Source organism: Plectropomus leopardus, chromosome 16, assembly GCF_026936395.1.
Source record: "Plectropomus leopardus strain MGB_pleo_1.0 chromosome 16, ASM2693639v1, whole genome shotgun sequence".
In the NCBI taxonomy this organism is placed as follows: domain Eukaryota; kingdom Metazoa; phylum Chordata; class Actinopteri; order Perciformes; family Serranidae; genus Plectropomus; species Plectropomus leopardus.
The window spans coordinates 34463327-34516949 of record NC_142191.1 but is presented as its reverse complement, the minus strand read 5'-3'; the positions used below and the strand labels follow the sequence as shown (position 1 = coordinate 34516949).

Genomic DNA, 53623 nt, shown 5'->3' with positions numbered 1-53623 from the left:
TCACATTTTATTAAATAGACTGAGGAACCTGGTCGGCCTCTCTGGTACTGTTCTGAACTGGTTTGACTCCTACCTCACAGATCGACACTTCTTTGTAAGTATGGATACATGTTCCTCAGGAATCCATGAGATAAAGTGTGGGGTTCCCCAAGGGTCAATTTTAGGCCCAACTCTTTTTAATCTGTACCTGCTTCCCCTTGGGGACGTCATCAGGAGTCACGGCATCAGCTTTCATAGTTATGCTGACGATACTCAACTGTACATCGCTGTGTCTCCTGATGACACAGGGCCTATTGATGCCCTTTTTAACTGCATTTCAGACATAAAGTCATGGATGGCAGCAAATTTCCTACAGCTCAACCAGGACAGAACAGAGGTTTTAGTCATCGGTCCTGAAGGCCAGAAAGAGAGACTTTTACCAAAGTTACAGGCTTTTAGAACATCACAATCTGTAACAAATCTGGGTGTGATTTTTGACTCTGAGCTTTATTTATCCCACACATCAAAAACACAACAAAAATTGGTTTTTATCATCTAAAGAACATAGCCAGAGTCCGCCCGTTTCTCTCTCAGGCCAGCACGGAGGTACTGATGCATGCTTTTATCTCTTGTCGTCTAGATTATTGTAATGCCCTGCTCTCTGGTCTTCCCAAAAAGAGCATTTCCAATTTACAACTATTGCAGAACTCAGCCGCACGAGTGCTGACGAGGACCAGAGGGCGGGAGCACATTACACCGCTTTTAAAATCGCTTCATTGGCTCCCGGTGCGTTTCAGGATTGATTTTAAGGTTCTTTTACTTGTTTTTAAGTGTCTCAAAGGTCTTGGGCCTTCTTACCTAACTGAGCTGCTTTTACCTTATCAACCCTCGCGGACCCTGAGGTCCTCCGGCACTGGCCTTTTAACCATACCACAAGTTAGCTCTAAAAGAAATGGGGAGGCGGCTTTCAGTTACTATGGCCCCCGTCTGTGGAACAGCCTGCCGGAGAACCTCAGGATCACAGACAGTGTTGAGGTTTTTAAAAAGAGGCTCAAGACCCATCTTTTCAATCAGGCTTTTAACTAACTAACTAACTAACTAACTATTTATTTATTTATTTATTTATTTATTCTACTTTTTTATTTTATCTTATTCCACTGTTTTAGTCTCCCATTTATTTATTTATTTATTTATTTATTTATTTATTTATTAGCGGTTATAACCTTTAAACTATTTTACTGTGCGCTTGTATTCTTTGTCTTATTTTACTGTTTTGGTCCCTTATGTTCTTAGCTTTTATGTTTTTTACCTTATTTTATTGTGTTAGTTTTTAGCTCCAGTGTTTCCTCATGGGTGCCTACCGGACTGGGAGTTGTCTCTGGTCCACCACTGGGGGTGCTGTACCCTGGACTGTTTCGGCCAGGGTGACTAGAGGGCTCGGCATCTTGGTGCGGGCACTCCTGTCTGCCCGGGTTGGGATGGTCTCTGTGGCGGCGCCCCGACAATGCTGGACTGTGACCTCTCTCAGTGAGGTTGGCCCCCAAAGGTGGCTTCTCCCTCGCCTCAGGTCTCAGTGCCTAGCCATGTCTCTTTAGTAACAGCTGGTATGTGTAAGTGTGTGTGTGCGTGTGTGTGGGTGGTGAGGGGGGTGATCGGGTGCCGTTGCGAATATGTGTGGGAATATCTACATGAATGTGTGTGTTTTGTTGCGTACGTATATGTGGGGGTGGGAGGGTCAGGCTGTCTGTATTTTTCTTGATTTTCTTTGATGTTTTTCATTTCTGTTATTGTTTTTAATCTCTGTGAGGCACTTTGTGTTACTCTTTGTATGAAAAGTGCCATACAAATAAAGATTTGATTTGATTTGATTTGAATCCCTCTTTTGAAACCGTGAGTGGGAATGTAATGATTAATCAAACATTTGATTACTGAAGTGGCGTCCTCTTTCACTGTGGGGTAGGCCTCAACCCACCTCGAAAAGGAGTCCACAATGACCAACATGTAACGTTCCCGTTCTCACGTTTCAACATGTCTGTAAAATCAATGTTTATCTCTTGACCTGGAGCTGTCGGCTCTGGATATTTGCCAGCCTCCACTTTAAGAGCTGGTCTTACGTTGCATGTTTGACACACTTCACGCTCTTTTACAACATTCCTGAGAGCTTCATGCTTCCTGTCGATCCACCAATGTCGTAAGTCATCTGGCCAATGTTTCTGTGGTCAGGTCCGTGAATCTGTGTCAACTGTGGGGGCATTATTACTTGATTATTTACAAGCCATATATCTTGGCTGTTCTGTTGCCCCCTTTTGACTGCCAGTACTTTTTTGTTTCTTCAGAAATAGCCCCTTGTGCTTTTTTAATCGTCTCCATATTTACATGATCACTTATTAGTAGGTCTGAGGCCATCATTATCATATTTACAATGTATCCAGCTGCCTGTTTTGCTGCACGGTCAGCTGCATCGTTTCCTTTGGCTTCTCTGAAATTTAAAATGCTATGACCTTTCACCTTCATTATGGCTACTTCTTTTGGGAGTTGTAAGGCTTCTGCTAACTCCCTCATCATTGTTTCATGTGCCATACTTTTTCCTCCACTGGTCATGAAGCCTGCTTGTATCCATCCTGTTAGATCTCTGTGTACCGCATTGTATACATGTGCTGAATCTGTATAGATATTTACACTTTTATCATGCGATGTCTCTAGGGCTGCTATTACTCCTCTCAGCTCTGCTTTTTGGGCTGATACGCTTCCAGTCATCTTTTCTTGTTTGACTATGTCGAGTGTATCATCTGCCCCTAATTTTACCACAGCATATCCTGCTTGGAGCCCCTGGTCTGGATGTCTGAAACAACACCCATCTGTGTACAACTCCACTTCTGCGTTAGACAGCGGAGTTTCACTGAGATCAGATCTTACTTTAGTTTTATCCTGAGTTGCTGTTATACAACAATGTGGGGGTCCTTCCAGTGTTTGATCCGCCATGTTTATACCTTGATGTACAAATGTTATGTGCGGTTGTGTCAGCGCTTTCAAAATTCTGTTCTGTCTCAGTGGTGTCAGCGTGAATGCAGAGGATGTTACAAACGCTACTGTGGCGTGTGATGTCAAAATTGTTAGTGAGTGGTGCATAACAACATGTGTGATTTTTTCTAGTAGTTTTGCAACTGCCGCTGCATATCTTTCACATGGAGCAGCTCTTTTTTCTTGTACATCAAACAATACACTACAGTATATCAGTACTTTCCTTATCTCCCTTTGTTTCTGATAGAGAACACCATATGCAGATATGAGGGGCCGTCAGGGACATTATTCAGAATTACCTCTCACACACATGTGAAATGCTCGTACATACACAACTGAAACACTCTCACATAAACAACTGAAAAATTATTCGCTCGCTCACACACTACTGAAACGCTCTTACACATACAAGTGAAACGCTCTCACACATACAAGTGAGTGAAACGCTCTCACACATACAAGTGAAACGCTCTCACACATACAAGTGAGTGAAACGCTCTCACACGTACAAGTGAAACGCTCTCACACAGACTAGTGAAACGCTCTCACACATACAAGTGAGTGAAACGCTCTCACACATACAAGTGAAACGCTCTCACACATACAAGTGAGTGAAACGCTCTCACACGTACAAGTGAAACGCTCTCACACAGACTAGTGAAACGCTCTCACACATACAAGTGAGTGAAACGCTCTCACACATACAAGTGAAACGCTCTCACACATACAAGTGAGTGAAACGCTCTCACACGTACAAGTGAAACGCTCTCACAGACTAGTGAAACGCTCTCACATACAAGTGAGTGAAACGCTCTCACAATTACAAGTGAAACGCTCTCACACAGACTAGTGAAATGCTCTCACACATACAAGTGAGTGAAACGCTCTCACACATACAAGTGAAACGCTCTCACATATACAAGTGAGTGAAACGCTCTCACACAGACTAGCGAAACGCTCTCACACATACAAGTGAGTGAAACGCTCTCACACATACGAGTGAAACGCTCTCACACATACAAGTGAGTGAAACGCTCTCACACATACAAGTGAAACGCTCTCACACATACAAGTGAGTGAAACGGCTCTCATGCATTACAAGTGAAACGCTCTCACACAGACTAGTGAAACGCTCTCACACATACAAGTGAGTGAAACGCTCTCACACATACAAGTGAAACGCTCTCACACATACAAGTGAAACGCTCTCACACATACAAGTGAGTGAAACGCTCTCACACAGACTAGCGAAACGCTCTCACACATACAAGTGAGTGAAACGCTCTCACACATACAAGTGAAACGCTCTCACACATACGAGTGAAACGCTCTCACACATACAAGTGAGTGAAACGCTCTCACACATACAAGTGAAACGCTCTCACACATACAAGTGAGTGAAACGCTCTCACACGTACAAGTGAAACGCTCTCACACAGACTAGTGAAACGCTCTCACACATACAAGTGAGTGAAACGCTCTCACACATACAAGTGAAACGCTCTCACACATACGAGTGAAACGCTCTCACACATACAAGTGAGTGAAACGCTCTCACACGTACAAGTGAAACGCTCTCACACAGACTAGTGAAACGCTCTCACACATACAAGTGAGTGAAACGCTCTCACAATTACAAGTGAAACGCTCTCACACAGACTAGTGAAACGCTCTCACACATACAAGTGAGTGAAACGCTCTCACACATACAAGTGAAACGCTCTCACACATACGAGTGAAACGCTCTCACACAGACTAGTAAAACGCTCTCACACATACAAGTGAGTGAAACGCTCTCACACATACAAGTGAAACGCTCTCACACATACAAGTGAGTGAAACGCTCTCACACATACAAGTGAAACGCTCTCACACAGACCAGTGAAACGCTCTCACGCATACAAGTGAAACGCTCTCTCGCATACTAGTGAAACGCTCTCACACATACAAGTGAAACGCTCTCACGCACACTAGTGAAACGCTCTCACACATACAACTGAAACGCTCTCACGCATACAAGTGAAACGCTCTCACGCATACGAGTGAAATGCTCTCACATACAAGTGAAACGCTCTCACACATACTAGTGAAACGCTCTCACACATACAAGTGAAACGCTCTCACACACACTACTGAAAACGCTCTCACACTCACTATTGAAACGCTCTCTTACACGCACAACATTTTGCATAAACTACTAAAATGCTTACCACATACTAGTAAAATGTGCTCATATACACAGCTGAAATGCTCTGATATAGGGCCAAATCCATTATGCAATTAGTCTTGTTAAGCACTGCTGGTGATCTGTAAATGGAAATGCTACTTAAATGTTATGTTTATTATTGAAAAGAATAAGAAATATATAAGAAATATACTATAAGAAATTATCCTTTAGGTCTTTAAATGTTCATCTATGTAAGGATAATTTGAGTTTTCATGGCTGTTAATGAACCTAATATGATGAATTCGGTAAAAAATTACCAACCAAGTTCTGTCCTGAGTAAAATGGCCTTGTACATTTTTTTACATTAAAGGAACAAGACTGTTTTACAAGCTTGCATCTTCTTTTATTCATGCACTTGGTAGTAAAATACAGATGGGACAATTAATAAAAGCTTTCATTGTGGTCCAAAGCATAGTCCAACAACCAGGTTAGTTGCTTGCAAACATACATTTAAAAAATCTTTAACAGTACTCATGTCACAATACTGGAATTTCCAAATTTTAAGATTTTATAACAAGTTAAATAAAAGAATGCTTGTGCACTGTGTGTTCAGAACAGCAACATTTAATTTACTTGTAGAAGATGTAAGCAATGCTTAATTTTGTGTGTCAACTAACTGTTGGAGAGAGAGCAACAAAAAAAAAGTTCAGTTCTGTATCAATATTATGGAAAAAGTTAAATTGATATTAATCAATATTCGATACTGATATTACTCAGAATCAATATTTATACGTACCAGTACTAGGGTGACCAGGTCCCAATAAACCAAAAGAGGGACAAGGGGTATGTTTGTGAGGGACAAAGTGGGACCCCCCTCCCCACCCCCCACCCCGGCCGGACAAGATTTAAAAAAAAATGACAGCAAGTCTTATATGTTTTTACAACAATAATAATATATTACAATCAAATATAATATCTAATATAATATAATATAATATAATATAATATAATATAATATAATATAATATAATATAATATAAAATGATATAATATAATATAATATAATATAATATAGGCTAATGAAGCTCAACAACAGTGCAATAACGTCAAAGGATTCACTGCCATTGCAGTGATGATTAGAAAGCTCAACAACAGAGCATAAACAACAACAACTCAACAGAGAGCAGCCCAATAGAGAAGGAACTTTTACAAAGTTGACACTAAACCCTCTCTGAATCCCCCTGGACTTTTTTTCACCCACGAGTAGTGCCCTGCACGGGCCTATTATCTGGGCCCGAGTCCGGCCCTGGCCTGACAGGTTTTCAGAGTTCTCAGACCCGAGCCCTTTCAAGCCCGACTTTTTTTTTTTTTAAACCTCCCATAACAACCTGTAGGCTGTTAATGTTGCAGACATTAAAATACTTTAATTGGGGGTGGTATTACGATATATTCATTATATTTTTGATTAAAAGGATAAAGTTAAATATGAATTTATTTAACTTTAATGACGATTCTCCAATGTAATGAGAAATGGTGCATAGGTGCAGTCATAGGCGGCAGATGAGGCTGAGGATAGGGAAGGCTAATATGAATGAAGAGAGAAAAATCTCCCAAAGAATCCATCAGAAAAGTCACACCAAGTGAGTGGATGTGTTTTATAGCTTTGCTTGTTAGCTGAGTAACTTTATTGATCCGACTGTCCGACACCGCACCGCACACTGTGACGCCTCCTGACGCTCCCACAGCGTCTGAATGCGAGCAGATTATGGGGTTTTTCGGAGGTCAAAGCGAGGCTTTGAAAGAACCAAACTACTTACCTTAACGAATTTCGTTAGTTTATAATTTGAAGAATTGTCAAATATCCCTTTGAGGCTGTTGAGTCAGACAAAGACAGATCGGAGATTAACTTTTAGTTCACAGCTGCGGCAAAGTTCAGGCTGCTGCGTGATTCATACTCTGCTCATTCTAAAGTTGATTAACATCAATTGCATTCTTCTGCCTCAACAATTATTAATACCACCACATAATACACTAAAGGACAGGTTGGGAACCTTCATTTCTCCATGTTGCATTTAGTGTTACTTGAAATATATTGTTATAGTTACAACAAGATAATCCACTCCACCGCGGGACCGCGCAACCCGACCGACAGTCGGGATGTGAGTGACGTAGAGGGAGGGGGCAGAGCGGGTGCTGCGTTCAAGCGTAGCCATTTAAATTCGTTAAACACAAACACAACACATCTCTCTAATTGGCAGGTTAAAAAAAGAGAGCCCGAGCCCGGCCCGTGTTAAAGGTAATGATACAGTCATTGGCCCGAAGCCCAGCCCTCGGGCTGTCGGGCTGTCAGGCCCCTCGGGCCTCGGGCTCCAGTGCAGGGCTCTACCCACGAGTATTCGCTTTCTCACTCCTTTCTGTAGCTGCATCATCTCTTCTTGTTTGGCGTCTCCCCCTCCTCCATTTCCAAAGAAGAACGCGCGGTGCAAGTGTCATTCACTAGCTGTCACCTCAGCTGTTGCTTGCGCGGAGAAAATTAGGGGCGGGCCCAAGCGCTGCACGTGCAGTGTTACTATGACAATAACAAACAGAGTGCAGGCATATCACCGGCTTCTTCACATTGCTAGGGCCTGAGGGGGACGTTGTGCGGGACATAGTCTCAATTTGCGTGATGCGTGAAAAGAGACAGAAAATGCGTGAAATCAGGCGCAAAAAGGGACATCTGGTCACCCTAGATAGTATCTCGTACATATGAGATAGTATCTGGTACATATGAGATAGTATCTGGTACATATGAGTTAGTAGGCTATCTCGTAGTCTACGTACGATGTAGCAATGTAGTGTTTATTCCTTTCCACGAGCTCCACAATAAACCAACGTGAGAACTTGTGCCTCTTCGGGGGGTTGCTAAAATACACTCTGTTTCCGTCACCATTTCTGTTTTGCTGCTTCACATGCATTTTCCTTTGTTTACCTTACAGCCAACTTTATCATTTTACCGTCAACTTGTTGATTCCGTGTTCATGGCTGAATTTTCCCGGCAACACACTATTAACCCGGAATTACGACATAGCGACCTTCAAAATAAAATCTTGCACTCTTAAGATGAACCCTTTTAGCTCTTAAATGAGCAAAATATACACATACATATAGATGAAATTAAATTTTTTAGCAAAACTCTAATCATGAAATATATTTATAAAGGAATCATGTCAAAATACTATTTGTTTCTCCCAAATGAACTTATAAACAGTGCAAGCTGCCCTCTGGTGGACAAGACGAGAAACAGCAAGCACAAAACACAAAGTGGGTTTGCTACACTCCCACCAAAATTATGAGTGTTTCACATTAAATGATGTGAACAAAGAATAATTTTCTCAGTAAGAGTGTCATTGTCTTTATGTAGCCACAGTTTAAGAAGCTTCAAACAGCAGAACTAACTTCTGCCCTGGGTGTTCTAATACAGAAGGTTTGGCAAGACGCGAGAAAAACATCAAGGTGGTGTAATTTGTTGTGACGCTGTAGTTGATTACCTTTGCTCAACAACTTTATTTCCTCTTCATACGTTTGTCTTTGCAGATCTCTGATGATGACATGCTCAGCACTTTCTCTTTCGCTCACTGTAGAAAGGGTGTGTGATGTCAGACGGGCCACAGCTCTGGTAGCTCGGGACCATGATGAGAACTTGGACAGACGGTCGACAAGACTCTTTATTTCTGTGGTTTTTGTTTGCAGGGTTTGTGCCTTTTTGACTTCCGGATCCCCGATGGAGAGGTCTGGTACTGCATCATTTGGGTGCAGTCACTCTGGGTATCTCCCTTTGCCAGAGAAACATGGGGCCAGTGAACCAGTTGGATGCAAGTAGGTCATTCACAGTTTTACCTCGCGATGCTCCATCTGCTGGATTCTCATCTGTAGGGATGTGGCACCACTGCTGGGGATTTGTGGAGTGGCGGATTTTCTGGACCCGGTTGGCAACAAAGGTGTGAAATCTCCGAGCATCATTATTTATGTACCCTAACACCACCTTTGAATCTGTCCAAAAGTATTCTTTCACATCAACAATTCTCAATTCTTCTCTGAGCATGTCGCTGATGGAGACTGAAATCACTGCTGCGGTTAATTCGAGCCGTGGTATTGTAGTCACCTTCGTAGGGGAAACACGAGCCTTTCCCATCACCAGTGAGCAGTGAATCTCTCCTTTCTTGTTCTTGACTCTCAGATAAGAACATTGGCCGTATCCGCTGGTGCTCGCATCTGAGAAGTGGTGTAACTCAGTTTCAACAACTTCCCCAAAGTTGGCAGGTAAGTAACAGCGAGCTATTTTTACCTTTTGCAAGTTGATGAAGTCATGTTTCCAACTCTCCCACCGTGGTTTGAGCCTTTCTGGCAGGGGTTCATCCCAGCCGGTGCCTTGGTTGCACATTTCTTGAAGGATTCTCTTCCCGTTGAGGACATGTGGTGCGAGAAAGCCGAGAGGATCATATATGGAAGCAACAGTTGATAATATGCCTCTACGTGTGGCTGGTTGGTCCTTTAAGGTGCTGTTGAATCTGAGGCAGTCCTCCTTTACACTCCATTGGATTCCTAAAGCTCGCTCCAGTGTGTCACTGAATGTCAAATCCCTTGTCTTTGCCTCTGCTGCACACTCTGATGGGGGAAGGCTCTGCAACACAGCATGGTTATTTGACACAAATTTGTGGAGACGGAGACCACCTTTAATGCATATCTCCCTTGCTTCCTTTGCCAACTGAATGGCCTTTTCCACAGTGTCGGTACTTGTTACTCCGTCGTCCACATAAAAGTCTTTTGCAACGAATTGGGCACCTGCTGGGTGTGAGTGGCTGTGCTCTTTTGCTAAATATTTAAGTCCATAGTTCGCACACCCAGGCGATGACACCGCCCCGAAAAGATGTACTTTCATACGGTACTCTTGAGGTTGTGTGATGGTATCTCCATCCTTCCACCAGAGGAACCGGAGGTAGTTGCGGTCTTCCTCTTGGACGTGAAACTGGTGAAACATTTTCTCTATATCTAATAGAGGAGAGATTGGATGCTGTCTGAACCGTATGAGGATGCCTGTCAAGTTATTAATCATGTCTGGCCCTGGGAGCAGGTGTTCGTTTAGGCTAGTGCCACAGTATTTTGCAGAGCAATCGAACACAACACGCAGTCTGTCAGGCTTCTACGGGTGATATATGCCGTGATGTGGAATATACCACCGCTCACCTTCAGCTCCATCTGTCGGCACCTCTTCCACGTCACCTCTCTGTATGATGTCCTTCATGTACGTTGTATAATCTCTTTTGTATTTCTCATCTTTGCTGAACTTTCGCCTTAAATGGTTGAGCCTGATTTCAGCGAGCCTTTTGTTGTCAGGTAAAGATGGACGTTCTTTAAAAGGAAGAGGCATTTCGTAGTGACCCAGGGCATTTTTCTTTATTCCATCTTTGAGTTTGCTCAAGAACATGAGGTCCTCTTGTGAGACAATTTTGTCATCTCCTTTAGTGTCCTTGAAGTCTGACTCCAGTACACTTATCACATCCATTGGCATTACTGGAGGGAGTTCTTTTACTGCAACTCTGTGACACAGACTGGATTGACTTTCATTGAGGCCAGGTGTGGAGCAGCCCACAATACTCCACCCCAAGTCTGTGAGGACGGCGTAGGGCTCGTTGTCCATTCCATCAATCATTTGTCTGGGTTTTATTGCTCTGGGACAGTTGTACCCAATGAGGAGTCCCACATCACAGCTCAGGAGAGGTGGCATCTGATCTGCGATTGCTGCTAGGTGAGGCCATTGTTTCGCTGTTTGATGGGTAGGTATGTGATCACGATTCAGGGGGATGCAGTCTTTTGTGTAAGAAGGAGGAAGGTCGATGTAAACACTTGAACTATAGCCTCTGACGCGGAGTTCCTATACTCTCTCACTTTTCATAATCATGCTCTTTCCCAACATAGTAGTAAGCCTCAGTTGTACAGGAAAAGTGTTTGGTTGCGATTCATCACTTACTTCTCTCTCAATGAAGGTGCTGTCACTCTGGGTGTCTAGCAGTGCATAGACGAGCTGCTCCTTGGATGGCTGCATAGCAGAGGAGACCCACACAGGTACGATCATGGACGTGTTGCATGACTGATCTTCTTTAGTGACACAGAGTGGGCTAGCAGTCACAATTTCATTTGCACAGTTTGAAGCTGCATTCACATTAGCTGTAGATTTCTTTCTGTCCATGACTACAGGTCTGTCCTTTTCCTCTTGTCTTTTGTAGTTTTCATCATGTAGACAGGTGGGATGCCTTCCTTTACACCGCTCACAAGTGTGACGGTGACGACATTCTTTGGCACTGTGACCAGGTTTGACACATCCATAACACAGCTTATTGTCTTTTATGAACTCTCGTCGTTCATCGAGGGAATTTTCCTTGAAACTTGTACACTTGGGTAGTTGATGCTTGTCGTCTTTGCACCACATACAGAGAGGCCTTTCTTTTCCAGCATTTGACCTCGAATTTTCAGTGTTTGCGTTTGTTTGAGTGCTGAAGACACTTACTTTGTTTCCCTTTGTTTCATTTGTGCTTCTTTTGACATAGGATGAGTTAGATGAGTGCAGAGCATGCAGGGACGTGATTGGATTACATGCTATCTCCGCTTCAACTGACACAAATGCAGCAAAAACTTCGAAAGTGGGAAAGTCTTCACCTTCCATGAGGGCTATTGAGACCTGGCGGTTCCAGCGTGCTGCTAGCCAATCTGGGACTTTCTGTGTCAGCTTTTGATTCTCTTCACAATCATTCAAGATTTCCAAACCTTTCACGTGAGGCATGGCTTGGAGACAGGCATTTAGGAAATCAGAGAAAGCCCTTAATCCTTCAGCGTCTTTGTTTTGCACCTTTGGCCATTTTGACAGCTTGTCCCTGAAGGCCCTTTGGATGACGAATGGCTGCCCAAAGCGGTGGTTGAGCTTATTTCATGCATCTTTGTATGCTTCATCATCGTCTTGGTAAAAGGTGTCTTCAATACATTTGTGGGCAGGGCCGCTGACATATTTCTTTAAATAATGAAGTTATTTACAGTGGGCATTGGCATGGGGAGTCTGTTAATGGTTATGCTGTCTTGTATCGCTTGGGCTAGAGAGGAGATGTCAGTGGAGGGATTTGGTGGGGCGATGGAAGGGCTTTGGTGATGCACAAAGGGAATACAGGGTCTTGTCTGATGTATTGACTGTCTAGTTGCTGTAAGGGCTGACTGTCGGCTTCCTGTCTTATTTCTCGGTCGTAGCTCTCTAGTCTGACACGTGCCACCTGTATGTCTCTTTCTGCTTGTAAACGTTCCAACTCAAACTCCATCATCCTTATTTTTTCTTTCTGCTTTCTTTCTTCCTCCATTAGTTTACATTGAGTCTCCTTTGCAGCAAGCTCTGCGGCTGCTTCAGCTCTTTTTGCGGCCATGACTGATTCAGAAGAATGACTGTTAGCTGACTGAGAAGCAGTGCCATATATGGAGTGGGCATAGTCATGAGCCTGTAGCTCACGGAGTTTCTGCCTTTCACGCTCTGCATCAAAGTCATCATCTATTCCAGATAAGCGTTCATTTATTATTTTTATAATGTCTCTGGTGACGGCATCACAAGCATCCATTTTGCGTCTTAGATCCGTAGATGGTGTTGTACCTTGTCTTATTTCGTGGTAAACTTTCATTATGTCATCCTTTCCATTTTCAATGTTGTCTGCCATTTTAGCCAGTTCCATATCTGACGTGGTTTCCTTTAAATGTTCTTTGGTTGATCTGATTTGAAGTTTCCATTGTTCATAAAGACTAAGCAGCCTCTTTCTCTTTTTACTCTGTTCTTCATTTTGATAGGCAAGAAATTTCTCTGTGGGTACACTTTTGCGTGTTGAATGATGTAATGTCTTTAATTCCTCGATGTCCTCCATTTCATGTTCCAGCTCAACTAATTGTTTTCTTTTAGTCTCAGTTAGCTCCTTTAATTCCTGCCTTGACAACAATCCTTCTTCATCTCCTTGATTTAATAATCCTCTATTTTCCTCAATTTCTGCCTTTAATTTATTTATCCGTTCCTTTAAGGCATCCATTTTGACTGTAGTTGTCTTCCTTACCGTCCCATGACCATCACTTCACCATACGATGCTGCAGCGCTGCTCCGTGCCTTGCCGTGATATTTGATTGTAGAGCTCACAGGCCGCTGATGTTGCATACAAGTTGTCACTGGTCCCTCTCTGGGTGAAGTTCTCACTGTAGCATACCCTCCGAAAGATGGTAAGAGACTCGACTGATGGTTTTTAGTGTTTATTCCTTTCCACGAGCTCCACAATAAACCAACGTGAGAACTTGTGCCTCTTCGGGGGGTTGCTAAAATACACTCTGTTTCCGTCACCATTTCTGTTTTGCTGCTTCACATGCATTTTCCTTTGTTTACCTTACAGCCAACTTTATCATTTTACCATCAACTTGTTGATTCTGTGTTCATGGCTGAATTTTCCCGGCAACACACTATTAACCCGGAATTATGACATAGCGACCTTCAAAATAAAATCTTGCACTCTTAAGATGAACCCTTTTAGCTCTTAAATGAGCAAAATATACACATACATATAGATGAAATTAAATTTTTTAGCAAAACTCTAATCATGAAATATATTTATAAAGGAATCATGTCAAAATACTATTTGTTTCTCCCAAATGAACTTATAAACAGTGCAAGCTGCCCTCTGGTGGACAAAATGAGAAACAGCAAGCACAAAACACAAAGTGGGTTTGCTACATACGAGGTAACTCGCAATTATTATTTTTTTTTTCACTTTGCCTTTCAGGGCCACTGGCCCAGTTATTTTGGAGGAAAAATAAAATCCTGAAACGAAAGGTTTTACCTTCTCACTTACTTTAACTACAAATATCTGCTGTAATGAGACTGAGAGATTTCTCCAAAAAATATTTATATGACGTAATTTTATATAGAATTATGAATGAAAGCTCCTTGTGACAACACGTAGCCACATCAAAATTATAATGTAAATTATGTCACATCAATGTGTGTCTGATCGTTCATTTTTGATGTTGTGTTTATAGTGCAGAAAAAGTCCCGGTCCAAGAGATACTGCTGGAACTGTCAAGCAAAAATTAGCACAAAACGGCAGTGCAAATTTAATATTAATCGCTCTGCTGTCTGGGAGGGAGCCATGCGGGGCTTCCGAAGGGTATCCTACGACTCCAACTCGATGATCTGTGTGAAATTCTCTGATGACGTGGGAAAAAATGAAGAAGGAGTTGATTTAGGAGGACCAAGAAGGGAATTCTTAAGGCTGCTGATGGAGGCTATTGCCAGGTCACCCATGTTTGAGGGACAAGAAAACAGCAAGAACTTGGCTCTTGACAGTGCTGGTAATGCCTGGCTTTTCTAAAAATTCATAATGTGAGCCATTCTAATTGATAGTGATTTTGACATGCAACTTCTAGCTTTTGAACTGATTTTCAGTTTATTAATATTATATCCCATAGTTTCATGTAGTTGTGTGTCTTGATGTATTTACTTAAATAGTGACAGGCGCCTTTACTTACGTCAACTGCAGAAGGTACCAGGTTTCTGTATCTGTTTTCAATTAAAATCCCCCTCTACAGTTTCATCAGATTGAAACCCTTCTCTTAATACATCTTCTATTGTGAAACATTCGCAGGAATGTGTTGTGGAAAACTTTGACTCGCAACATATGGCCCTTGAAATTTGGCTACTGTCATCTTGTGGCACATGTATGGTACTATACAATCCAGTTACACTAAGAAATGCATCCACAGTGACTGAATGTGGATAGTCTCACTGAAAAGGAAAAGTCAGTATTTTTTACCCTGGACCTAGCAAAATTATATTGCTGAATTCATTAGATCAAGTTATTGGAAATGTCTGTCATCCTTGGCATGCATATTATATGGCATCCAGTAGGAGTTTCTCCACTCATGTTTTAGCTAGCTTTTATTTGTTTGTGTCTGCCATGTGGTATTTATCAATATTATATTTCCTTTTATGCCATTGTTTTGCAGCTCTAAGAGAGGACTGGTACTACATTGCTGGCAAGGCCCTTGCAGTGAGCTTGGTACATGGCGGTCCACCACCAAACTTCCTCTCGCCAACAGTATTTTGTCTTCTGGTCAATGCAAGTCCAAAACTAGAAGACATAGCTGACATAGAACTCTTGGTCAAAAAGGTCAGTTGATAGCTTTTAAATGTTATACTGCATTAGAATTAGTTTACGCTTGTTGTTTTCCATTTCAAAATGGAGTCTCAGTTTGAATGCCACCACTATTCAACAGACAAGTGTCAACAGCAAAGCATATTTCCCTTATTATTTATCACATTATAGCAATGTGTGGAAAAAAACCTGCACTGCCATGAACTGTTAGGGGACCTCGAGGCATTCTGTGATATGCAGATGAGTAGTGTCTGGGTTCTTACTAATAAGTTAAAAGACTAATAAGAAACTGCCATAACAAGCCATCTTGCTGCTTCTTGTGACGCTAGGTATCTGAAAGTTCAACCCTTGAGGACCTTGAGAAGTCAAAGGCACCTCTGCTTGACTACTTGGTCAATGCAGGATGTCTGAGGCCTATGCGGTCGATAAGAGACAGGGATCTCTTGGTACAAGACATTGTCATGTTTCAGGTCATCCACAGGGTTCAAGGTCCATTTCAAAGGTATTCAGCGTTTGTTGTTGAACAGTCAGATCAATCTCAATAGGAGTAATAATTTTAACCATTGACCAACAAGGTGTAGGACTAGCTTCACAAAATCTATTATGTTTGTATAAAACCAAGGGACAATGACAGTGTACAGGTGAATTATGGATTGTACAGTTATTCTATATTGTTTGTACAGATTCTGTGAAGGACTGAAAACTCTTGGGGTTCTGGACCAAATACGACGACATCCAGACAGCTTTCGACCCCTGTTCTGCTATGAGCCGGATACACTGACTGCTGACCAGATGGATGATCTTTTCAGCATTCGTCTCTCTCCAGAAGGGAGCAACAAGAGAGCTGCTGAGGAGATGGTCGTTACTTTCTGGAGGGACTATCTCCAAGATGCAGAAGGTAATTAATGGTTTAATGGTCAAATAATCTGACGCATCTGTTTTTTTTTTGTATCATTCTTTTTATTTTATCTTATTTTTTGCAAAACATTCTTGTACAACAAACATTACAGATTTTCTCTTGATAGTCATAACATTATCACAAAGCAGCCTGCGAATGTTGAAAGATGAAAGACCTGTGATAAATTCACTGCTGTAAGAGGCATTCAGATTTTAGACGCTTAGGTTTTGAGAAGTGAAATACTGGACAATTTATTCAATATTAGCTGGTGTTAATTGCTTTAGAGATGATTCACATACACATTAATTGGACCAACTACCAATGATAATATTTTTGTTTTTACAGAAGAAGAAGGGCCATCCAAACTCTGGTCCAAAATCTGTGGTACCACCTATCGGCTTTTCCCCAACTCCTTCTGTCCAGTTCATTCACAAAGGAGATGATGACTTCTCTCCATCAATGTTCCCTTTTGCCAACACGTGCGTTAACTGCATCAAGTTGCCACTACGTGTGTCTTACCAACTGTTCAAGGAGAAGTTTGACTTTGCATTATGAAACACATATGGTTTTGGCAGGGCATGAACATGTCATGCTCTGAAAACTTGAAACTTTATTTTTTTTTCTGTCTGTGTCTCACTTTCTCTGTTTGTCTCTGCCTTTCTGCTTGTCTGTCTGTTTTCTGAAAAAAGTTTACAACAAGACAGTTATTAGTTTCATTTCTGAATGCCGTATGCAATACAAGTAATGTATTTTATATATGTAAGAGACATACAGATAGAAGCTGAGGATCACGGTGTTTGAGTGTGTGTGGGTTCGGGGTGGTTCCCACGGGAGTAGGCGTGTGTGTGTGTGTGTGTGTGTGTGTGTGTGTGTGTGTGTGTGTGTGCATAAAGGTGCGCGCTCACAGGGTGGTCCAGATGAGAGAGAGAGAGTCAGGTTTGGCAGCCGTAATTTTTTGTTGACCGCTCTTGCCATTTTATTCATTCATTCATCACATTTTTATCAGTTAAATCCGCTGGTTTCCGTTTCTTCAATATATATATCCACCTTCTGTCTCTTATTTGTCTATCAGTCTGTTTGCCTCTCTGATGTGTCTGTCTGTTTCTCCCTCTGCCTGTTTTAGTCTCTGTCTCTCTTGTCCTGTCTTTGAGTGTCCGTTCCTTTGAACAAATGTTTAGAATATTCATTTATTTTTCATAAAATGTTTTACAATGTTTTAACAAAACTTTAATTCACAGAATACACTGTGCAAGTAAAGAAAACATTTTAACAAACCTTAACATAATTCCCATGTTATTCACTGAAAAAAGTGCAGAAGTGAAGAAAAAACCATCATTTTCAAGTGGGTTCACTTGTTGAATAATGTTCATTGTGGTCTCATTAATAGTTACATCTATGTCTGGAATTACAACATTATTATTTGTTTGAAGTTCAGGTAATGGCCCTTCTTCATCGATGCCATAGTAGTTATCGGCATAAAAAATGCTGTTCATAGCTGGATGGATTCCTGCATTATTAATGAAACCTGAATGCCACAACTGAAGAGGTGTCTGCCCCCCTTGAGTGGAGAGGCCATTGTTGCTCCATTGATTGATGAATTCTGTTACTGCTCTTTCAATCCTTGGTAAATAAACATAATGCAGACAAAATAAATGTAGTTCATTCAATGAATCCAGTACACCATGCTCCTCCATGAAGTTAAAGATGTTTATAAAGTGTCTAGATACAACTCTATTGAGTTCTGCCCATAGTCTCTCAGTCCTTTGGTTGTGTACTGATACACCTGTAATAACACTGTTCAGTCCTCTTCTTTCCAACATAAAACGGGCAACATTTATATTTTCCATACCATGATCACATCTGACCCTTAAGGGCAAGCCAAAGTTTTGTACTCCTTCTAGAAATAATGACAAGACGGTTGCGGCTCTGTTGTTGGACGAGCACCGTAAGTATATAATAGTTCGACTGAAGCCATCCACACAGCCATGAAAGACAATCCGCCACCTGACCTTGTGGTTGCCGTCAAAATGCCTGTGGGGAAGAAAAAAAAAATTAAATATATATATATATACAGTACAGGGGCCTGAACACTATAGACTCTTCGATGTATAGCAAGACGACGTCTAAATGATCGGCCAATAGGATCCACTTGATGCAGGCTCTGTCTGACCCTCCAGCGCTGAATCCTCAAGCCACGCCAGACTTCCAAGTATGTATGCTTCACCTGCGTTTGGAGTGTTCTGGAGTATATCAGTTACAGTTCTGTCCAGGTCTTGATTTGACAATACAGAATACCTTAATGGCTCAACTCGCAGTCTTTGTCTGTGTCTGTATAGTGTTCTTCGACTAATTCCAAAGCATGATGCAATTCTCTGCCATGACATACCAATGGACACACACTGAGAAATCTGTTCAGTGGTTATGCTGTATCTGGGCCGTCCTGGATGGCCAGTCAAGGTTGTTGGAGGTGTCAAATTTATGGTCGCTTCAGTGGATCTCTGTCTGGCCTCATGTTCATGTTGTGAAAGTTGTGAAAGCATCTATACAATGATCCTAGAAGGTTACTTACGTCCCTATCATCACACACAGCAAGAAATGCAGATAGAGTTTGAGTATGCTCATTAAGCTCTCTATAAAGCCTCTCCTGATGGAAATTGTCAGACTCCTCTCTTTGCAGCCTCTTATTGCATTGCAGCGCACTAGTAAAAAAAATGACAACATCCCCCTCATTGCCTCTCACTTCAAAAAATAAAGCTTGGACTTGAAAAATGAAGAAGATGAACATACATTGTGGTTGAAGCAAGGGTTGAAGTACTTCAAACAGCAAAAGCACATGCACTTCCCTGTGTGGAGTCTTCCTGTTTCTGTCAGATGAAAGGAAGGCCTTCCTGTTCAACTGTAATTTTCATATTCACTGCTGAACTGTTATAGTTTACAATTCTATATCAGAGCATTTCAGCTGTGTATATGAGCACATTTTACTTGTATGTGGTAAAGCTCTGTAATAGTTTATGCAAAATGTTGTGCATGTAAGAGAGCATTTCAGTTGTATATGTGAGAGCGTTTCAGTTGTATGCGTGAGAGAGTTTCACTAGTATGCGTGAGAGCGTTTCAGTTGTATGTGTGAGAGCGTTTCACTTCTATGTGTGAGAGCGTTTCACTAGTATGTGTGAGAGCGTTTCAGTTGTATGTGTGAGAGCGTTTCACTTGTATGTGTGAGAGCGTTTCACTTGTATGTGTGAGAGCATTTCACTAGTATGTGTGAGAACGTTACACTTGTATGCCTGAGAGCGTTTCACTAGTATGTGTGAGAGCGTTTCACTTGTATGTATAAGAGCGTTTCAGTAGTGTGTGCAAGCGAATAATTTTTCAATTGTTTATGTGAGAGTGTTTCAGTTGTGTATGTAAGAGCATTTCACATGTGTGTGTGAGAGGTAATTCTGAATAATGTCCCTGACGGCCCCTCATAGATATTGTTGCATGGTCACTAATTACGATGCTGTTGTACCAGCATTTTTTGACATTGGTTAATAGTTCCATAGAAACTAAAAAATAATCAATGCGTGAATGGGTTTTATATGAACTTGAATAACAAGAGTATTCTCTTTTATTGGGGTTCTGTGTTCTCCAAATTTCAATTAATCTTAAATCTTGCATATGAAGATATGAAAACTCACATAAGTTTTACTTAATCACTCACAGCTGTCTCCTCCTCTCAGCGGTTTTTCCTGTGTATTCACAACCGCTCTCTCACTGTTAGCCGGTTAGCTTCGTTAGCATTAGCTCTGGTTAGCGATGGCTTCTCCCTGCTCCTCTCCCTCTTCTGCTCTCCCCTGCTCAGTGTGTCAGATGTTTAGTTACTCCTCTGCCTCCTTCAGTGATAGTGGTACCTGTAACAAGTCTAGTTCATTTGGTGCGCTGGAGGCGAGGCTTAGCGATCTGGAAGCGCGGCTCCGCACCGTGGATAATCCCTCTTTAGCTGCGATAGTTAGCGAGCCCCCTGTAGCCGGTGCGGACCGACATAGCGTAGCCTCTGCTAGCCGTCCCCCGCCAACCCCCGTGCAGCAGGGAGGCTGGGTGACTGTCCGAGCGAAGCATAGTAAACCGAAGCCCACGGTACACCACCCACCCCCCCTTCACGTTTCAAATAAGTACGCCCCTCTCAACCACACCGACCGAGGACACAAGCCTGGTCATTGGTAGCTCTATTTTGCGAAACGTGAAGTTGGTGACACCAGCGGCCAAAGTCAAATGTAATCCTGGGGCCAGAGCGGGCGACGTCGAGTCAAATTTGAAGCTGCTGGCTAAGGCTAAACATAAATACAGTAAGATTGTTATTCACGTTGACACCCGGTTACGTCAATCGGAGGTCAGTAAAATTAACATAGAGTCGTGTGTGAGTACGCCAAGACGATGTCGGACACCGTAATCTTCTCTGGACCCCTCCCCAATGTGACCAGTGATGACATGGTTAGCCGCATGTCAGCACTCAACCGCTGGTTGTCGTGGTGGTGTCCAGCAAATGATGTGGGCTTCGTTAATAATTGGCACTCCTTTTGGGGTAAACCTGGTCTTATCCGGAGGGACGGCATCCATCCCACTTTGGATGGAGCCGCTCTACTCTCTAGGAATCTGGCCGATTTTATTAGAGGCCCAAAGCCATGACAAACCAGAGTTGGGACCAGGTTTCAGAGTCGCAGTCTTACACGCTTCTCTGAGCTTCCTCTAGCACAGTCACACACCCATAATGTAAATGTTATAAAAACAGTGTCTGTCCCCCGACCACTTCATTTGTTTAATGCTAAAATAAACAGAAGGGGAGTTGTACATAAAAATCTCATAAAAATTAACTCATCTCCTGTCAAACAACATCATAACAGGAGAATTAAATGCGGACTCTTGAACGTTAGATCCTTATCAACCAAGGCTCATTTAGTCACTGATTTAATATTGGATAACCATATTGATTTATTCTGCCTCACTGAGACCTGGCTCTTTCCTGAAGAGTACGTTAGCCTGAATGAATCCACTCCTCCTGGTCATATAAATAGTCACGTTGCGCGGGACACTGGCCGAGGAGGGGGAGTCGCTGCTATTTTTGATTCAAGCTTAGCAATTCACACTAAGGCCAAGTTAAACTATAATTCATTTGAAAGCCTTTTTCTTAGTCTTTCTCACCCATCCTGGAAAACTCTACAGCCAATTCTATTTGTCATAGTGTACCGCGCCCCCGGCCCATACTCTGAATTTCTATCTGAGTTCTCTGAGCTTATATCAAGTTTAGTGCTCAAATCAGACAAAATTATTATCGTAGGGGATTTTAACATTCACATGGATGTTAATAGTGATAGCCTTAGTTCTGCTTTCTCCACACTTTTGGATTCAATAGGCTTCAGTCAGTGTGTACATAAACCCACCCACCGCTACAATCACACCCTCGATTTAGTCCTTGCATACGGCATTGATATTGCAGATTTATTAGTTTTTCCTGAGATTCCTGCTCTCTCAGACCATTATTTAATAACTTTTAATTTTTTTATTACTTGACTACAAGCCTCTCAGTAAGAGCTACTCTTCTAGATGTCTATCTTATTCAGCAGTGGCTAAATTTAAGAAACTAATTCCTTCTGCTTTGACATCATTACCATGTCTTACAACTCCTGAGCACACTACTACTAACTTTAGTCATTCTCAAATTGACTGTCTCACCCTTGAAGAAGAAAATAATGAAACAAAGAAAATTAGCTCCATGGTTTAACCTCCAGATTCGCAAATTGAAACAAACATCGCGAAAATTTGAAAGACATTGGCGTTCGACCAAACTGGAAGAATCCCGTTTAGTCTGGCTGGACAGTCTTAAAGTGTTTAAGAAGGCCCTCCGCCATGCCAGGGCAGACTATTATTCATCATTAATTGAGGAAAACAAAAACAATCCCAGGTTTCTTTTCAACACTGTAGCCAGGCTGACTCAGAGTCACAGCTCTATAGAGCCTTGTATTCCTTCAGCCCTAAGCAGTGACGACTTTATGAATTTCTTTAATAATAAAATCATAACTATTCGAAATAAAATCCATCACCTCTTGCCCTCAACTGACCTGACCCCGAACTCAGATAGCCTGATTATGGCAGCAAGGCCCGAAATTTATCTAGACCATTTCTCCCCCATTGACCTTCATCAACTCTATACTTTGGTTTCTGCATCTAAGCCATCAACATGCCTGCTAGACCCCATCCCAACTAAGCTCCTTAAGGAAGTTTTGCCTTTATTAGACAACTTTTTATTAGATATAATCAACGCGTCTTTATTAACAGGTTATGTACCCCAGTCTTTTAAAGTAGCTGTCATTAAACCTCTTCTAAAGAAGCCCACTCTCGATCCTGAGATTTTAGCTAACTATAGACCGATATCTAATCTCCCCTTTATTTCTAAAATCCTTGAAAGAGTGGTTGCTCATCAGCTCTGTGACTTTCTCCAAGACAACAGTTTATTCGAGGACTTTCAGTCAGGCTTCAGAGTTCATCATAGCACAGAGACGGCACTAGTAAAAATTAATAACGACTTATTTATCGCTTCTGACACAGTTCTGGTCTCTGTTTTAATCCTATTAGATCTCAGTGCTGCATTTGACACCATTGACCATCAAATCTTACTGCACAGACTTGAAACCTCAATTGGCCTTAAAGGAACGTCACTAGCCTGGTTTAAGTCATACTTATCAGATCGTTCCCAATTTGTTCACATCAATGATCAACCCTCCGCACATACAAAGGTCTGCTTTGGAGTGCCACAGGGTTCGGTGCTTGGACCAATCCTTTTCACTTTATATATGCTTCCTCTAGGCAACATAATTAGAAAACATTCCTTAAATTTCCATTGTTATGCTGATGATACGCAATTATATCTATCTATGAAACCAGATGAAACTGATCAGCTATCTAGACTTCAAACATGTCTTAAGGATGTAAAAGCCTGGATGAGCCGTCATTTCCTGATGTTGAATTCAGACAAAACTGAAGTTATTGTTCTTGGCCCAAAACACCTCAGAAGCTCCTTTTCCAACAATGTAATTTCTCTAGATGGCATTACCTTGGCCTCTAGCACAACTGTAAGGAACCTCGGAGTTTTATTTGTTTTATTTCTCTCACTTGCGTAACATCGCAAAAATTAGACATATCCTATCCCAAACAGATGCTGAAAAATTAGTACATGCATTTGTCACCTCTAGGCTGGATTACTGTAATTCCCTATTATTTGGTTGCCCCAACAAATCTCTTAGGTCTCTCCAACTGGTGCAGAACGCTGCTGCTCGTGTTTTAACGGGAAGCAAGAAAAGGGATCATATTTCTCCTGTTTTAGCTTCTCTGCACTGGCTCCCTGTGAAATCCAGGGTTGAATTTAAAATCCTCCTCCTTACTTACAAAGCTCTAAATAGTCAGGCTCCGTCCTATCTGTCACAGCTCATAGTTCCTTACCAACCCTCAAGATCACTGCGCTCTGAAAACGCAGGGTTACTTGTGGTTCCCAAAATTTCCAAAAGTAGGTTAGGAACCAGAGCCTTCAGCTACCACGCTCCTCTCCTATGGAACCATCTTCCATTTTCGGTCAGGGAGGCAGACACCGTTTCAACTTTTAAGGGTAGACTTAAGACCTTCCTCTTTGATAAAGCTTATAATTAGGGCTGGCTCAGGTTGCCTGGTCCAGCCCATAGTTAGGCTGACATAGGTTTAACCTGCCGGGGGACTTCCCCTGATACGCTGAGCTCCTTTCCTTCTCTCAATGCCGCCATCAGAAATCATGCATGTCTGTTAACTGCATTGCCATGTGCAAGCTTAACTTAGCTCTGTGATAGCCATGTGGTACTCTCACTACCTGGGGCTCGCAATTACAGAGCCTGGGTCTGTGGAACTGCACTACGCTAATCCTGTTGCCTCTCGGGAGCGTTCCTGCTCCCTTTTTTCCTAGTTTCCCTGGATCCTGGCCGTAACCTTGACTGTGCCTGACCGTGGTGATAGCTGTGCTGATGCTGTGATCCTGCCTTTGGTTGTGCTCGTGCTGTGGCTGTACTGATACTGTGCCCCTCGCTCGCCCTGATTGTGGTCTGGTCCTGGTTGTGGCGATGCTGTGATCTTGCCTTTGGACACCTCCCTTTCATCATATGCATGAGACTGTGATCATCTCCCTCAACATCATCATGGAGCGCAATTACTAATTTCACACCTACCATTATTGTAATATGACATGCATCTGTTTCTATTATTGCCGTGCTTCTCTCCCCCTCTCTCCCCTCTCTCTTTCTCTTTCCTTTTTTGCCATGATTGTATTTCATTTGCTATTTATTACATCTATTGCTCGTCTGTCCGTCCTGGAAGAGGGATCCCTCACTATCCTCTACTGCTCTTCCTCAGGTTTCTTCCCTTTTTTTCCCCGTGACAGGGGTTCTTTTTGGGGAGTTTTGTTCCTTGGGTGATGTGAGGGTCTAAGGGCAGAGGGATGTCGTACACTGTAAAGCCCTCTGAGGCAAACCATGTTTTGTGATAATGGGCTCTATAAATAAAACTGACTTGACTTGACTAGAACTGTAACATTCTACAGTCACAGCAACATTTTAAAACTGTAACATTCTACAGATATATCATAACATTCTAGTACTGTTACATTCTAGAATTGTAACATTCTACAGTTACATCAACGTTCTAGAACTGTAACATTCAACAATAACAGCAACCATCTAGAACATTAACATTCTACAGTTACATCATAACATTGTAGAACTGTAGTATTCTACAGTAACAGCAACATTGTAGAATATTAACATTCCACAGTTACATCATATCATTTTAGAACTGCGACATTCTACAGTAACAGCAACATTCTACAACTGTAACATTCTAGTTACATCAAAACATTCTAGAACTTTAACGTTCTACACTTACATCATAACATTCTATTACTTTTACATTCCACAGTTACATCATAACATTCTAGAACTATAACATTCTAAAGATACATCATAACACTATACAGGTAATCTTGAACCTGAATTGATGGGCAACCTAGGTACCCGAGAGATGAGAAATTATTATGATAACTAGAGAACAGTAACAGCAATAAAAATAAATGAGTTTGTCTGTGTCACAATCCTGCTCCTCTCCCCCCTCAGTACTTTTCCACTCACTCTCCCTCTGCTCCCTCTACCTGCTGACCACGCCCACTCTGCCTGCTCACTCACTCACCTCCAGCTGCAGTCCATCAGTAATCAACTCAGTATATCACACACACACACACACACACACAGACACAGACACAGATTGTTCCTTCGCATTATGCAAGACTCTCCAGCATTCTCCTGCCAGATCTCCGTAAGCCGACCCTGCCTGTTCCTGACCTGCTCTCTTCGCCTGATCCCCGGTAAACCTACCTGCCTTCTGTCCCTGACCACGAGTTCTGTTTTGGCGTTCCTGATCTGCTCTGCTGGCAAAGACCTCTCCGCCTGGCCCCGACGATCCTCCTGGTCCACCCCCATCGGTACCGTTGCATCATCGGACTGCTCACTCGGTTTCGGAACCTCCGCCTGTCCCCGACCACGCTTCCGCCTTCTCCTCGACGGTATCTCCACACGTGCTGTCGAGCTGCTGGGCTACGGGGTTTCCTCTGCATCCACGCCGAGTGACGTAAGCTTCGGTTCGTTGCTTCGATCTCCCTCCAGAGACTTTGTTGTGGGTTCCGACCCGAAGAACAAACTGTGTGCAGAATTACTTCATCTTGCTTCGTGTTTGATTTGTGCTGGGCTGAATAAAAGTCATTACCAACTATTCCTGTTTACCGGTGTACTGCATCTGGGTCCGTACCACACCCGTTACAGTCTGCCTCATATGCACCATCCTTTATCTGTGATTTCTCCTGCGAACAGTATGTTAACGTGGGGTGATAAAAGCGATGACAAGAGCAACGGCAACACAAATGATAATGAATTAAATAAAGATAGATTGCTGCATGCATGTATAGCACCGACTAATAATGGTTTAATTGCTGAACAAAAAAAAAAAAAAAACAGAACCAGATGAGTGGAGTCAGAAACTAGGGGGTTTTATCACTTTACCCAGCCTCTTGCCTTTAAGTTGCTAGATAGTGTATCCAGATTTTCCAGTAACTTTCAAACTTATCTTGTTCAAACCTAAGAATGAATGTTAGCTTCTCCATTATGAAAACATCCTGAACCACTTTGATTCTACAGTTACATCATACATCAGTTACATCATAACATTCTAGAAATTTAACATTCTACACTTACATCACAACATTCTATTACTTTAACATTCTACAGTTACATCCCGACATTCTAGAACTGTAACATTCTACATTTACAGCAACATTCTTGAACTGTAACGTTCAACAGTAACAGCAACATTCTAGAACATTAACATTCTACAGTTACATCATAACATTGTAGAACTGTAACATTCTACAGTAACAGCAACATTCTAAAACTGAAACATTCTACATTTACATCATAACATTCTAGAACTTTAACCTGCTACACTTACATAATAACATTCTATTAGTTTTACCTTGCACAGTTACATCACAATATTCTAGTACTGTAACATTCTACAGTTACATCAACATTCTAAAACTGTAACATTCAACAATAACAGCAACATTCTAGAACATTAACATTCCACACTTACATCATAACATTTTATTACTTTAACATTCAACAATAACAGCAACATTCTATTTTATTTATTTATTTTTTTTTACCTGTCCTGTTCGGCAGCTTAGGCACGCAGTATGAGAGGTCTGGGGTCTGTTTCACAAAGCAGGTTCAACAAACTCTGAGTGTAACCCTGAACTCTGAGTTGATCTACTCTGAGATAGGAAACTCTGAGTTTCTGGTTCCAGAACAGCTGATTTGAGTTGGTTTAATCAACTTGGAGTAGTTTCACCTGGAGTTAAGCGCGTGCACCACAACTATAAAAAGCCAGCATCAATGGAGCCCCGATTCGACGAGTCACCATGGCAACGGGGAAGTGGAGGGCTGCGTTCTTCACCCCACTCGAATGCGGAGTTTGAACACATTTTTACGTTCTTCTACTCAGCCAACAGAAAGAAAGCAGATGCCCGTAAAACGGGTGGTGGCCCAGCACCTCCACCTCTAACAGAGGCGGAGGACCTAAGGCCCTAAGCCAGAATTTTGGAAGGCCAGTGGCTGAGGGAATCCCTGGAGGGAGTTCATCCTCTGAGGCCACCCCCCAAGACACAAGTGCTTTTATATAAAATGTAATATGCCTATAAATATATTTTTAAAGCATATTCATACAAATATTCATTTCTCTTTCATGTCTATGTTTTTCTTTTGGCCCAACAGATTCTGATGGTGCTCTCTGCCTGGTGGAGCCCCTTCACGCCACAACAGGCCTTGTAACTGTAAGTAGGCAATACTCCAAAGATTTTGCTAAATGGTAGTTTAAGTATACTGAAACATATCAGTCATCTAGGATGAAGAGGATGAAACTGTGTCTGCTGCCTTTACAGAGGGGGATTCAGAAAGGCATACAGAGGTATGTTACTAATAGTTCTCTTCCCATTCACATTTCTTAACATTCTGGTGGAAAATAGAGTGTGACAGTTAACCTACACTGAAGTATTGCACATTCTCATCCTTTTTAACAGAGCATGGCTGGGCAACAGCAGGACGGTCCCTCAACTTCCACTGCACAGATGGACACAGTGAGATGGATGTTCAGTAAACACCAGAGGTTCATTCTGTGGAATTCATGTGCAACTGTATAATTTAATGTTGTCTATGTGTTCCCAGTTACCAGTAAAAGAGATGTACAAAATACACTGGCTGAAAAAAATCCAGAAAACAGATAAAGGAATACAATACTTGGACCGCCAGGTTAGGAGGGCCGATCTAGAAATTGAAATACTGGAGCTCCAGTTAGAGGTGGGTGCATGGTCACAGATGAATTATGTTAACTATTGGAACATTAACTAAACTAGCTCTTTTATTTGCAGGAAATAAAGAAGACCAAATGAAATGTGTATCGTGTCTTTATTTGACTGCTGTGGTGGTGATGATGGTGACTTAAACTCTGAAGTGATTATGGCATACGGTGTCTCTGACTGCTCCGCCGTCCTGGATAGCTGGCAGGTGATGGGGTCATCATCTGGGTCTTCAGTTTGTAGGGCAGGGTGTTGCTCTCCTCTAATAGTGGCAATATTATGAAGAACAACACATGCCACAATAATATCACAGGCCCTCTCAGGGGTCACCCTGAGGTGACGCAGGCACTGGAAAGGGGCTTTCAGCAGGCCTATGCTCATCTCCACCCGGGCTCTTGTCCTGCAGTGAGCCGGGTTGAAGTTCTGTTGGGGGCCTGGTTCAGGGTCAGGGTATGGGGTCATCAGCCTAGGTTGGCATGGGTAACCCCTGTCACCCAGCAGAAGGCCATCAAACTCTCCTGTAACATATAGTGGATACATTAGAGTATATTAAAGGAGGGAGACAAGTGAATTATATTTTGAAAATCTTTAGGCTGCAATAGACTCACAATAAATCCTTGAGTCATGAACAGATCCAGGCCACTTGGCCTCCACATTGGACATGATGTGTGCAGCATCACATACGATCTTGACAGTGCAGAGAATGACAGATGTTGAACTATGATGCAGTCTTTAACATTTTGAAACAGTAGTCAATCTACCTGTAGCCTTCCTGCACATTTATGCTGTGAATGGACTTCCTATTCACATAATCGGCTTCATTATGTGAGGGAGCTGTGATGGGGATGTGTGTGCCATCTATGCAGCCAATCACACTGGGAAATCCTAAAAGAAATTAAAATTACTAATCCTAGTCTCAGAGGCAGGGCTTCCATGGTGGCACGGGGGGCACCCGCCCCCCCTGCAGTCTGATTGGCCACCCCGTGTGCCCCCCCAACGGCCATTGACTCATCATAATGTCAATCATTGCGTTGCGTAAAGTTACTGACGCTGCATGATAAGACGGAAGCAAAGCCGGAACCTTGTTTGATTAGACTATGTTAAAAACTCATGAAGGCTTTTATTTTGGAAAAAGAAGGAAGTGGCTCGTCGGCTCCGCGCATGAACTCCTGTAACTTCACCAGTCACGGACTTTTTTTCGACGTGATGCTAATGGTGCACCGAGCTAAGGTAAGAACAGAACACTACAGGTTCTTAAAAACAATGTTTTGCCAACTTATGTTCCACTTGGGCCTAATTTGGTTGAATTTGCATGGGAAATTGTTCACTGTGTTTTACTTTAGTTAGCTCTCCATCTGGATAAATGTAGGCTAAACATCTCTCCGCTCAGTGGAGAGGTTGTTGTCAAGTCAAGTCAAGTCAGTTTTATTTATAGAGCCCATTATCACAAAACAAGGTTTGCCTCAGAGGGCTTTACAGTGTACGACATCCCTCTGCCCTTAGACCCTCACATCACCCAAGGAACAAAACTCCCCAAAAAGAACCCCTGTAACGGGGGAAAAAAAGAGGAAGAAACCTCAGGAAGAGCGGTAGAGGATAATGAGGGATCCCTCTTCCAGGACGGACAGACGAGCAATAGATGTCGTAAATAGCAAATGAAATACAATCATGGCAAAAAAGGAAAGAGAAAGAGAGAGGGGGAGAGGGGGGAGAGAGGCACGGCAATAATAGAAACAGATGCATGTCATATTACAATAATGGTAGGTGTGACATTAGTAATTGCTCTCTATGATGATGTTGAGGGAGATGATCACAGTCTCATGCATATGATGAAAGGGAGGTGTCCAAAGGCAAGATCACAGCATCGGCGCAACCAGGACCAGACCACGATCAGGGCGAGCGGGGGGCACAGTATCAGTACAGCCACAGCACGAGCACAACCAAAGGCAGGATCACAGCATCAGCACAGCTATCACCACGGTCAGGCACAGTCAAGGTTACGGCCAGGATCCAGGGAAACTAGGAAACAAGGGAGCAGGAACGCTCCCGAGAGGCAACGTCCATTTCACTGTGAGAATTTGAGTGGCTGTGGGGAATTATTTTTCTAAAGAATAACTACTACATGGAGCAACCTGTTCTTTGCTGAGCCCTTTTTCCTCTGCTTGAAAATTGCATATAATTAATAAAATGAGTACATCTGGAGCCACAAGGTTTGTTTAAATAATTTTGGTGTCATAGGGACCACTTTGAGGATTTGTTGAGATGGGTAATTATTAGTATATGTGTTACTGGTGAATAGTAAATGAAGATGAAGTATACCTAGCAGATTCAATGCGGCCAAGAAAAGCAAGCAATGTAATATTGAAGTGGGCAGCCTTCATTTTTGTTACTTTTGGGCGGCCCCCCCAGATTTATTGTCGTCACCCCCTGTGCCCCCCACCAGAAAATTCTCTGGACCCGCCCCTGCGTAGTCTGAGGTTGCAGCACAATGTCATTAACGGAATATGATTCAGAATTAATTGAACAGATCTCTACATCATTCACCTGCAGTCCTGTGGAACTCCTCCTTGATGGCTCTGACAGGTTTATGTTCCGGGAAAACAACAAAGATGCGTAAAAGTGGTTTCAGGGCCAGGCACACTTTTCTGACCGCCCTGCATACAGTTGCCTTGCTTAAATGCTCTGCATCTCCGACATTATACAAGAAACTGCCATTTGCAAAGAACCGCAGCGCAACACACAATATCTGATGGGATGTGAGAGCGTGACTGCGGTTGGTAATGTTGCAAATGTACGGACGGATTAGGTTGTGTATGTATAATATGGACTGTGATGTGAAACGGTACCGCTCAAAAAGATAACTGTCCGGAAATGCGAGAACATCTATCCGCGGTCTGAAAACAATCTCCCGACGAATATTTAGGCCTAATTCTCTGCGCAGTAATGCTGCTCCTTCATCCACAGGATCATTAATGAAAGGGCATGCCATTTTGACAGACGGCAGAACTATACTCCGACACTCGCCTGCTGACTGACTGAATGAATGAATGAGGAAATCAAATAGCGCATGTGGCTGAAAGAGGGCGGAGACAGAGAGAAACTCGAGGTTCATTGAGAAAAACCTGGTCCCGACCAGGTTAGGTTCATAGAGTCTGTTACTACGGTAACTGACCGAGAGCTTAAGTTACCCCTCTCTGTGAAACAGGCTAGAGTTACACTTCTTTCTCTGGTTTGAGTTACCTCCCTTTTTGAAACGGAAAACTCAGAGTTTCCCTCATTTCAGGGTTAACAGACTCAGAGTTTTCACTAAACCTGCTTTGTGAAACGGACCCCAGGAGTGGCAAATGCAGAAAACATAACAGTGTGAAAACAGATATTGGGCTAGCCAGCAACTTTTCAAAGTGTCCAGCCACTGTCTGGAACAAGAGCTAGCCCACAGCCAGACCCGAGGCATCAGATGTGCTTTGAAATGTCTTTTTGCTCCCTCTGAGTCATATGTATTTGGAGGGATTCTGTCTGAATGTTGTCCAATGTGCAGACGTCATGTCTGGAATGTGTAGCCATGGCGCCCTTTGAGAAACCCATGTCATCTGCTGCAAGTACACTTTGACTCGCTTCCAGCAGCTGTAAACAAAGTCTGTACAGAAAATCAGATGCACTAGCCTTGATGCTAATGGTCAGTTATTGAGAGAATAAAGAAAAAATATAGCTATGGTTTGTCACATTTGACTCGCTTCCAGCAGCTGTAAACAAAGTCTGTACAGAAAATCAGATGCACTAGCCTTACAAGCTAATGGTCAGTAATGGATAGAATAAAGCAAGAACATAGTTATGGTTTGTCACATCTGGCATTACCAGTTGGGTTCAGTTGAGTCAGGTTGTAAAGGCATGGGTTGGGAGTGAGTTTTGGGCACAGTTGTGGTCCTCTGCAGTAATGAGCTGTTGTGTAGGCACAGAAACACCTTGACACAAAGCGGAGTGTCATTTTAGGAGCTTGTTATTTTCAAATCATCAGGATACCTTGGAGTTTTTAATTGTGCCTGTGCTATGGACGCTTACCTGCAGTTTATTATATCCTGCACAATTAAGTTTGATATGTGCTGTCGTACAACACTCAACAGACATATAATAGACATATAAGCTAAACTTGTTTTACTTTCTTTTCACTCCTTTCTGTGCTACTGTGGCCTTCTGCAGGTGATATTGGAGGCCAGATGGGTCTGTTTATTGGAGCCAGCATCCTCACCATCCTAGAGCTGTTTGACTATGCTTATGAGGTCAGTCTCAGTTTGCTGTTCGCACTTTTATTCTCATATAACTGTTGAAACATCTAATTATTCCCACACATCAACACTCCTCTACAGGCTCCTACAGCTTTTGTGCAGTAAACTTTGATAGCTCTTGTTTTTTTAGTGTTTCAGTGGACTAGTGGTTAGAGTGTTGACCATGAAAGCTGACAACAGCGACAGTGTCACCGATGCAAAAAGCAGAAAAGAGCTAGATTTACTTCGGCTGAGATGAAGGTGTGCTGGTGCTTTTCCATTCCCTTTGCTTCACTGTGTAGCCCTCCTCAGAGCTCCTCCTGTTGCTTTCAGCTGCACAGGGCTCTGAGAAACACATAATAGTGTTCACCGCCCCAAGGATCCTGTGGAAATACACAGAAAAAGTCATTTTCAAGAGATTTTTTTCTCTATTTAATAGCCATAATAGAGTAATGGGGATAAGACACCTTCATGTCGCTGACATAAGCAGCTCTGAAGCTTTTAACAGCTTGCATGCTGAAATAATTGTGATGGCCACCTAATTGTTTTGTTTTTTTTAACTCTGTAGTCAGATGTTCCTGTACAGTCAGTAATTTCAAAAAGTGTTCACAGAGATCCTCTGTAACAGGCTGAATGATGCCTCTTTGACTGTTATTTCCCAATCTGCAGGTGGTGAAGGACAGACTACTGGATTTACTGAGCAGAGAGGAGGAGGAGGAGGAAAGTCATGGAGAGGATGTGGTAAGAGCGGCCTTTAACCCCTCACTTGTCAATCTTCCTTGTAGAGTGCTGTGTAAGTGGAGCGTGTAAATTGAGTGTAATTTCACTCACTTCGACCATGCATACAAAAACCTTGCCCTATCTTCACCCCCTCCACACAAGCATGCAAAAAAGAGCATACTCCCAAATCTAAAACTGTGTACGGCCAGACGGTAGCATGCCAATTTGGCAGGAAAAGCACTGCTTTTTGAAGGAGCTCTCAAAGAATCCAACTCTGTTGGGAGCAACCAATCCCACCTTAATAAATTCATGCATGAACATCAAACTTCAGTTAAATCAACAATAACAAAATCTGCAGTCCAAGGAGAAGGTTGGGGCATGAATGGAATACTGAACAGTCCTAGGGAGCACAGACCCAACAGCCGAAAGTCTCAGGCCAGACTGTCCTTCACCTGCAAAATGTCACTCAAATTAATATGTTTCAGCCAGAAGGACACTCAAAATGACCACAAAGAGGCAAAAAGACAACAAAAAATACAAAGGAGCTGCAAATAACCACAAAAAGGGGCAAAACAGCAACAAAGGGACACATAATAAATACAGAGACACACAAAACCACAATAAGATGCATAACAACTACAAGAACATGCAAACAACAAAAAAGAGGAAAATTCACTGCAAAGTCTTCTTTTACACTCACGGTCCAAGGTGGGAAAATAGAGCCTGTATGCCACCTTGCCATTTTGTATAAAAGGTACATTGGCGGAGAAGATGGAAAGAATAGTTTCACCTTTATGCTGCAAACAGAATTAGTAACAGCCCTGCACTGAGGTGTGTTTTTAAAAAAAACAATGAGTTTCAGGGGCTCCTTACCCTTTGAACAGAAGACAAGATCAGATTTTTTGTTTGTAAAGCCATGCTGATGCTGATGTTATACTGTATGTCACAGAGGCCGATGCTGTTGTGTAAAAGGTCATGCTCGTCACGCCTCTTTTGTTTCCGCAATGCTGGCGTGCTGTCTAAAATCACACAGTGGAGCAGCATTGTTTGGTTCTGTGTAAAAATGCAAAGGCAGTGTAAAAAAGGACTTCCTAGCAGCCCGATGGTGCAATCTCTGAGTAGAAAAGTCTTATGTGTCTTCCTGTCATGTAGGAGAGGTGGTGGGGGGCCTCTCACATATCTGTGCCCGGGGGCCCACTGGCTCATAATCTGCCCGTGGGTTGGACTGGCATTTGCATAACGGTATTTGCAGGGTAGTCACTGAGAAGTGACATCTACACACCGGAAAGAATATCACTGGACATCACCAGTCAGTAGGTAGCCCAGCAGCAGTGTATGTGCCACTGATGGCTGGATGGATGAAGCGGCTGCCAATTCAGAAGCAGCATTCTGCTAAATAAGCATAACTATATAAATAAATAAATCTGGCATGCTTTTTCAGAAAATAAATGCACTCAAATTTAATCTCTGAAAGTTTTGCACTATGCCCTCTGCTGCTGTAACAATGCAAATTTACTCACTGTGAGACCAATAAAAGATTATCCTATTTTACCTCAGATCAGTGGATTTATTGGTACAAAATGTTCCAGAACAAGCTCAGTTTTAGTGAACTTTTGACACACATTTAAATTGATAACCAACTGCAAACCGTAGGGAGGCAGAAAGTCTAAAAAGGCTGGAAAGTTTTGTTTTATCAGGGGCTTGACAATGGGGGGAAATGTGGGGCCGATTACCAAAAAGTCTGGATTGTTTTTGTTAGATTTTTTTTAAAGCAATTAGTGCCATAGCTAAATTAGAATTGGCTGAAAAAACTGATGGATGCAACACCCCTGTGCATCATTTTTTTACCATTGCCTCTTTACTTTAATTAAAAATCTTTTGACCACAGTTAGTCAGAAGTTTTGGTCATTTAAGCAATATCACATGAGAGGGAGTGCTGTTGTACTGTATATCATCATGGCTGTGTTTTCTTCGTAGGAGGGAGGCGTGTGATATTGCTTTTCTACAAACGTTCAGCAAATGACATTTATTAGTTAATAGTAATAAGCAACAACAGGTAATGGTTTGATTGTTTATTTAATGATTTTTTCTGCTCAGATATTTCCGCAACCGCTGGAACTGACAGTCGTTACCCCTAACACAAATATTTTCCAACACACCAGCTTGCTGTTCTCTGGAAGCTCAGTCTACATATTATGCACAGGCCAGCTGCTTAGTATTATCTACATTTATTTGTGTGTTTCCAGTGAAATAAGAGTCTGTTAACACTGGCTTCAGCAGTCTGTGTCTTTCAGATGGGTTAGTCTGATCAGACAATACGTTGCTCCAACATGTGTCCACTTGCTGCCATGATCTCCGTCACCACGAGTCCCGTATCAGACAGTTTGGGTATGGTGGTGGCTCTCAGGCTGTGTTTGGTGTCAGACGATTGTGTCCCTGCCACACTGCACATCCTTGTAACTTCTTTGACAGCTGGTTTACTCCCAGGAAAAAGCCGTGTACCAAATCCCGTCTCTGACAGCTGCTCCCCTCCTGGGTTGCAGGTAAAAGGCTTTTGCATTTGCTCAGGTATTTATGATTTTTTTTAAAGATTATTTTTTGAGTGTTTTTCCCTTTATTGGAAATGTAGGTGAGAGAGGGGGAATGACATACAACAAATGGCAACAGGCTGGAATTGAACCTGGGCCGCTGCAAAGGCCTCTGCATAAGGGGCGCACACTGTACCAGGTGAGCTAGAGGCTGCCACAGCTCAGGAGTTTTTTGAGAGTTTCTACTGGTCAGAAGGGATTTCCTTGTTCTTTAAACACTGATCTATTACATTACATCTACAGTAATGTCAGATAACCACAGACTGTTAATGTATGCCTAATTAGCGGTTTAATACAGCTGTAAGGTGGAGTGATACATGCATAGTTAAAAGTCCCAGTGATGTAGTCCTGTGCATTAGCACTCATGGAATGCCCCTCGACCAATCAGATTGCTTGGTCGGATAAACTGTTGTATAATGCTGTTTATCAGTATTTGGTCAAAGAAGCTTTTGCATGCTATCTGTATCGTTATGTGTCTGTTTGGAGGCTTTTGCGGGTCTGTGAATGGAGGTGGAGCTCTCCATGAGGTTTTGTTTTTTTTTTCTCAGCAGCAGTTTGTGACTTAGAGGTAGACGGTTGATCTGTCGATCTTTTCAGAGCTGATCAGATGATGGATGAGAGGAGCAGCAGCTGCCAATGATTGCAAACCTTTAGACCCAGCAGAATGAAGGATTCATTTTCACTTTAAAAGTGGATGATACTCTGCTGCTCCATCTATAGCCAGAGGGCACACTGCGACCTGAGAGTGTGGTGCAATGAATAACTGAATGAGAATAGCACTCCTAATAAATTGTCGAGTTTAAAAAACAGAAAATCTTCCTGAGGTGGCAGATGGTTTAATCATGGCGGGCCGCCACAAATTAATAAATGTGTGGGAAACCCTGGATAGCTTTTCTGTAGTTTAACTTCTCCCAGTGTGAAGTAATTAGTAGCTGGCAAAGCTATGCTTTCAAAGTAGCTCTCCCACCACTGCACATTAGAGTAGCAGAATATTAGTAGAGGTTAGAGTATAACTGCTCCATTACAGTCATGGGAAAAAGGCATGTCAACTTAATGTCCTGTGAATGGCCAAGCTACTTTGACTGAAGTGCTAACATGTTGCCGGCTAGTTAGCATGTCAGTGGCTAGCTCTCCAGCCAAAGTAGCTTGGCAATCAGCTCCACAAGTGGTCACCACTTCAACAGGAATTCCAAATGAATTCTGCTTCATCACTCTCTTGTCTGACGGGGCACTAAAACACTTTCAATCTTTCGTTTGTTTTTCCCCAGAGTTCCTGTGACCCCGTGGCCAACCACTCGGAGTCCATCAGCCACACTGTGACAGTTCCCCTGCAGACAACGCTGGGCACCCTGGAGGAGATTGCCTGCTGAGGCCCTCCCTCCCTGCCTGCCCCTCAGAGCCACACACATGCAGAGGCTGCCTCTACTAGGTGGCGCTACATCCTTTGTTAGGGCATCCTGCAGGACCCTAACAGGGGAGGGGAGGACACAAGGACAAGAACAGGGATTGGCCTAAGGACAGCGCTGCGCTCTGTCACACCGCCCCGTCTGAGGCACTAATGGGGATTAAAGAGCTGTCGGCTGGACTTATCGGCCCTCTCTGTCACCCCACACTGTACTGTGGTGGGAGTGTGGCCTCCGCTGTGCCAGACCTGCAGTGGGGTTGTGTCTCCACATTCATGCACACAGAAAATCAGAGACTGGGTGGGACAGCTACCCTTAACAGGGACCTACCCCTGTGCAGCATATCTATATAACAAACACATATTATGTTGCTCACTGCCAAATGAACTGTACAAAATTGGTTTTGAACTGCATGCGTTGATCTATCTTGCTCTCTCTGCTGATGCTGGACTGCAGTGTTGCTTTACTGTACATGTGTGCCATTTGTCTCTCTCTCTATCTGCAGGACAGGCCTGTGACAAGGGCCCAGGTGAGAAACTTCTAATGTACAGATTGAACATATGGTTGAAAATTTTTCTGCCCATGGGTTGGACTGGCATTTTCTTTTGAAAATCTATTGTAATGAGCAGTTTGTCATTTTTTTAGTGAATTATCTTGAAGGGGAAGGAGATTGGTGATGTTTGTGCATTACTGAGGGGAAAAAAACACATTTGTTCCCTAAGAACAGAGTGAAATCTGATCTTTTTGCAGCCAGCTTTTTGCATACTTTTTCCACCTGTCAGTTTCAGTTTAGTCAGTTTACTGAAAGGCATGTTTGCTACGTGACTCCTGGGTGTTAAGCTGTTCCCTACAGACATCTTTAAAGGGATGTCACACTTGCACTGTTAATTTATATGAATAAATGACTGGCTTCTGGCTGCCGCACCTCACTGCAGCACCCAGCTAAGTGAGGTAGAATTCAAATTTATTTGCCTGTCAGACAGACAGCAAAACACTACAACAAATGAATATGACCTGAGTGATGTTAAACTATTATTTCATCAGGAGAATGCCTGATATTTCAGACCACTATTACCACTTTATCAAGGGTGGCATCATTTTGTCCAAAAAAAGAGAAAAAATGGGCTTAAAGATTTTAAACGGTTTCATAATTACAGAAATGATTAAAGCACTGAAAGGAGCCTGTATTTTTTTTTTTCATTGCGGGTCTGCTGTGATATGGTGTAAATATCTGTTTTTTCTCCTCATAAAAATGGGTACCATGCAGACATGCCTGAAGCAGATCTAATCTATTTACTAAAACATCAACTCCAGTTCTAGAAATTACATTTTTTTATATAGTTACTCTCAGTAGGTGAGAATGTTGCTGTAGCATTTAGAGGGCAATTGAATGTCATGCTAAAAACAAGGGACACATTTTGCTCTCAGCGCCAGGCTTCCTTTCCGATACAGGTCTATCTGAACCTTCAAACAACAGCTACATATATATGACTTTACACCAAAAGCTTGTGTGAGAACATGTGGAAGAATAAGTGTATCCAAGTCCATGATCATCATGGCTCGGTCTCTGTCATCATGGTGATGTACATTACAGGTAGGAATGAATTCAAATGCTTTTGTGAGACTGTTTGAATTATGATTTCCCATCTGTGGCTCAACCTGCTGTCTGTGCGTGCTATCTCATGTCGTGGATTCAGACAAACACAATCCTCAGTCGACCTGCAGGGGTGTGAGACGAACCTAACTCGCTTCTCTTGGTGGCAGCGACAATGGCTGATTCTTCTCTCTACTGTGGCTTCAATTGTTACTGCAGGACAGCATTTTCTCATTTTGTGATGCAGCATACAGTGTGTGTTTTTAATGTGAAACAATTAAATTAAAAAGTTGTTTTGCAGATGCGGTGTCCTGTTGTGGCGCAGCTGAGGAAGGCGAGTTTATTGGCATTGCATCTTTCAAGGAAAAGGCAGTTCAAACTGCTTTTGTAAAGACATAATGTAAAAGACATGCTAATGTCAGCATGCTAACATGCTCACAGGGAATTAATATATTTCCTGAAAGGCGGTAGTAGGAGTTATCATGCTATCTCAGGAATCCCAGGAAATTTCCATATTTTCAAGGTAAAACTTCAACCATAGTCAAGCACATTTGTCCTTTTTCAAGCAGCACTAAATGCAACAAGGAGAAAATGCATAAACCCACCAGTTCCCTACCAGACCATTTCACTGTATTATTTGGTGGTATTGTTAATAATTAAGGCAAAAGAATGCCCTTCAGGTTAACTTCATATGCAGCTTGAACTTTGCAATAGCTGTGAGAAATATGAAAGTTCATTACCTGTGATCTTTATGCTGAAAAAGACTTCAGTGAAGTGATTTTTGAAGTCTTGTCATTGTGTAAGCAAACATAATTTGTTAAAGCAGGTAATTTTTCCGTTTTTAATTGCATTCAAACTCAAATGATCGTGCTCTGTTCTTCAGTTTTCAATCTTTTGAGGTATTTTGATGTGAAGCTGGAGGCAAATATTGTGTTGTGTTGGCCTAATTTAGATGATAGTGCCTAATGTAGATGGGTATTTAGAATGCCGTTGTCATGAATGTTGAAATCAGCGAAGAGACCAGAACTATTTTTGTACCAAATGTAAATGTGTTTATTTCTGCTGTAAAGTTGGGCACTTTAACATGAGAGCGTATTGGAATTTTTACTATTTTGGAGCCAGCCTCAAGTAGCCATTTGAGGAGCTGCAGTTTTTTGCACTTCTGCATTGGGTTCATTTTTCAGCCTCAGAGGTTGCTGCTTAGTATTTTCTCCATAACAAAACTATCAGACAAGTCTTAAATGCCTTATGATGATGCTAGATAAAAAAATAAGAAGTCATGCAATCTGCAGTCCATTCAGAGGGAGACTCAAAACCATAAATGCCAACCTCATGGTGGCGCTACAGGAAAAGTCAGGTGTTAATCAAAGTCAGTAGAATTCATCCTCTGTGAGCCATGAATATCTGTACAAAAGTTTGTGTCAATCCGTTCAATAGCTGTTGAAATTTTTCAGTGTGGACCAAAAGTGTTGGACTGACTAAGAGCTATATGCCAGCTAAATGGAATTTAAAAGAAACAGAGTAGGATGGAAAATATGAATGAACTAATATTGGGCTATATACTGAATAAACAGAAAAATAAAAGTTTCAGTGCAGGAAGAGATTTGAATAACTAGCCCCAAATTTATTCTAACAAAATGCAGAGGTAAACTGAAGAGTTCAAAGCTTCAATTTCAAAGAACCGAGGGTCGGAGTGAGAGTGAAGCCCTGCAGTTGTCCTCAGTTAATGTGTCATTTCTTTGGAGGTTTGGACAGTGACGTGAACTGACTCGGGGACATTCTAAACTTTTAGAAGAAGGAGGAGAAGAGAATGAGTCAACACAAAGCGCCTGACATTCCCCAGGTAAAAAAGAAAAACAGGGAAATAACAAGCCACGCTGGATCAAATGTACAGTAGCTTAGCAAGGTGAACTTTCCTTGTGACGTCTGCGCTGCATGCACTTAATATCAGCTGAGGTCTACAATTCTACAATTTCATTTAGCAGACGCTTTTATCCAAAGCGACGTACAACACGAGCAAGAATTTAGACTTAAGGAAAAAAAACCTTTAGTAAGTGCAAAAAGTGCTTCAGGTGTGATTGGTCACAGGTATTGCCGTCTAGTGGCAGAAGAAGTGCCGCACAGCTCACACACATCTCAGTATCACTACTTACGATGACAGTCAACATACAACATCACACAACTTTGTCAGTGCTAGATAATCATTAGGTGCTGGGTTTTGGACCTTCTGACTTAATCTACCCCAAAGGGCGAAGAGGAGAAGAGTCGGGTTAAGTGCCTAGGTGTTCTCGGAACAATTGAGTTTTCAATTGTCTCTTAAAAGTAGAAAGGGACTCAGCAGAACGCACAGAGTTTGGAAGTTTGTTCCACCATTTGGGAACAACAGAAGAGAAGAGTCTGGCTAGAGATTTAGAGCCGTGCTGGGCTGGAAGCACCAGGCGTCTTTCGCATGCAGAGCGTAGTGGGCGAGAAGGAGAGTAGACCTGCATCAGGGATTCCAGGTAGGCTGGAGCAGTTCTTGTGATTGTTTTGTAAGCCAAGAGAAGTGCTTTGAATTTGATTCTGGCTGCCACTGGAAGCCAGTGAAGAGAAATTAGCAGCGGGGTGACGTGCTCTTTTGGGCTGGTTGAAGACCAGACGTGCTGCTGCATTCTGGATCATCTGAAGAGGTTTGAATGAGCATGCAGGGAGGCCTGCCAGAAGAGAGTTGCAGTAGTCAATGCGTGAGATCACAAGAGCCTGAACCAGAAGCTGTGTGGCCTGTTGGGTCAGGAAGGGTCTGATCTTCCTGATGTTGTAGAGGGCATAACGACAAGACCGAGAAACTGAGGCCACATGAACCTTAAAGGTCAGCTGGTCATCAATCATGACACCCAGGTTTCTGGCTGAGTTTGTGGGCACAAGTAGGCCCGAGTCTAGTTGGACGCTGATCCGAGGCTGAACAGATGGACAAGCTGGAAAGACCATGAGTTCGGTCTTAGACAGATTTAGCTGAAGGTGGCGTTCCTTCATCCATGTGGAGATATCATCCAGACAAGCTGATATCCGAGCTGACACCGTTCTGTCATCAGGTGGAAAGGAGAGGAAGAGCTGAGTGTCATCAGCATAGCAGTGGTAGGAGAAACCATGGGAGCGGATCACTGCACCGAGTGAGGTGGTGTACAGAGAGAAGAGTAGGGGACCAAGCACCGACCCCTGAGGAACCCCTGTCGATAGGCCATGTGACCTAGACACCTCTCCTCGCCATGACACTCTGAAGGATCTGCCTGTGAGGTAGGACTTGAACCACCATAGGACAGAACCTGAGATGCTGAGCTCAGAGAGTGTGGAGAGGAGGATTTAATGGATGTACTGTGGGCAGCTTAGTAGTTGTCGTCATGTGGACTTTTGGTTTAGTTTAACTTGAGAGCAGCAGTTAACTATTGTAGAGACTGATCCGTGGTTTAGGTTTACTTGCTTTAATATTCTACACGTCGCCAGAGACTCTTATGTGGGAGCTGCTGCAGGCTGGGGGTTCAGCTTCAGTTCAGTCTCAGTTCATTTAGCAGACATTTAGGCAGAGAATATTGCCTGCAGGTCAGCCACAGCGCGTCAGCAACTCATTGTAAACATACCGGTTGCCGTGGCCGAGTGGGAACTCACACAGCACACGCACAAGTACTTAAAAGAGCATTGTAGAAACAACAAGATCAAATACTCTGTTGCGTAGAAGTGCTCATTAATTTAGTTTGTATGCTGAAGCAAGGAGAGAAAAATGCTCAGCTAAAGACAAAGAGGGAGCCTGGGTGTGTTGTCAAAGTCCTGTGAGTATTTCAACAGTTTAGGCATCAAAATCTGTCAGGATGCATTTCTAATTCTGATTCTGAAGTTCTTTTGTTGAACACAGGGGAGGGCACAGAGATTTCAGGTCTGCTTTCTTCAGATTTCAACAGTTATTCAGCGTTTGTGTTTGTAACCTTTTACTTTATTAAAAGAGGCATTGTTAGAGACTTTTAAGGGTTTAACCTTTCCTATTCTCAAAGCCAAAGCCATACAGCTGGCTTTGAGAATAGGAAAGCCAGCTGTATGGATTTATCAGCATAACACAAGCTCTTCCTTTGTTCATCTTTTTTTCTGAAAAGGATCTATTCTTTTTGTTTTGTCAATTTGTGCTTTTGGAGAGTCTAAACAACATCTTGCACAGCATGGCCTTCAGAAAATGGGAGAGATTGGTTTATCTCTTCCTCTTGCCCCTCTTGTTCCTCTCTTCACATGTCGCTTTGTGGCTCTGTGATGTAGAAGATGAAGAGGCGATGCACGACAACTTACAAAGGCTCAGCCCTGAAGCTAAATGCTAAAGAAGGCATAGCCAGAAACCAAACACAAACAAGGATTGCTATATCTAAATCCATGTTACAGAAGTGTTTTGACTGTTTGCTTAGTCGTCCCCTGACAAGAGTCCCTGTTTCTCTCAGCGACTGTCAGGACTCACATCTACCTCCGTTGATGGAGTCAGCAGCCTGAAGGCATGATAATAACTGAAACGTCTTGTCTGAAAGTCTGCAATATTAATTTCAATATTAATTTCTTCATAAAAACAGCCAAAATGTTACATCATAATGTAAAACCCGGGCAAACTACGGCTGCGACTAATTATTATTTTCATTATCAATTAATTATTTATTTTCTCATATGTTTGGCCCTTAAAATGACAAAGATATGGGTTTTATTATCATAGAAGACAAGGAAAACCAACAAAAAAAAAAAAATCAATCAATCAAAAGCTGGAACCTGTGAATTTTTGACATTGTTGTTGTGTTGATTATCAAAATAGCTGATTAATTTTCTGTTGATCGATTAACTTGTCTCAGCTCAAGTGCAAAATGTAAAAGAATCTGTACTATACAGGAATTGTCGCTTAAAGCTTGAAACACAGCATTCAACGTTTCCCCTCTTCCTCACGTCATTAAAGCTGCTATTGTAGGAACATTACATTTGTTTTAATGAAAAAGCCTTTTAACAATGTACCAACCTCTCCTGTACACTGTTTTTGGCTGAGGGCTACACAACCATAAACATCCCCAACATAGGAAAAATAAAGAGAAAATAAGAAACTACAGACATAGAGCAGTCTCAGCAGAAAGATCTTTATTCTAATCACCTCCTCTCTTTTAACAGAACACTTCGTGGCTAGCTTGACGTTAACTTACAATTTTCCTCTGGATTTTCACTTTCATACCAAGGACGAAAGGGGCTGATTGTGAACTGATAGTGTGTGAGTCATGTTGTTGGTGGGTCACAAAGTTGCTGCAGTTGCGCCTACTCAAAAAAAGCACAAACTTTATTTCCTGAATCTTAGTTCAAGGGCTCATGTCAGTTCCATTCATTTCTGCCTGAACAGATTTTTGACAGTTTTAATTTTAATCACATTTTCATCTAATATTCATTGAAATGGTTACAGAAGATATTTGGGTCACCTCCAAATATGTATTTATGTACTTTTTTGTTCTTGTTTTTGATTATTCCACATAATTTGCATGTGTCAAATTCTTTATGAATGGCCTTTTTTTAAAAAAAAAAGGATTAGAATGGATTAGGTAGCTGCCACCAAAGTTATATAGGAACGGCCCATTATACACTTGTTATTAATTATAAGTAAGTAATTGTTGGAACAGCAAAATTATGATCAAATGAAATGCATTTAAGGCAGCTTGGGATCCAAATATAGATGAAAAACTTCTAAACATGTTTTATTATTTTAGAAGTTTGAATAGTACATCTCTCTGAGTTATTTTCTCATTGAAGGCATTTAAGTTTTGGCGTGTTACAATTACATTGCGAGTTTTCTATTGCATCTAGTTGATTACATTAACCACAGTTGATGGAGTATGAGTTCCTTCAAAAAGGTTTTTTCACAGTCCGAATATCTCAGTGATTTCCTCCATAAATACAGACAGCATGTTCATCAGTACAAGAACAGAACATCAAGCTGGATTTGAAGTCTGTTTGATTAAATCTTCTCAACACTCGCAGTTAATCAGGCATCACATGCTTGTACTCTTTATTCATGTCAGAGAGAGAAAGGCAGTTAGCGAGCAGATTAAAGAGAAAATGAGAGATAATTGGAGTTTGAACAAAGAGACAGTCCTATCATTCGCTGGAGAGCTGAATGAGGAAGGTACAGAACATATCAGGGAGAAAGACTGAATCTGGGGCTTCATTTTCTCTTTGTGCCAGTCATTGACAAAATAGTTTTCCATTTAACGCTCCATCCTTCAGTACAGTCCCACAGAAGCTATTTCCAACCTGATTTCTGGAAACCTTCACCTCAGTCAGGCCACACCGAGGACAATGCAGTTAACCTTGAGGTGTTTTATTAATGTCCCTGCAAATATGATGTCCCAAAAGCAAAATTGGCAACATAATAGAATTTTCAACTCCAAACAGACACCAAAGGTGGAGAGCTATTTACTTTATCTTCCTGAACAAAGTATGTAATAGCATTGAGAGAGTCTCTTTACTAAATGAAATTATAAAATAGTCCCAGAGAATAACAGGCAAATATAACAGAGCATTAGAAATGACTGCATTGTTTTACATATATGGTCACTGGCTATTACCTGGGGCTAAATCATATTTAATTACCTCTTGGCTGTGTTTATTGCTTCAGAGAGTTGATTATTAATTTAATCACAAGCCACAGAGTCACCAAGGCACTCTTTTCTTGCACTCCTATCGACTCCCGGGGAAATCAGTGGCATTCGGAATAGTTAACTTGGCTAAAAATCCATTCGGCTAATGACACAACACCTGACCGACCATTGAGCGTCAACATTCACCACAATCCCACAGTTTTTTCTTCTGCCATGATAATTACTGAAACAAGGCTGCAAACATCCCACATGCCTCTCAAATCGCCATGGCCTGATGAGCTAAAGCCCCGTGTAAATTCCATTAAAGGGATTTACAGGCAGACTTTGACATTGAAGTTATCAAGCGACATGTGTTGGGTTGGGTTCATGTGCACAATGCAAGCGTACCTTCAGATTTCGACTTAAACTTGTTGCATGTTTTATAGAAGCTGGTTGGTCAGATTAGAAGACAACCTTGTGGCTTTGCTGTGAACCCTGTAAACGGATTTAAAATCCACTTTGCCAACATGATTCCTCAGGCTGACTTGACAAACATGTCATGGTATTATGGTCGACTTTGTCATGAACCCTTCAGATTTTTCATAGTCTCTTTGTTGATTCAAGCCTGTAGCCTGAACCAATGCCTTAACAATTATTCAGATCCTTCTCAAGTAAAATTACCAATACATTAAAAGTTCAGTGTGTAGGATTCAGTGAGGTCCAGTTGTGAAGTTGCAGAATTGAAACTTTCTGTGTGAGAACTAGCTTGGCCAGTGTGAAAATGCAACAGTTCAAATGGCCCTATGTAGAGCCACTGATCGATTTGTGTGTTCTGGTTTACTGTTCATTGCAGAACCTGTAGTGTTTTTTGTTTTTTGTTTTTTTTTCTGCACCAATGTTGATAAGTTAGATTGGCCAAACTGCCCATGTGAGCAGCGCTGCCCAGGAGCAGCTGGGCTGCTGCCTAACAGGAAGTCCAGGACCCCAGATTATCCTTCTTTTTTTAAAAACTAACTTATCTATGAAAATACATATTAAAGGGTAACTAACCCCCCAAACCACTTTTTTTTTCAGTTGAAAAAGCAGTACATGTGAGTATACTGTTGTTTATTGATTTAGGTCCAATTCTTGACATTTGAGTGCAAAATATTTAAATTCTACACATTGAGTATAAATATGCATAGTGACTGTCCTCTAAAGAATATAATAATAATAATAATAATAATGATGATAAAAATATTTCTTAAATATATAAAATGAAAAAATAGAACATAAAGAACACAACAATGTATGTACAAAAGGTTAAAACCTAGCTCTTATTGAATTTTGCTATAGGCAGGAGCCTGCTTTCATCACCAACAAGCCCCCGCCCTCTCACCAACCAACTACTTTGTATGTGTGCAGGGAAACAAGAAAACACAAATCTCGCCAATTTTATCTGCATGACGTGTTGTTTTCAGCAAACATGGAGTGAAAATGCTCTTTTGATCATTATACTAACATCATATAACTTTTAACTACCGTATCACTATGTATATCTGTCACACGTGATTTTTTTTTTTAAATAGATGCCTCTAATCCTACACACTGGACCTTAAATGTAAAAATAAATTAGTGCAATAACAATTTGTATAGTAGTTGTTGAGATATTTTGGTCTGAATCAAAGAGGTGGAAGGTCTGACAGATTGGCATTGCCTATATCTGGAGCTCTGCTGCTACGGTATGACTAAAAATGTTACCATGAAACAATGAGCCTGTCTGTTTTTTTACATACATGACAAATTTGAAAAGAATCAGAGATGTAATTTAAATTAAAGATAAAAGATGCATGGGAAAGAGATTGCGCATATCACTCTGAAATAACCAAATTGAATGAAGATATTGATTGTCTCTACATTTAAACCTTGATAAGAGAAAGAAGAAAATCTTCGCATCTACTGCCACCTCAGGTTGAGGAGCTTGCATATCATTAAAACACAGAAACTACTAGATAAACAAAACTTCCTCAGTCTCAATAGTGTAAATAAAAAACCTGATTTGAAAATTTGAATCTTAATTTATGTTAAAATTGGACAAATGAATAATGAAAGATCTGCAAATCCCCAAAACAGTCACAGTCACAGTGGAGAAACAGGTCAGGAAATAAGTGTGTTTTCATGCCCAGGTGTGTGTTCCTGTGTAAAAATGCCAAACAGTGATAGATAACACTACATGCGGGGGGAGATCTGGGCCAAAGCAATGAAAGCAAGGACACAAGGGAAACCTTTAGAGAAGAGCCTCCTCTATTGCAATCATTTGTTCTCTGGCTCATCCATCACTGATAAAATCTACTTGGGGCAAGTTACATTATGAAAAGAGTCATCTGGGGAGATAACTGTGTGGCCTTCACGCTGTACACTACCTAAGAGGCAGCACACATTACATTAGATGAGCTGATAGTGGAGGAGCAGACCCCTGCTGCATCTTATCGTGACCAGATGTTGAGTTCTGATTCAATAACAAGTGGCCTTTATCAGCATCACTCCTGAGAAATATCTACTTACCAGCTTTTTATTTCATCTCGTATCTCACAGCACAAAAGTGAGTAAACAAAGTGCAGTGTGACAAGGCTCTGTGTCTGGAGGCATTTAGAATTAGGATGTTAACATTATCATCACAAAACTGTTTTAGGGTGAAAACATCTTCAACATCATCCTCTGCCAAAAGGATCTGTCCAACACTGAGCTGCCTCATGTTCTGTTTGTGCCATCTAGTGGTTATATAGTAAATATTCTTCACTGGCTCTTCTGTGGCTCTTATGACAATATATGGAGGCCTTTATAAAAATGCATGACAGGGTCACTTTGATGATAAGTATACCCCGAAAGCATGAATAAATGTCATGTGTACAAACTCAGCACACATGAACTTATAAGACACCATGAATTCATAAAAACAGAAATGGAGCGCTTCTTTTTCAAGAAATTACATAGAAAATTAGAAAACTAACTTTGTCAACAAGACTAGGATTGTCTACAACAGAGTTCATCAAGTCTGAACTCTGTGCACTTAAGTCCCAAGACAACTCCTAAGTCACATCAGACAAGTCTCAAGTCATACTCGACATCCTAAACTTTAGTTTCAAATCCTAACCAAGTCATATTACACTCTTCACCAATTGCAATGCTATTTAGTGGCAGCAGCAGGTGACAAAAAGCTGTACTCAAGTCAGACCTTTTACAGTAAAGATGCTTTATTTCCAGCAGCATTCAAAGAATTTCCAGTAGGTCACAGAGATATTTACATCGTGTTAGGTCTTTCTGTTCAGTCGACATCAGTGGTTCCCAAATGTTTTCCTCAGGGTCCCTTTTTCTATAATTGAGTAAACTGGTGACCCCTGACTGAGTTGCATATTTTATGGAATTATATATTATATTCAGTGCAAAACAACAGTACAGAACAACTGCCAAACTGCTAAATGAGCCTAAATAGACAATACAATAACTGTAGAAAGTTTCTGTAAAATTAGAGCATGTTAGCCATAAATAGTGTCTAAACTTTGCTTTGACATGATGAAAATTAAATTAAAGGATTATTACTTATATTTCCTTTAGTAGCTAGGGATGGTTTGACATCACTTTTTCATGTCAAATAAAAAAAAAGTCTCTTAAACAACTAAACTTACAGCATCCACTTGTATAAATGTACTTTGCTTAAGGCCATCTCAAAAGAACATCATGCTGAATGATGTTTAAAAAAACACATTTTGCACCCTTAAAGCAAGAAATACATAACCCAGAACTTGGCTCAGTTATTCTCTCTGTTTATTTAAACTTTTTCACACAGAACTTTTTGGCCAGCAACATTTAAACATTCAAAATTAAAATTAAAGTGCAACCTTAAATCTGAGTATTTCAAATAACAAAGGAATTATAATTCCAGCGTAAAATACTGGCTGTAAGTCAACATTCAGTGTAGCCTATACCTCAATAACAAGCAATAACAAAGCAAAAAACAAGTTGCAATTTAGACCATAACTTAAATTACTATAACATAACATAAAAATAAAAGCATCTCCAGTATAAAATGTACAGTGAAATAGAGCACGGTAGACACTGTATCTGGAGGCACTCACGGCTGAAACTCTAGTCTGTTATTGCTCCTGATATCAAGTTAGCTGCATTGAAGAAAAAAAAATCTAAGGGCCCTGACACATTAAGCCGGCAGCTGGCCATTGGTCATTGTCAAGCTCTTAATGAAAAAAGCAATGGAAGTGAGGTCCAGAGGGCGTGTAATTGAAATATACTTGTTATATAAGGTAAGATTATGTTTTGTTTGTTTTTGTTTTGTTTTTTTTTGCCGTATGCCATTCAGCAACAACGGTTTGTAGTTGTTTGTGTAATTGTTCGCTAGTGCAGCAACTTCCAGCTTTGGGTTGTTATTGTGCAAACTGGCTAGCGTCTTGAATCTGTCCTGTCAGTCCTCTGGTTTCCCCTTTTAAATATAAACTTCCACCTGCTATGATGGAGAGTTATTTCCTCTCATGCAGGTGCCGGACATACATACTAGTTGGCTGTTGGCTGTAACTTTTTGGTCAAGATACAGGTGATGTGAGGCGGCCCAACAGCCTTCATCGCCACTAGTTCTATGATGTCTTCTGTTATGACATGCTCATCTGTGCAGCTCATCATGTGAAATGTCTCTTTACAGTGTGTGGCGAAAATTTACTTAAACATTTACGTTATAATTTAGGCTAATAGATCATATCACAATACACATGTGTTTTTTTTTTCCAATGTCAAATCCAGTGATTTGGGCCAGTATTGGACCAGTACCAATGCTGAGTATTGGATCGCTTGATCCTTATTATAAGGGGATTAGTCCAAACCAAAAAAGCAACCCATGTCGAGAGTAGTATGGATGTCTACTTATACTATGTTGTGGATAGGCAAGTGCTTTATTATACTTCCATGAAGCTGAATCCCCTTCCGACAGTATATTATATGTCTACATTTATGTCAAGATGTGTCAAACATGACCTTTTCTTTTAGACTGAAAGGCTCTGAAAATGTTGCTTTATTGTTACATTTTTTTGTTATGCTATTAGAAAAGGTAACAGTTCCAAATGTTTAAACAAGATTTATAGATCATAACCTTTTCTCATATCATGACTGCATGTGACAGAAGTTCCCGTGGTTTCTGCAGGTCCCTGGACTAACTCACTCTGCAGCTGATTAATCAGCTGTTTGCTAACACCTGCTATTGTTAGCTTCAGATCCCAAAGAATAAACACATGCAAATTAAACAGATGGATAATAGCTTAATTTATGACATATTATCACTGTTTACAGGCAACAAATCAAACATCTGCACAGAGAAAACACAGTAAGATGTGACTTTTACTTTAATGCAGTTTAGAAAAAGTGTTAATCTCAGACAATAAATTCAGTTGTTTGGAGACATCTACCGAATCAAATCTTCCTGAAATAACCTTTAGCGGTCAACTTTTTCCAATTCACCTTCTTAAAAAAAGTATTTGAAATTAAAATTTGAAGGTTATTTCCCTACTGTTAAGACCTCTGAACTCTCATGCTTTAGTTACCCAAAGCTTTTATTTCTGAATGATTTGCATCTCTACGCCATAATTCAGACAGGGAAATGAGCGAGAACTTTCCCCTCTTTAATCTGAAGGTCATCTCATTCATCTCCAAAACAAGCCCTCAGATGAGAGCCGCTTTCTAAATTCCTCTATATATCTTCAACCAAGGCCCTGAGGCTGAATTACACCCAGTCTGCTTCATACAGAGAGGCTGCTGTGCCAAACACCATATACCTGTAACTGAATTCGGATTCAATTATAGCTCAATATATCATCATCATTATAGCCACCTGCGAGGCCCAAATGAGTTCAAAGACTCGTCTCAGAGGTTCATGCTCACCTTTTTTTATTATTTTCTACTATCCTTGCCTAGGAACACACTCTATCTCTGCTTTAGTCTCTCTATTAACGTTTTTTGACGTCTTAAACCTCCATTTGATTACCTTCTGCCCTCAGTTAATTAGGTTTATAATGTTGAAAAAACCTCTAAGAAGCCTCATTATGAATAGAAAGAGAGAATACAATCTCTATCTCAAAATATTAGAATGTACTATTAATCATTGAGTTAACACACACACACAACTAATCACAATTCTCTGCATGGTTCCACTCTGTGCTTTTGTATTTGTGTTCTTGTCTTTTTTTGTGTTTTGTCCTTGAATAAAATCTTAAGTCCACTTGAGCTGCTTTATAGATGTTTTCTGTGCGCACAAGGACATCAAGCACTGATTTTCTGTTTACTAAGAATCGGCATTTGTCTGCATTAGCCCAGCTTGTTCAAGCTAAAGCATCAATAGCTATAAAATTGTATAAACAGTGTAGGTTTGACATAAAAAGACAATGAACCTCAGTGTTTTTAAGCCCATTTATTCCCACTTTAATTTCACTGAGGGGAAAGACTGCTAGGCCATTAAATTGTAAATCAGACAAAAGCTCTCAGGAGTTTTTAAAGGGATATTTTAACATTTGGGAACTATGATCCTTCATTTCCAGTGTTGGAATACAACTAAATTCATTTACTACTGTGTAGTACTGTGTCCAAGTGCAATGTTAAGGTACTTACTTGAGTATTTCCATTTAATGCTACTTTAAATTTGTACTCCACAACACTTTGGAAGCCCATATTGTATTTTTCACTTCATAGACTGCCATGTTTTATGGCTTAAGCTGCTCTGCAGTGTATATAAAGTAGTTGAAATTAGCCCTACCTTTAACAACTGTGACATTAGTGATGGTAATTACTGATATTAATAGCTATAATCATGATCTACAAAAAAATGTACTTTTCTGAAATGGGACATTCTGTATAATAAGTGATTTCACTTTTTGTTCTGTAGTATACTTTGATGCTAATACTTGTGTATTTTAACTTCAGTATAATTTTTATTGCCAGATTAACCTATGATATTGCTGCTTTGAGTACTCTGAGTACTTTTTCCACTACTGTCTCTTTCAGACATTGCGATGAGGGGACAAATCATGTCTGTGTGCTAATAACAAAGTTGCAGTCAAACTGGTAAGCCATAACCTGATGTTCTGTTTTTTGTTTTAAATGAAGGAGACGTATGGTTACAAGTGCTCATCACTTCTAACTTTTTAGAAAACTTAGCATTTAATTGTTTATCCTAAAAACAAATTGCAGTGCAAATGCTCTTGAATAACATTAATTACTAAATTATGTGACCATGTACAAGGCGAAATACTAGACTTGTTGTTTTCATGCTCTTCTTTCTTTGGATGCAGGTTTGTGGTGATGTGTGATGTTTCGTGGCGCTAACCATTGAGACATTTCCTCAGGTAGGCTGAAGCTTTTTGTTGAGCTCTTTCTCATATTTAACTGTGGCACAGCGGTTTCATAGCCATGAGATCTTTGCTATATTCACCTTCACCATGCCCTTTGTTGCTCTGCTTAAGCAGGAGTGGATAGAGACTCAAAATATTTCTTGAAAGAAAAAAAAGTTTTGCAAGAGAATGCAAAAATGTCATCTAAGAATGCAAAAGTATTATCTTGTCTTTACCCTCTATTTCTCCCCATCTATTCTCAACCTTTTTTATCCTCCTATATTTTTCACTCCTCCATGTGTTTCCCATCTTTTTTTCACCCGTCTGTTTTTATCTCCTTCATTATTTAATGTATAGTTTATTGGTTTATTTTTACTTCAGTGCTGCCTTTGAGTGTCTTGAAACAACTGATTCTTGGGAATTTGTGATGAAATCGATAATGAAGTGACAGAAATGTAGAAAGTTCAAGGTTCAAGATTAGTGGCAGTTTCTGCAGTCATTTCTCCAAATGCTCTCCTTTACCACAGATGTGCGGTTGTTTGGTTGTGGCACTTACGAGACTATGTGGCCCCCATGAAGCACTGAGCTCCTGAATCCCAGCATTTTTTTGTTGTCGTCCATAATGAACAGTGGATCTGTGTGCAGTCTCGGCACACCTTCACACACAGTTCCATTTTCTCAGCGGAGCAGCTTCTCTCATCAGAATGATTGTTACCCAGTTTAATCGGCTCTGTCAGCGGCAGTCTCAGGAGTCACCCGAGGTGATCGCATATGAGAGAGAGAGAGAAAGTTGATGATGAACCCTCACAAAAGTTACCGAAAACCAGAGCTCCACAGGCAGAATAATGGGCTTGCTATCTTTTTTCAATT

General features: G+C 41.4%; 3 protein-coding genes and 2 pseudogenes across 5 annotated transcripts; 4 read left to right on the top strand and 1 right to left on the bottom strand.

The window, feature by feature from the left end:
* Window positions 1-14275: 14275 nt before the first annotated feature.
* On the top strand, window positions 14276-16846 carry LOC148187042 (G2/M phase-specific E3 ubiquitin-protein ligase-like; annotated as a pseudogene).
* On the bottom strand, window positions 16246-18512 carry LOC148187041 (uncharacterized; the record flags this gene model as incomplete). Its single annotated transcript, XM_088089579.1, has 2 exons — window positions 16246-18295; window positions 18337-18512. Coding segments are annotated over 2 exons (975 nt in total), but the record flags the coding sequence as incomplete, so codon positions are not given.
* Window positions 18513-19991: 1479 nt separating this feature from the next.
* On the top strand, window positions 19992-23638 carry LOC148187040 (uncharacterized; annotated as a pseudogene).
* Window positions 23639-25240: 1602 nt separating this feature from the next.
* Window positions 25241-28313, top strand: LOC121964221 (uncharacterized). 3 transcript variants are annotated; one of them, XM_088089577.1, is made up of 6 exons: window positions 25243-25946; window positions 27634-27692; window positions 27764-27826; window positions 27939-27995; window positions 28084-28215; window positions 28287-28313. In XM_088089577.1, the coding sequence occupies exons 1-6, from the start codon at window positions 25589-25591 to the stop codon at window positions 28305-28307; spliced, it is 690 nt and encodes a 229-aa protein (XP_087945703.1). In that variant the 5' UTR covers window positions 25243-25588; the 3' UTR covers window positions 28308-28313. The 3 variants fall into 3 exon arrangements, with proteins under 3 accessions (XP_087945702.1, XP_087945703.1, XP_087945704.1); XM_088089576.1 differs by having other exon boundaries at window positions 25241-25946; window positions 28084-28299; XM_088089578.1 differs by lacking the exon at window positions 28287-28313 and having other exon boundaries at window positions 25250-25946; window positions 27801-27826; window positions 28084-28216.
* A 1092-nt stretch (window positions 28314-29405) lies between these two features.
* On the top strand, window positions 29406-37974 carry LOC148187039 (acid-sensing ion channel 2-like). Its single transcript, XM_088089365.1, has 4 exons — window positions 29406-29444; window positions 32412-32491; window positions 33146-33217; window positions 37053-37974. Exons 2-4 carry the CDS (start codon window positions 32429-32431, stop codon window positions 37152-37154), a joined length of 237 nt encoding a protein of 78 aa, XP_087945491.1. The 5' UTR covers window positions 29406-29444; window positions 32412-32428; the 3' UTR covers window positions 37155-37974.
* Window positions 37975-53623: the final 15649 nt, after the last annotated feature.

Excerpts from the sequence above, each read along its gene's own strand:
- LOC121964221 (XM_088089576.1), top strand. The coding sequence starts at position 25,589 with ATGCAAGACTCTCCAGCATTCTCCTGCCAGATCTCCGTAAGCCGACCC. Across the intron at positions 25,947-27,633 it reads GCCGAGTGACGTAAGCTTCG|ATTCTGATGGTGCTCTCTGC; the intron begins GTTCGTTGCTTC and ends TTGGCCCAACAG. Across the intron at positions 27,996-28,083 it reads CCACTGCACAGATGGACACA|TTACCAGTAAAAGAGATGTA; the intron begins GTGAGATGGATG and ends ATGTGTTCCCAG.
- LOC148187039 (XM_088089365.1), top strand. The coding sequence starts at position 32,429 with ATGGGTCTGTTTATTGGAGCCAGCATCCTCACCATCCTAGAGCTGTTT. Across the intron at positions 32,492-33,145 it reads TGTTTGACTATGCTTATGAG|GTGGTGAAGGACAGACTACT; the intron begins GTCAGTCTCAGT and ends CCCAATCTGCAG. Across the intron at positions 33,218-37,052 it reads AAAGTCATGGAGAGGATGTG|AGTTCCTGTGACCCCGTGGC; the intron begins GTAAGAGCGGCC and ends GTTTTTCCCCAG.